The sequence below is a fragment of the Stegodyphus dumicola genome, chromosome X2 (genome assembly GCF_044657685.1).
Source record: "Stegodyphus dumicola isolate Sdum_Otavi_A_Nest chromosome X2, ASM4465768v1".
In the NCBI taxonomy this organism is placed as follows: domain Eukaryota; kingdom Metazoa; phylum Arthropoda; class Arachnida; order Araneae; family Eresidae; genus Stegodyphus; species Stegodyphus dumicola.
In genome coordinates this window covers 88634616-88706704 of record NC_140781.1, presented here as the reverse complement: position 1 = coordinate 88706704, position 72089 = coordinate 88634616, and positions in this window count along the sequence as shown.

Below are 72089 nucleotides of genomic sequence, written 5' to 3'. Positions count from 1 at the left end.
TGATGTTACTGTCAGACATGTAAGATACGTTACCACAAAAACAGCATTATACTGAAATTTGGTCTGAATATATTTTTATTTGGGATATCAGTGTACAGAATAACCAAGGTTCTAAAGCTTATTCTTGATATACGAAAGAGTCTTGTAACAGCATTTTAAATTAATTTGCGTGTATTTTCTCTCATTGAAATGATGTTACTTAAGTTAGTCAATGGTTACATAAGTAACTAATTACGTAAGACACGTATTAAACGATTTTACACAACCTCTAAGCAAAAAGATAGTTCCTTTTGATTCATTTTGACAGTAAACAAAAACTGCAGCAGTTTATTTATACGTAAAATATTCCGAAACAAGTACGTGACATAAAACAGAAAGTTTACCTTCCAATTTGTTTTCAAAACTGTTTTCATAAATGGTAACTGCAACTTCAAAAACCCTAATGGATTCTTTTTCTGATTTTGTTAAGTCGCAAAGCTTGTTAATACAAACAACTGGAATTTTGTCCTTACATAAAATAATAATAAAAAAACTAATATTCGATAAACCGATTTATGTCTTAAATTGAAAGCGTTTGCTGCCCTTTTTTATCGGAAATTTTGAGCATATATTGAACGCGCACTAAATTATTGATAGATAATGATAGGGCATACTTTAAATTACACAGATGGTCCTTTGGAAAATAGATTTAACATCTGAATTACACACACACAAAAACAAACAAACAAACAAAAAAAAAAAAAAAAAAAAAAAAACAGATAAATGTTTTGAATGATACAGTAATAGAGGTCTTTCTCCAAGCTTCCATTTTCTAGAGTAGTTAAGGTATTTGATTGAAGCTTTGCATGCAAAACAATCTATTTATTTGGCTATTAGTGAAATGTATTATAATATGTTTCCACAAACACCAAATTAAATACTTTGCATATGTTTAAAAATCTTGTTAATTGAGTTATGCAAACATCTCCTAACTCTTCTTTTTCCGTGTTGTTAATCATAAAATACAAAACCACATTACTTGTTTTCGGTGTTTTAATTTACTCGCAAATTTTTGTAAAAGTGCCTTAGAATTGCATCGATACATTTAAGCCTTTTTTAAATTCACATTCAGCATAACTGATAACGAATTCCTTTTTATTATTCAATAAATCCATGTATTTCAAATAAGGATTTGAAATATTTTCACGAAATGTTATGTGTTTCATTACTTTAATGAAATTAAGGGCTTATTTCAAGTAGTTTATTCATTTACGAGTTAAAAGGCAGAAATTTTAAGAATCGTTTCAGCAATTTTACTGTAAATTTACGTTAAGTTACGAACAGCGTGGAGAAATGCTGAAAATAATTCGATATTACTTTACGAGTGATAAATGATGTATTTTCTCTATGAAAGTAAAACTCATAAAAACAAAATAAGAAGACACTCTAAAATGGACACTGAAGGAAAAAATAAATAGTTTTCGCATTATCGTCAGTAGTATCTTTCAATATTGAAATCTTTTTAGTTTGTTGTTTGTAAATTTGATTTTGATCATAAATGCACATTGCTTTGGTGCGAAACATAATGAAATGTTACCATCTTTGTACAATTTTTTTGAAAATGAGCTATCTTTATTTTAAGCGCTACTAGGAATCAATAAAAGTAAATAAATAAAACTTTTCATTAAAAGGACAGGGAATTACTTAATCTGCCTTAACATTTCAAATATTTATGTTGTTTCTATGAAAATTTAATTTAGAATTCATTTCGCTTTTCGTTTTGTACTCGTAATTGTAAATATTAATTACAAGCAAATATATTACTATAGACCTATTCTTGGTTAGGTATTTATCTCGATATTGATTAATAAACGTAAATATAAAAAAATCTGTTTCTTTTTTTTTTTTTTTTTTTTTTTTTTGTTGTTGTTGTTGTTGATGTGGAAATTTCGATCGGTGGCGATTGCTTTAACAAGAAAGTTATTGTCCTATATAGCGATTTTGCAGGCAAAACATTGTCCTTGTGCAAAACTCGTAGATTAGCTTCTTTAATTGCGGACAAATCTCAGAAACATTTATTTGGAAACTGAGTTTATGACCAAAATATCACGATTTGTCTATAAAAATTTTGTGGCTTTGAATACATCAAATTGATTAAATACGAAAATCACGACATTGTTTGTTAAAATTAAAGAATTTTTATACGCGTGGTTGACAGATTTTGGCACAATCTGACATTATGGCTACTTTTATAAGGTATTTAAACTAATACAAAAGTACCGAAAACTGTGAATAATTGTATACAAATGCCATTAATTAATTATCGCAGTTTTTATCAATATTAGTTGCGCTATAAAACCAAATGTGCAAAGGAATTTCAATTAACGCAGAAATAGTACGTTTTAAAGTTGCCCATGCAGTAGATATGAATAGCAGAACGATTCCTCACATGCTGAAAACACAACGTTAATTTCAGAAAGCTGTGCGTACAGCTTGTCTGGGGATCGTCAGTTATCTAAAAACTGTAGTAATGGTGTAAATGATACTAGCTGAAGTCATGTCGTCTGTGTCACGCAGTATCGGAGAAGTCATTTTCTGAAATTTAGGTTGTTTTATTGTGAAAATATGTATTTGGGGATTTCATTTCGTTTAATTAGGCAGGCACTGACAGCAATAAAAACGCTTTACTTGATAAACACCCAAATTTTAAAGCCTTATGTTAGAGAATTAATCACGGTAGTTTTATTAAAATACATGGTCTTCACTCCAAGATAGAAGTTAATTTTTTTATCTAAAGAGTAGAGAAAATTATGTTTTAGTGCTCAGGTTTGCTTAAAACTATTAAAATCTAGAAATTTAGAATACATCAGTAAACACATTAAAATGGAAAAGAAAGGGAATGCCAACATCATAGAGCTTATGAAGGAATATAAATTACTTTGCATCAGTCGTACAAAATAAATGTTTATGAAGCAATTCTTTATAAAAACTAACTAAACGCATATACGGAATGATAACTATGAAACCCCTGGTAGTAAGACCCTCGGGGGTCCAATAGACCAAATATAACATCTATAAAAGCACTCACATTTAATCTTGTGTCGTGTGAGTTGAAATGTATCTCTTATCGTTTGAATATTTTTTTCCATTCCTTGCTTTAGAGGCGCAAAAGTACTGAACCTTTTCTATTTTTTCTCGAATGGTTTTAGTCGGTTTGCTGTAATGCATTTAAACTATTTAAAGATAGCAAAATCCATCCAAATTAGATCTGATTAATATTTGTACTAAATTCTTTAGTATGAAAAATATTCCAAAAAATACAATTATACCAACAAATGCGATTTTACGTTCCTTTTGGAAACACTGAAAGGAAGTGTTTTTTATTTTAAGAGAATTTACTTTAATCCATTCATTGGATTGCGTTTCAGTGCATGATTACGTTCGTTATTATTACTGTAACATACCAATTCTACATGTTATGAACGCCTACCAGCAGCCCAGCGGTACAGTCGCTGAACGCTGGTAGTTCGGCTCAATGGTCGAATCCCGGAACTGGCTGTGTGCATGGGTATTTTCGTGTATTTCCCCATGTTCAACGCGTAAACGAGCCAGTTTCCCTTAGAAAGTGCTCAACGAAGGCATCTCATGCTTTAGGCACAAAACCCTCGAGTACTTTGCTGTAATCAAATTAACCAATGTTACGCAGCTCATGTCCGTTAAATTAGAAATGTATATAGTATATTTTTTGAGATGCTGTATTTAAGTAACATTTTGTTAAATTATTTAAAATGTCAAAAGGTTATCGTCCTTAAAATGTTAAAGAGTTGAAAAAGAAGTACAAAAACACGTATTAATGTAAACAAACGTTTACTGGATAGTTTATAACTAAATATAAAAATATGAAATTTAGGTATGCATCTCGACTCTAACAATCAGTCGATTTGGTTTATATCAGATTTGTTCAGATTTTTTTCATTTATTACTTAAGATAACTTTCAATTTTCTTAGTTCCGGAGTATCATTTTACAACAATTTTTTATTCAACTTGAATTTCAGACTTAATATTTGAACATTCTTGTAATTCTCTGCATTTTATATCAACATCTTTTTTTGTCTTCCTGATACTCATTTATATTATTTTGTAATCTGGTTATTTTGACTGAGGTTTTACGTTCATTTAAAATTAATATTTTGGTTTGCTACATTGGCAAAGTGAGCGACACTGTTTTGCCTCAGTACTATTAAATAGCGGTCTATTGCTAATAAAATATAACTTTATTTCAAACTCTATATGAAATGTAACACCGGTGTAATCTAATATGTTGCTTTTAGAAAGGACAATAAGTAAGAGAAAGGTTTTCCAGTTTGACAATAGGCAGTTGCCGTAACATATTTCTTAATAGACTTATATCATTGCATATATGATTGCGTTTGCATAAATATGATATATATATATATATATATAATGTATACTAAATAATGAAATCGTATTAAAAATATGTAAAACATCTGGAAAGACAAGTAAGTAAATTCTGTTAGATTAAATTTACAGTCTTTCTGAAAAGGCAATAATTTTATACTTTAAAACTGCGTCTATAAGAGAAGAGTATACCAAAAAATTTCAAAAATAAAATCAGGAGTTACGTAATTCGCATCCTTTGTTCATGGGGTTGGTGCACTTATGTAAGACGACACATATGTTTCTGAAATACAGAATGAACAGCGTAATTCCTTTTTTCATAAAATGAGAAGTCTTTTTTCATATTATCAAAAATACGTCTTATCATTTAAATAATGAATGTAAGTAAACTGTTAATTAATATAGTAGAACTTCTACATCACTAAAAAGGAAAAGAACAATTTGATCCATACTGAATTCATTTTATATATACATATATATAATTCATTTACTAAAGTAATACTGATTATATTATCTCCTAATATAAAGTTCGTAGAATGTATCTAAATGAAGTAACCCCGTAGAGTTAAATTTAATCCAGAAAATAGTATTTTTAAAGGACATTGAATTTAAATCATGAAAAATAGAACTGGAAACTTTTGAAATTAATAAACTAAGTAATTATCGTCATTGTTCGGAAAGGAGTTGACTTTTCAAGGGGAACAAACCAATCCCCGTTCAATTAACAATAATTAATAAATGTGATGGTGTTTCTTTTTTTACTGAAGTAAGAAGTATGATGCCAAACTGGCAATTTGAATTAAAGCCAACCTTGTAAGTCGAGTTTTAATCCAATTAGTGAGATTAAAGTGAGATGAATTAAAGTGAAGTACTATAAAGAATTCATTTCGAATGTAGCAGTTCCGTTAAGTTAATGAATGTTTTAGAAATCTCGAGATATTATTGGAGTATTCTGTGCAAGATAAAGTAGTAATAATTTTTTTTTATCATTTACCTGCGTAAAGTGTCCCCTGACACCCTCGTTTTCATGCATGTTAATTCAAAGCTGTTTTTATAAACATAATAAACATAATTTAATCTTTGCTATATATATGAAATAAAATTCAAAGTAATCGTTAAAAACATAATAAGTAATGCAATCATTGCAAAATTAATGAAACAGAGATTACAAAATTGAAAGATATTTATAAAATAAGGTACAAGAAAATGTACAAATTTAAATGTATATAATATACACAAAAGGCCAGAATATGATTTAATTAACTTACGTTCTTTCTAGTGGGTAAACGAACTTGAATTTAAATCATGAAAAGTAGAAATGGAAACTTTTAAAATTAATGAACCAAGTAATTATCGTCATTGATCGGAAATTAGTTGACTTTTCAAGGATAAACTTTATAGTAGGAATCAATATTACTTACTTATAATCAATATTAGTTTAGTAAATAGATTATTATTATCTTACTTTGCAACTATTGCGCAAGTATTATGAAATTAATTTCGATTTCAATGAATTTCAATTAATTAATTCAATCTTTGATATATATATATATATATATATATATATATGGGAGGAGTTTGGGCTGTCACGTATGTAGATCTGCCTTTATCTAGAAATATACATTGTAATGTTGCGCGCTTCCAACCTGCACGCAACAATAGTGGTGACTGCTAAGAACTGGAAAGTAGACAAAGTCTTGAGAAGGGTTTAAATCCCTTTTTATTCAACTTTAGAAATTACAAATGCGTGCTCTTGACGCTCACAAACTACGCCGACCCGGCGGTAAAATAAAAATAAGAAACTAAAAAAAAGAATAGTAACAAGTGACTAACTACGAGGCTCTCTAAACGTAACTAACCTCACCGCGTTCTAAGATATCGCTGATAATTCAGCAAACTTCTGAATATTACTTTGAAATATTAACAATCTGTCGAGACATATAGGTATATATTAATATATATACATGGCACACAAGGTAAAAACTAAAGATTGAGATAAATTATTTTCCTAGAAGCTGTGACTCATAAATTATTAAAAAAGGAAGGTTTGAATTAAATTTCAAATATATTTATGTATAATATGTACATACATATTTAAGTGCATGGATATACTTTTAATAAACCGTAGATATAAAATATGAGATTAATAAGTACTTCTTTAGTAGTGTCATCTTTAGTGCAGAACTTTTAAAGAAGATAAAACTGTAAATGATAAGGAGGTAATCTTCTTTTTCATTTCATCCGCATCTCAAATATTCATCAACTTTGCATCTCTCGGCCAAGAAACACCAAATACTTTCAATGAGTAATTTTTCTCGATGCAAGGAAAATGCGTTACACAAACAAAAACCAAGAAAAAATTCAATTCTTGCTGTTTCTCTTTCTTAATACTCCTGGGAATGACTTCGTACATCAAAGTTTTCAAATAAGTTTAAAAAAAAGGACTTCCAAAATAAAAATATGCGGAAAAGTACTTGGACTTTTATCCTACGTGAGTATTTTTCTTACTTTATTTCTCAAATCTCCCGAGAATATAGATTTATTTGCATTTTTTTCTTTTCTTTTTAGTTCTGGCAAAGAGAGGATTTCCAAAGAGTGAAAAAAAACGCTTAAATTCTCATATTCCCTTATAAATGTTTCATCGATGTATACTTTAGACATGCATAAAAGGAAAAGTTCTTCATTTTTTACGGTAAGAATTTTTATCCAATATAGAATGTATATTTATATTACTTTCTTTATGTTTTGAAAAAGGTACTAAAGTTCAAAATTTGTTAAGTTTGCTTAAGAATGTACATCAATCTCAAAGAAAACTATACACTATCACCGTTTCCATTGTATATGCGAAGCGCGGAGATGTCCGAAAGAATCTTCGGTGGAAGTGCAATAGGGACCAAGCATCTCGACAAATTGCATCTTAACGCACTGTTGAAGCTTGAGTACATATTCCCGTTTCTGTCTCTTCAGGCATGTCTGCAATTAATATATTCTGTAATGCTCTCAACTTTGTGTCAACTCAGAAAGCTAAGCGCATATTTAAAACCCACTGCCCTGCAATGATTTAAAGCAGAGAGTGGAAAGGATTTCAATAATGTGCCCAAATAAGTAAGCTTTTAAGCCTCGCCCATTTAAATTACGGTCGCAAATAGTATATTCTGCGTTTTCCTGTCTCATTAAAAGAGCGTATAGCACTGGAACAAGTGTCAGGTTGCATTTAGCAATTTGCAAACTTTAAAAAATTTCTATTCTGTATTATTTTAGCATAGCTTGGTATTTTGTGAAACAGGTTTTCCTCGTTCCTGATGAAGCACGTTTGTGATACCCGATATGTTAATAATTTGAAGATAATAATAATTAAAGTAGAAATTAAGTTGAAACTGAAGAATATATTATATTTCGAGAATTTTTGTTGGTCGTATACATAATGAATTTCAAACTGATGTACGGCGATGACAGTTTTTATATTATTTACATCATTAAATGTTACAGTGATAAATTTTGAAAATAAATTTAAAAATATTTTTCACGTGATCCAGTGAACAGTTTTTCTGCCTATGACGGTAAGAAAGTATGCAATAATGAAATTTTGTATGTTTCAGAGTGGTGGCTCACAGTGTTACGAACAACGATAATATTGCTATACTGTAATTTCTGAAAATATAATTAATTTTCAAAATTCTCATTTAGTAGAAAGAACTATTGTTAACCTCATTTCATATCAACTTACTGCTCTTCAAGTGTGTTTCTTCAGTGTAAGGCAAATTGCAAATTTTTTGTTTGGAATTTGTGACTGAACGGCTGTACCTATTACGTAGTTTATGAAAGAACTGGATCAATGAAAGAACTGGAGTTAATCTTCATAATGGTTTAGGGATAGGATTAGAATATGAGAGAATTTAGGTGTTAAATAGGATTAGGCTAGGCTATTTGAATACCACAAATTGCGTGTGGGCTATCTCGCTAAGAGGATGGGTGATTTCGAAGTGCAGTTTTAAGATAAAATGGCTTGTATTTAAGTTGAACATGGGGAAAAGCAAGTATGCAGTAAGCCTGTTAGCCTTCATTGGAAACAAGGTCGAAATTATGAGGTTTCAGCCATGTCTCATCCTATCCTATCTGAAATTGTAGTCAAATTAAAGAATTAGGAAATCATTAGGATTGGAAAAGGAGTGAAATCTTTAGGTGATAGGCCAGGATTTATCAAGGATATGTAGACTAGAACATATAGGGTAAGTGTTGCATGATACCCTCACAACTGTTCTACCATATCCTTAAAATCTATCCTTGCCCAATTCCTTATGAATGTCTAATCGTATCCTATTCTGACGAAATTACCATTCTGCGCGTTTACCAAAACATTTCTAAACTAAGATTTTGTCACAATGTGCCCTAAGAGCTTATTAATCTCTTTACTGAACGCTTTTATCTTTTATGTTCTCTTTATGTTAAAAAAATTTGAAAATACTAAAAAAAAACTTATAAAAACCATAAGTATCTCTACTTTTTCTAGCTCAGTGGTTAGCGCCCTAGACCTCGTGATCGAAAGACCCACGATGGAATATCGCTGATCATTGTTAATTTCACCAAACTTTTAATATACTTGAAAATTCACTTTCTGCTCAAATTTCCTCAATCAAATTGACTTCCTGTCAAAAATGTTTCTTTAACATCTGTCAAATTACTCCTTAATTCTTCTGGCTAATTTTAGTTTTACGATGTGAAGGTAAAGGGTACTTAACCCTAGGACTCCGAATAATTTATCCTCGGTCCTACCAATCAGAAACAATAATTACATAAAAATTAGCACTTTCCTTTACAGGAACTTCTTGCATTAAATAATTTTCTCGTGTCTAGTTCACTCACGTATTTATCATAGTTAGTATTCTAATCAAGTCTAGCGCTTGTTCTAATCCTTAATCTTATTCTAAATTCTATCTTATCCTATCCATTTTGATTCGCCTATTTTGTAGAATTAGGATACGGTAAGGATAAGTCCTTATCCTATGCATATTTTATGCTAATGTTATTCCACACCGTTCTAAATTAAAATTAGATCGAAAATTATAATAATTCAGGATGGGCATAGGGAGAGATTCAATTTCATTAGGATAGAATTATGAAGTCAGTGAAAAGGTCAGCAATAGATTAGGATATGATTACAGACAGCTTGGCGTAGCATAGGATATGATAGAGATAAGATAAAATTAATATCAGAAAAACGCGAATTTTACGATTGGGCACAAAATTAGATACGGTTGGGCACTATCCTCTCCTATCATCTCCTCGATCCTCTAATCTTATTCTGATCTTAATACTATTCTCTCCGATTCTATTGCGATCTACCATATCCTTAATTCTGATCATATTATATCCATAATCCTCTTCTATTTCGAATCATATTCTAGCTTTGCCAATAAACCTATCCTAGCATATCATATCCTCTTCTATCCTCATTTAAGCTGAGTGAGCTAGAGTAACAAAACAGAGCCTCCCCAAAATGCAAAGAATTGTTATTTCGATGCATAACATTGTGCTACTAAAATAGAAAACCTAGAATACCTTTAATTTAAAATATTCAAATCAAATCATTGTATTCATTTAATTACGTTATTCCTTTTTAAAAACTTTCTGAAAAAATTTTGGACATTTTCTTTTCATACTTCTCGAGCGATTTCTCGGTGGCCATGCTGAGTAGAGTTGAAATATAAGTGGATTATTTTAATAGGTATTTTTTTCTTCTTGAAAATGAAGGGAAAAAATTTCATCGCTAGAGACAATAAAACATATGGCTCTTGCTGTCTGAAAATCCGCTGATAAAGTAACAGAGATTAATCCCTAATTTATTTCAAAACTTCACCTCCAAAACAAGAGTAAGAATATGTAGCATTAAAGATTAATCCTTTTTAATGTAATCAGCTTCATGTTAACGTTATAAATTTTATTTTAGAATGTCCGTGCATTCCTTCACAAAGTAGCAAAACAAAGTAAAGGCAAGCTGTCCCACAGATCCCCAAATTCGATTTAACTCTTTTCTGACATCATGTAATGCCATTATTTTTCATTTTGGTATTATAATGAGTTTATTATATAAACGTCTACATTTCTGTTGTTTCTATACATGTAGAAGAAATAATTGTATGCTTTAGTTTCTATGATTATACTTCTATAAGTTGCTTAAATTGCAGCTGAAAATTTTCAAGTTGTATTTCCATCCTCCGTGTGTTTCCTTGAGGATTCATATTTTATTAGGTATACATGGATTCCAAAGTAATCATTTCCTCCTCTTAATGACAAACAAACATGTTTGCGTAATTGGTTTGGAAGCAGAATTATGCGTAGTCTGTTCAACGTTCTACAATTCTGTAAAATTGAATTTTTACAGAATTTACACACTATTGTTTACATAACGTAATGGGAAGAAAGTTAGATACATTTTTGGGCATTCCATCTTACCATATCATGTGAGATATTCAAGAAAGGAACTATGGACACAATCGGAAATTCATACTAGCCGTATAGTAAAACAGAATTATCTCACATTTGACTGCATAGTATAGCCATTCAAGCAAACCATGAAACAGTTTCTAATACAGTGTAATACCGATAATACGGTCCATGCCATCACATCGGTTAATTGATCATCCGATGATCACTTATATACGAGCTTATATTCCAGTCGGCTACGAGTTATTCAGTGGAGTCCTATTCCTCATAGCCTCCTCCAGTTAATAGATTGCAGATGATTTAAGTTATATGCTTCATTATTTTTAAGCAAACTGATAGAGACAGCAAAGATGGAGTACAGTGTATGTTCATGATATAAATCCATATATGTAAGGTATAAAGCGTAAAGACACCTTTTTCATCTGTATTGGTATAATTATATATATACATCCAGACAGAAGATTAGGACATTAAACATGAGCAATTATAAAAATATAGAGTTTTAATGTAACATCCTAACTGTACTTAATTTCAACCTTCCTAGCCTACCACACAAATTATCGTCTTCTCTTTAATTAATAACACAAAATTTTTTTAACTCAATTCAAACATTTATTTTTGCTTGGACTTCAAGTTACCAAAACTAGAATGTTAACAGGAACTTAATATCCATTTCTTGCGACCGGGTAATGCAGCAGTACTTAAGTTTTACAAATCAAATATAACATTAGAGCCTTTTAACATAAAACTATAAGCAAATTCATAGCCAAAGCTCAACAATAATCTGCACAGCCCTGCAGCAGCTAGAATCTCAGAGTTACAAAGCTAGTACTTTAATTTTACTCTCTCATTTAACATAATTTCTCATTCGTTATTTAATCTTAATTTGCATTTATAGTTGAGATGATCGAATGTAAAACGACAGAAACGATTTAACATAAGAAACAATATGTTAATTAAAATAACCCTTGCAAAGTAATTAAACAAATATTGTGTGAGAAATAAAAGGAGTACCATGTATGTGAATCCAGAAAAAATACAAAAGTAAAAGAAAAATACAAAAAATACATAAATCTACCTGAGGACTTGTTGATTCGAAAAAAGATATTGAAATACTTTATATTAAAGAAATATTAACATGCAGCTAGATAGCATCAATCAATGTGTTACCAAGCGTGGAAAACTGAAACTCCGTTGTCATGGGGATACATACCCTCATATAGAGAAACAGACAAATAAGAGATAAATGAATTATGTTGATCTTTTTTCCATTATGATGCAAATTGTAAAGTTGCATCACAATTAATTGCATTAAACAATTCAGTTATGAAAAATAAGCCTTTGAAGGAAATTAGGTCACGAAATACGAAAAGAGAAATAAACCAACACATTTCACTATAATAAAAGATTCCTCCATCTAAAATTTAATTATAATGTGATGCTTTATAAACATCTTTTAAATTCTCGATATTAAGCTAATGCACTAAAACGCATGTATAAAGTAATTTATTAATCTAAGCTTTTAGAATCCAAATATGCAACTGATCCTTAAAATCTTAAAATTCTTTCAAGCGCTCCCGTGCTTAGATTTGAACTAAGCACGGGGAATTAATTCCCCACTTATCTAGAATTTAAAAAGTTCCACATCATATTGTAGAGACATTAGGTTATTCCGAAGCTGAAAACATGAAACATGAGCAAGGATCTAGCCGGGACTTGAACCTCGGAACTCTCGAATACGAGTGTGCTGACCATTGCACCACAAAGACATGCTAAGAAGGCGGGATAAATACCTTATATACTCCCCCTTTCAAAAGGGCGACTGGGGATTAGGGGACACATTGCCAAATTCTCTCGGTGAAGAATAGTCATCCACCAATATTTTGTTTTCAGTTCGGGCACCACTGTAGCGACATTAAGGTATTTGGAACTTAACATCAAAATTTGGGGGCGGAACTGTGTTTGCAGAGCATTAAGTTTTTTTTTTTTTTTTTTTTTTTTTTTTTTTTTTTTTTTTTAAGCAAGAGACATGAAAAATGAGCATTACCCTCGCCGGTACTCGAACTTCGGACCTCTCGAATACGCGCCGAGTGAGCTGACCGTTACACTACGAAAGCATGCTTATAATATAACAAATTAAAAATTTTAATAAAATTAAACCATTATTGCTAAAAGCAAGATTTCGCTGAGCTATTTTGGGTGTGGCGTGTATGTGATTGCGGTAAAGCACACCAGGGCTGTCTGCCTAAATTAAGGGATGCCTTCGTGGAGAACGTTTTAAAGACAATTACCTTGTTTCAGTTTATATTGTTTAAAATTGTCTTTGGCTAAAGTGTTATGTAGCTATCTGTGTAAATAGCCTTATATAAGGTTCATACGAGAGGAATCAACTTTGAAATGATGCCAATTAGAACTATTTATTGAAAGCAGTCGCTATTTTTGCATGGAAATCTGTAATAATGTAGGGGTTAAGGGGCTGTTGAGAATAAATTTTTCTGCTTCTTATCATACGTATATATACTAAAAAACGAAAAGTTCATAAAAAAATCTGGAACTAAATAACACGCAATTTACTAGTAATAGCAAAAAATATACGAATATTTTGTATATTTTTATTTTATTCAATTTTTTATTGATAGATTTCCTGGAAGAATAAGCCAATAATTATATTCCAGTGCCAAACTCAAAACGGAAATTAAATTCAGAAATAACAAAATCAAAATAATACTGCAGAGTATAAGGAGTAATTTGCATTCAGTACCAATTTTCATGAGCAACATAAATTCAACTATAGATCTACTAGCTAGAAAAATTTACGGTTTTCTAAAAATAAATCGAAAAGAGCCTGAATAGGTCCAGAAGCTACAGAAGAAGAGCCAAACACCACTTTCCAATAGTTTATGAAACTGTTCATTTAATTCAAAAACAACTTAGTAAGAAAAAGTTTTTTAAGAGATTAAATATTGATTAAATATGTTAAGAGATTTGTTCTTTTAAAAACAAAGAACTAAAAACATTACATATTTAATAAGCCTTTAATATATAATTATTCTTCAGAGTGCAAAATTTGCATTGACATTACAAAAGAATTAATGATTTAAAAATACCAGTAAAAGGAATTAAACCCCTTGCAAATAATTACAAAATTAGCTTCATATATCTGAATTTTGAATTTAGGGGATTCAACAAAATAATAAAACAAAGCAAAACTCGAATTTTAATATCATAATATCTTTCAAATATAACAATAAAAAAGTAATTTACTAGCCAGAGCTTAACCAGACTTACTATTGTCAAGAAAATACCGGACTTACTATTCTCTTTATTTGTGAAATTACTTATATAAAAAATATGTTGATAAATACTATGAGCATATTATAATACATAACTTTGATATAGTATAAATAAATAAGCAACTTAAGTAACTAAGAAAATGTAACACCAAAATCACAATTATAAAAAACTTGCAGACAAATATATAATTACAGCTAGTTAAAAATAGCATAGTCTTTAAATTCTTTTTGAAGAGTGCAAATATATTTTGAGGATTGGAAATACGATAAAAAACTTTTGAACAAACTTCATTTTAATACGTTTCACTTAATGTTTCATTGAATAGCTCAGAAACACGGGTATTATTGTATTTGTCGTGAGACCAAGCTTCTGAAGAAGACGTTCTAAGTTTAGCAGAGTTTTATTTGGTGTTCTGCAATATTTAGTTTGCTCAGCAGTGTTACTTTTTATCTTGATTTTAGTTTTAATTTTGAATTTATTCCTTCAATATTAAAATTTGTTGCGGTTTCGGAAATAAGAATATTTTATGGAATAAATTTTGCATTGTTTCTTCTATACACAGGTGAATATTTCTTGAAACTTATTTTGGGAAAGGAAAATTTTGAGAATGCGCCATACTAAAACTGAATTGTTTCAGTTTTCTTGTATAGTTTTGCGCCCTAACCATTTTTCATACAATTTTTATCTATCTTTTCACCTATTTGTCCAGGCATGTAGGGGCGAGATGTATAACTTCTGACTTTGTACTAGCATTCATAAACTAATTATTTTTTTATCTAATTTTACATAAGGTTCAATCTGTACACTTGGGAACATGAATGATAATGTTTGATTGTAATGTCAGTCTTTGCATCTTTCCCCGATGAGACGGCGCATGATTAACATTTTCTCTTGTCACTAAATTTTATCGTTTTGCTGAAATTTTCGCGCATACATTTTACTTGCATAGGATGCTTATTTTATTGCCTACTTACGTGTCAATATATCCAGCGACACAAAGATCTCAGGTAGAAGGAACGCATTTTTTTTTTACTTTATGTTCTGTGTTAATATTTATTTAGATTGCGGCTGCCTATCTTTTATCCAACGTCTTCTTTCTCTTCTTCTCTTAAACTTTCCATTTCTGTATAGGTACACGAAAAGCCATTACATTATGGCCACCCTTCTTCTGTTACAATGGGCTCACTTAAGAACAAAACCACTGCGCGTGCGCGGCTGATGTTGAAGTATGTAAAGCGGAAATCTACTGCTTTTCTTCACATAATATCCAGCAGCTCATGAAGCAGCGAAACCAGCACCTCAAACAATTTCATTTACATGGGATCCTGCACTTAAAAGAACTATAAATCCCTTCAATAAAGACATTACACGTCTTATGAAAGAGTTCAGTGGGGAATTGTGCCATCAGAAAATACTAAATTTGAACATTACTGATGGTTCATTTTGGAAACTCATAAAAAATTTGAAGTCCGATTTTGCAAGTAACTGCCCACTTCAGTACGGCAATCAAATCGCAGTAGCCAATAGCGACAAAGCTGATATGTTTGCTACCCACTTCTTCAAGTAATTGCAACCATACAATTGGCCAGCGGACCCTGAATTCGGAGTGACCACCTTATGGAAAGTAAGAGACTGGCTAAATCCTCCATCAGTTAGAAATCTCATTCCTTTGAATACTCCCACTGTAGTGATAAACACTATCAAGAGATTATATAAGAAAAAAGCACCAGGTATTGGCGGTATTTCAAACTCAGCCATTTGTGCATTACCAAAATGTCCTTTGTTAACTCTCTAGCATTATCAACGCCTGCTTATCTACTTCTTATTTCCCGACCAGTTGGAAAACGTTCAAGATCATCCTTATGCCTAAACCTGGAAAAGATCATACTCAACCTGATAGTTACAGAACCATCACTCTGCTACCTGGATTAGGAAAAGTGTATGAACGAGTTCCTACTCAATAGACTAAAACCCTATCTTAGCCTTCTCCCCTCTGAGCAGTTTGGTTTCTGTGCAAGTCTTTCCACCACGAAGCAATTATTAAGAATCACGGAATTTACTGGTGCTGCTCTCCACTCCAAGCTCGATATTGCTCTCCTCATGCTGGACGTCGCAAAAGCTTTCGACTGCGTCTGGCATTGAAGGCTCATAGCTGAACTGATTGATCTCCATCTGCCAAGGAACTCGTTTTAGTGATTTTCTCGTTTCTTACAAATCGAACCTTTCGTGTTGCTGTGGAAGATGCACTTTCTGCTACTAAATCATCGATGCTGGAGCCACGCAGGGCTCGGTCGTCGGACCCTTGCTCTATCTATTTTATGCTAAATTCACAATAATGCTTTACTGGCCTGCTACGCTGACGACACTGCTCTGACAGTGAAGTTTGCAAATGCTAACCATGTAAACAAGCAACTTCATAAAATCGCTTCCCTAATTGAGAACTGGTGCATGAAATGGAAAGTCTGTATAAACGCCCAAAAATCTCAACTACTCATCCGCCGCAGGGAAAGGAATGCTCTCAAAAGAAGTCAACTGACTCTATTCAATGAAGAAGTCCCCAGGGTACGAGAAGCCAAATACCTGGGTGTCATACTAAACCACACGTTTACATGAACTTCGCGCATAAATCATGTACGCAACAAAGCCCTAAACGTCAGCCATGTGCTTGTAGCCCATGATCGGAAAAATCTCCAAGTTGGATTTAGCAAAAAAAGAAACTTGTATGCACCTTCACTATACGCCCGATTATGACCTATGCATCACCCGCCTGGGCTGCAGCAACCGATAAAGACATTCAAAAACTCCAGATCGTGCAAAATAAATACCTACGGATAATAACAAACGCACATTATTTTGTTCGAAGTGATGATCTTCTTCACAGGGACCTGAAACTGGAATCTATTAAGGATTACCTGCATAATACTAACTTGAAATTCTTTTAAAGTGCAAGAGACTATTCTCATTTGCAAGCGCTTTATAATTTTTCCATTACGATATCCTCAATGAGGATAAGCATCTTCGACCTTTTGCTGCCTCAATGATCCCTGAGCATGGAAATTTAAATTTTCCAACTTAATCTTTACCATTTACTGAGGTTTTCCTGCAATTATGAATTTAGTGCTAATTCCTGTGCTTCCACTGACAGGACGATCAAGTCATATGATTGTGATTTACTAGTGACTTTTCTGTACTCTTGGCAGCTTATCATAATCATTACACGAGCAGTAACTTTTATGCTGCCTATGTACATATGTTTTATGTAAATATCACTGCAAATTTCATTTACTTTAATATTTTTTTTTCCATTCTGTTTTATTTACGCACCTATTGTATCTGGATTCCCTATTGCGGCGGAAAAGACTGTTACGTGACAAGGGATTTTTGATTACCTTTACGATACTTTCATATATTTTGAATAATACAATGTGATGAGACCAAGAGCTTTTCAATGCATTCCTCATTCTAGTACCTTATACAGATAGTTTTCATATTTCCTATTTTTTGCCATGAAATTTGATTTACTACTCTGGTGTATCTACTAATCCGATGCCGTTTGCTCTTACACGTGACTATTGGTCACGTCCCCTTTCACCAACTAACCTGTCCCCAGGACCTACATTCAACATTCGTCCACCTGATGCGCTCTTTGAAGCATAATTTTAAGACACCCGGAACAAAGCATGCAGAGTACATGCTATTCGCGGCACATTCAACGGAACATGGAACTTTTCTTCACATCTCCAGGACCACGTGACTGCGCGGACTAATGTGAAGATAGGATGCCTTCCTAGAACTGAACAACGACCAGATTGGTCATTTCCTTTTAACTGTGACACATATGGACTCAGTTTGGACTCCGTCGTATAGAGGATAGTGTTCTGAGAAAAATAAGTGGTCATACTTGTAAATATTATGCAGCTGCAGTTACACTTTTAATAATTGTATACTGTGACTCGGATGTCTGCAGCTGACTGGCTGAGCGGCACCGGCTCCAAATGGTCTGCAAGTATCTAACTGTGCAACTCTGTGCAACTTTCGATGTTGTAAATAATGTATATTTTTCCCTTTTACATATTATTTTGATTTTGCACCATGTATTTCTATTGTATCGTGTAGGCAAGCCTTTCCCCATCGTTTCCTGATCCGATGATCCTTTTCGTTTCGACTGTCGTCCTACAGGGCTCCTGTGAAGGTCCTATCCTCGATTTATTCTACGTTGCTGATTTCCCTAAAGTTGAATAACTTAATAATTCCATGGTGGCCTGCTATGCAGACGACAGAGCTCTGACAGTGAATTCTGCGAATGTAAACCACACTATAAAGAAACTTCAAGACATTGTACGGACGATTGTACAATGGTGCAAACAATGGAGAGTCTATGCAATCAGCTGGTTTGAAAACATTTATATGTTATTATATTTTGTCATTAAGGCTAAAATCAGGGAAGAAATATTAGAAGAAAGAAAATTAGCTATTAAGTTGCTGAAAGAAGGAAAACGTTGCAGTGAAACTAGAAAACCTTTATGTAAGAGCATTGCTATAATTCAAAGTATAATATAGCTAAAAACGTAATGAAGTATGTCAAACTCTTGAAAAAACTAACGCTGAGATGTAAAGGACTTATTTTGAAAAAATAAAGCAAAATCCCCATACTTCTGGGAGATAAATTAGAACAAAACTTGGGTATTTAAATGTACAGCTCAACAATCAGAAATGAATTAAATGAAGAAGATCTTCACGAGTGATCTGTTCGGAAAATGTTACTTTTCACGCTCAATGAAAAGAATAGTCTTTTATAAACAAGTATCTTCCAAAGTCTTAGCTCAATGCTCAGAAGATTAACAGCAGCTACGAAAGCGAAAGGCAATCTTCCCAATTAAAAGTTGAATCGAAATTCAAGAAATTGTGTAATTGTTTATGTTAAATTCTTTCAAACATGTATATGAATACTTTGATACATTTTTGTAGAACCAAGATACTTATTTTTCTATATTAAGTAGAAATAAAAGAACTTATTTTTTACATTTCCCATCATTGTGAAATAATCCCAGTATATAAAACATGAACATGTTACGTTATGTATATATATAAATATGTATATTAATATTAACATGAATATATATATATATATATATATATATGCATGAGAACATGAAAAAACGCGTGAAACCTATGTATATAATTGCATATCTTATATATATATATATCTTCATTCACTTCAAACTTCCTGTACTAGATAAATATAAAACTGTATATATTATGTGAAGCTCTTCTTTTACTCAAAACAATAAAATTTAAGTATATTTTCTGAATGCATACTGCGTAAATATATCATTCATAATTTTCAAAAAGCTTTGAACTATTACATTCAAAATCAGTGTATAAGTTTTCGTCTTCATATCTATTCACTCGCCTTCCTTTGTCGCAGACTTCTATGGAAGCAGAAACATAAATATGAAGTTCCCTACGGGAGCTAGTAACGGATTCTGAAACTTTTCTGCCTTTTCTCCCCCCCCCCCCCCGATGAAAAAAAATGTGGAGAGTAGCAGTAATTCTAAGGAGACGTTCAGAGAGAAAGAAGTGCTCAGTTAAGGCCCATCCGTCTTTCCACTAAAGCAACTAAAAGAGAGTAAAGGTGTAACGAATGAAAAAGCTGACGTCTTTCAATACTTTTTCCGGTGTTAGCTGCATTATTCGCGAATTGTTACAAAAATATATCTGTCTTTGCGTTTAACAAAGTATTTAGTTACATAAATGGAATAAATCCACTCTGAACACAGCTTTCATTTACACATGAAAGGAAGTAAATTAAAATAAATAAAACTGGAAGTTTCAGCTTATTCTAGCATACGTATTCTAGGTGATATTTTCCCAATTTATGTGGTACACTGTTTCGGAATTCCTTCATTCCCCTCCATTTTTTCCTTCATAAATAATTTATTTTCCCTTGCTTTTCTATTTTTGTTTTCGATCTGAAAGCAGATTTTCAAATAAACATCTATATTTTTAGGAAATGTTAATGATTTTTGTTACGCATTACTTGGAATTCTTCATTTTGTGTTCTTTGGTGACAAAGGAGTATAGGGTAAGTTAATTGTACTTGTTATAAAGAATGAAAATGTTATTCACAGCTCATTAGATAAGTTACGTGTAACATTAATTTCAATTAACTTAAGCAAAATGATGTATTATTTCAATGAGTATGTATCTAATGATGAAATAAAGTGTTGACCTACTTTATGTAGGTTTAATTGATAGTTACCAGTGTTAAATCAAAATTACATAAATCTGTATCGTATAAAATATATAGAATATGTAAAATGTACTTTCCTCCTCTTTACTGCATGCCTCCACTGTGTAATATGAAGTTCGTCTGGTTAGCAGTCCGAAATTTGAATCCCGCGAGGGCAGTGTAAAGATTTTGTTCAAATATTCTGTCTGCTCAGCTTTATGCCACTTTTCAAGATAGCTGACCAGTCACTGATATCTGGTCATCTATTTATGCTAACTCAGCTTCGCATTCATAAGTTTACTTTCTTTCACTGGCGATGGCCCAGAACATGTTTTATAGCTGTAATAACTTTACACCTTAAGAGAGTGGCCAATTTGACAACTATACAACCATATGGACGTTTCTTAGGGGCGCGTTCAGATAATGGTTTAGACCACACAATTGTTAAAAGATGTAAAAGTCACTAGCTTCATTCAAGCTGTAGAAAATCAGTGAACTTAAATGTGCATGCACGAGTGGATTTGATACACAGAAATACTCCACCGGATGCCAGTTCGTGTTTGCTTTGGGGTGCTAGATGAATACTCTTGCCATCTTGTGGAACTGAAAAATTATCAGTAAAAATTATCATCTAGAACATACATACAAAACTCTTATATGAGTTTCCGTGACACAACAAGATCTATTTGCCTAGAAACGAAGCTCAGCTTTTCAAAGTTGAGATAGATCCTTCTTTGAACGCTGAATAGGAGATCATTGACTCCTCAAAAGAATGCTAGAGTCTTAAACGAAATGTGCCAAAATTATTGCACAAGATTTACAGCAATATTTAGACTTAGGCTTCGAAAATGACTAGTTATGGGTTAACTGGATTCATTCAAGTAATTAGAGATTAATATTTAGATTTTCTCAGATAAATCGTGTGCCTATATAATACTGGCAGGCTATGCTATTGGTTAAATTTCTAACGAACAAAATATAATTCCTAACCTTCCACTTAGAACTCCCAAGAAAGGTCTGCCGAACTTGAACACTGGATTTAGCTTGAAACAAAAGTACAGTTGTTCCTGTATATTAGAAAAGAACGATATCAGTTGAAACTATAACTGCTAACTATTTACAGATGATCCAAAAATATTTAAATACGAAGTTTTTTGTCGTTTGGGTGCTTTTGCAAATTAAGCAGCATTTTTAAATTTCGGGTATTTTAGGAAACAGCGCGACATTATCAAATGTCATTTGTTTATAATCTTCACTTTATATTGATTTTAGAAATAATTTTTTTAACATTACTTATAAATGAGAAATTATAGACACACTCGTTGCTACACGTTAAAGTTAGCGTCCTCAACTAGGTTTTCCTAACAGCATTTTGGCAACCTAAGAAGCTATTTCGGATTTTAGAAAGCTAAATTTTTTCTTTTTCTCGTTTTCCTTCGTTATTTATTTTGGCTAAGGAACAATGTGGGTGACTTCATTTTTATTTCAACTTCAACGTGACCACCATTTAGAGCTAGCGCATATTAGCACTGTATCCTTTTTGGCAATCCTTTCCCTGGAATAGAGCTCAGGACAACGTCTGTTAATCTTGTGTGTATTTTTGATGCATTCTGCATCATGCATTTTCTAGATTTGCTGACAAATGAAGCCTTTCATAATTTTCGCGCATGTGTTAGCCCACCAGTGGCCGAGCGGTAAAGTCGCTGAATACTGGTAGTTCGTTCCAAGGTTCGAGTCCCGCGAAGGGGCTGGCATTATGGACGTTTTCGGTGTTTTTCCTCATGTATAACGTGTATAAGAGCCAGTTTCCCTTAAAAAGTCCTCCAGTTCCTCCCTTTGGGCAGATAGCATTCGAGTGTGTTTCCATAGTTGAATAAACCAGCCAACCAGCGTCCGAGCAGTAAAGTCGATTGGCACTGGTAATTCAGCCCAAATTCGTATCCAAGGCGAACGGGCCGGCTGCATGGATGTTTTTTGTGTTTTTTCTGTATGTGAAACGTGGATACTAGCCAGTTCCCTTAAAACGTCCTCCACGAAGGCATCCCTCCCTTTAGGCAGATAGCCCTCCTGTGCTTTGCCATAATTATATAATCCAATCCAGTTTCTCTTACAAGTTTCTCTGTGAAGGACTCTCTTCTCATAGCCAAGTAGCTCTATGTATATAGATATTGTAAGGAGTGCTGGACTCTAACGTCGAAAATATAAAAGCTGGAACGAATTATTGGTAATGTATCGTTCGATGCCGCTATTCTACCCAGCTGATGAGATTGCAGTTTGTTTTAGGATTGCTTATATATTTATCCAGTTTGTAATATTCTGATTGATATAAATAATTCAATGCTTTATTGAAATAATTTTCAGAATATTTGATCAGATTTCTCATTTACACAACACTCTTTTTTGCGTTTTTGTAGGTTAGTGATTGTTATAACAGCTTGCTTAAGTCTTTCATTTTAAACTTTTCTGAATAGCTCTGTAGAATTGCATTTCTCTCTTCCCACCTTAAATTGAGGATCCTCCCCATGCCTGTAAAAAAACAATGAAAATATATCTAGATATGATATCAAAATTCTATTTGATAAAAATGGAAGGAAATATATTCAAAGTCACTGTTTCGGTTCTATCTCCGTAGAACAACACAAATTTATATATGGGAAATCATTTCGGTACGGAAATGAGTACTTTATTTTTTTATTTTTGTTCCGAGGATTGATTATGTGGTAGCTGGAAAAATAGTATTTTGAGATTCTGGAACGTTCCTGAATAGAGCTGCATCTCCAAATATCGTTATACTTTACACTTTTATTCACTTAACTGGAACATTAAAGCAGCTAGTGCATTTTTAGTATGTACTTTTAGATGAACGGACATAGTTAAATATTGAGAGCTCAATGTTGACAGACCTTGAGTTTCAATTTTCAAGGTATATAAAATAGCCACGAGCGAGTTTCAGCGAATATAAAATAGAGATGTTCTTAAGAAAGCAGAACAAAGGCAAAACAGAGCGCAATAGTAGTGTCTCCTTAAACATGCCTACATTTTATTATGCATCCAGTTACAATATTTTGCTTGCATTTCAATTTTGCTCTAAAATGAATTTTAACTGATAACCCTACAGACTACAATATATTACCCGCTATATTTCTTTCAAATTTATTACAGTTGATTTATTTTAAAAGATGAAATGCTTTTAACATTTCCTGGTCACTTATTAGCTTATAGCACAATTTCTTAAACTTTTGATATTCAGGAAATAAGTTATGCTCAGAAGCGGCGTTTCCAATTTCTTTGCCTTACACTTTACCATCATGCAACAGCCAAATTTGGTATCCGTCTAAGTTATTTCCATCCTCAACTCAACCTTCTTTATAAGGAAATGCAATCTGTGAGTCTCAAAATCAATATCAACATCGTAAATAACCTTTCCCTGTAAAATGCTTCTTGTTGCTTTCCTCTGACGTTATTAGCATAACTAGTTCTGAGAACGACCACTATATATCACGAATTCCATCCACAGTTCTCAGTAAAATTTCTCCTTTAATTACTACTTTGTTTCAAAAACTTGAATTTCGTTCCGTTAAATAACCATCAGCAGAACCATCGATTGTGATGCATTGCGTTTAATAAGGATAAGGTTTCGTTTATGAATGGACCGTAATTTCATTTTCCTGTAATAGTTTCGAAGATTTCTTTCGATTCTTTTAAGGCGTACGTTCTTTCACAATAAACGTATAACATTTCTAAGTACTAACGGAAAGCTTACACAATCGTATATTGCTTAAATAATTAGGAAATAAAATGTACTTTAGGAGGGAACTGAACGATTTATATTTTTGTGTATTCCGGTAGAAAGAATTTAGTTTTAACTCGCCATTTCGATATGCTTTTAAAATAATGGTGCTGGTATGAATGGCACATAACGTGAGAAAATGTTATAATGCTCTAAAGGCATGGTATAGACGATCTGTTAAAATTGAGACCAATTTTTAAATGAAAAAAAAAAAAAAAAACATAAACAAAATTATTCTAATCGTAGATACTGAACGATACGCAAATAATAAAATATATATTTTGAACAAATTTTGAAAACAAAGTTAAATATGAATACATTAAAATATGTGGTAAATATTATATGTTAACTATATTAAAGCTATATTAAGTTAAAGAGCAAAAACCAGTGTCTTTCAGATATCAAAAGAGATTAAAACTGGTCTTTTCTTCATTTAAATAATCAAGAGCCACATGAGAATAATTTAAATACTTCAAACGAAGTTGGTCAAAAGAGGAGTGTTCAGTTAAAATCAGGCGTATTGAAAGGCTACCATTTCTGTTTCAGCACGGAGGCTCAATCTCGGCTTCCAGAAGGTCACTGTCATACAAATTGGCCAGTTTAAGACTGTTAGAAAGACATCATCGTTACGCTTCTCACGTGCTTCCCAGTATTCCACTATAGGTTTTATACTCTTAACTTAAAGTTGGAAGCTCCAGAGTCTTTGCCCTTTATTCAGGACTATGCGCTTCATGCCAGTGATGACATCTTCGAAAGAAATGAAGCGACTGGTCAGTTCATCAGCAGATTTGGCTGTGATATCTGCCAGCTCATTGTATTTTACTCCTATGTGTCCGGGAAAACAAGTGTAAATTGATATTTACAGCTCCTTAAGTTTGCAATTAACCAGGGGTTCTCAGCCATAGGTCTCAGCCTCCTGGGGAGGAATTTCATATGGTGATGCATTCTTCCTTTTCCTTCCTGTTAAGTATTTAGCTTTAGTTCATGAATATAGAAAATTTATTTTAAATCAAGTCTAGGCATTTATAAACTTTGCTCTTTTTAATTTATAAACACATTACAAATAATATAAATTTAAATAAATACATATGCATTTTCCGAGTTTTGGAAAGGAGCGAGGAATGATAATTTAGCAATGGCGAAAGAGGTGCATGGGGTAAATAATGTTGAAAATGACTGCATTTAACTTTAGGACTTCAACAAGTACCTGATTGTGGATATCGGAGAAAGTTTTTAAAGATTTTAGTGCACTAAACGAGTCAAAACAAATGACGAGCTTTCTTCGGCATTGGTTAAATATAAATGAAACAGCATAATACCAAAATGCGAAAATTGAATGCATTAACGTATTACTTATTGTATATCTATTTTGTCGTACTTTAAAAGCAATCCCTTGCAATTTTACAGTCTGATTTATAGAAAAGGACAAAAAGTAAATTTCCATTTTTAGTTCATTTTTTTAAAGATAAAATATTTATCTCTTCTGTTTTGCTACATTATTGTATCTGCCAGCTCATTGTATTTTACTGCTATGTGTCCGGGAAAACAAGTGTAAATTGATATTTACAGCTCCTTAAGTTTGCAATTAACCAGGGGTTCTCAGCCATAGGTCTCAGCCTCCTGGGGAGGAATTTCATATGGTGATTCATATGGTGAAGTAGAATATTTACTTTTATATAAAATTTGAGTTACTTGTTATAATTTCGTAACTGCTATAATTTCTTTTTCCAAATATTTTCAACATCAAAATCCTTGAATTAAACTAAACGCCAACCTCATGAAAACGTTATTACAGCTGGTTAGAAAATGCTCAGAGATATGAAAATCTGATCTCTTGACTCATTTGTTACAAAGAAAAAGACATTTTTCAAACAAAAGAAACAAAACCTCTAACTCCAAAAACGGTTTAATGTAATTACTATGACTCTTTAAATAACCTCACGAATATAAAAAGAAACAGCTCGGGTCTTAATGCAAGAGATAAATAATCTCTTCCATAAATTAAATAAATAAATAATAAATCCATCCGTTATTTTGAAAAGTCTCTGTAAAAATAGTTTATTTGGAGAAGTTGCTGTCAAGAAAAAATATTAAATAAATCAAATTTAATAAATCGAATAGATGTTCTGGAAAATTTGAAGTGGGCAGTCAAAACATTGATGAAAGTTTTGTCCGGATAGAAGCATTCAGTTTTCTCCGATGTTAGAAGAGCACACTCTCCAACAATGGGATTATGATTTAAATCACGCTGAACATATGTGAGATTACACATACTAACAATTTGAAAAATTCAAAACTTTGTGGCAAATAAAGCTGTTCAGGGATAAATTTCAGAGCACATAGCAACAAAATTGAGGAAAACTTGTAAGGATCTTAAGTTTTACTAACGTTTATTTTATTTTAAATCTTTACTATCACTTCTTATTTTCTACTTCCGGCCAGAATTAAAAGCGTTAACTTATTTATGCAAAATTTGTTTGGCGAACGCCAAGTACTTAAGTTGTGGCTTTTTGCCAAGCGAGAGAGAGGAAGGAGTTAGTCGAAGCAGGCCGCTTGCCTTAGAAGTTTTACTCGGTTGCTGTTTGCCTTCAAGGCCAGAGGTTTAATCCTAGTGATAATTTTAAACGTATTGTAGTGTTAACAGTTCTCTGTACTACATACGGCTTCCTGTTAATATACGGCCAATCTTCCACGTTTATTATTCCAAATTTAAGTTAGAGTTTAGTTATATTTTTATATTCTTACGTTCAGACCACAAGTAGTTGGTCTCTGTATTCCGAAGTACGGAAATTATTGTAAAGAGTGAAAAATAAAGGGTTTTGTATACCCTTCCTGTGTATCTTGTCTACTTCCCACAGTTATTGAACATAGCTTTAGTAAGCTCCCTGTTCCGAGTCAGGTCCGTGCATGTTCCCAAAGAAAGTAAGACGGAACATTGAACCTGATAAACTTTCTAAGAGATACTTTTGTCTATTCAAAGGCGAGAAGGCTTAATGTGATTAAATCGAAATTGATTTCATATAATACATTACTTTATGTACTATTTTGGGCTAACAATAAAAATTATTCTTTTTCCTGTTTAAACTAAATAAGTAAAAATATCTTTTATATGATGGTGCATGTTCCTAATTATTCTTTAAATAAGTAGAAAGAAAGAAATGGAAAAGTAATATATATATCTATATTATTCATATATTTAATACATACAGATGCATATGAATGCATTTATGAAAATATATAGGCAGAAGGAAAGAAAAGGAGAAAAAGAATAATACAGGTAATACTTCGTCATACGCGACAAATGATTTTTTTGCAGCACGGGAATTTATCAACGCCTTTTAGAAAAAAGGTGAAATGGTGCTTTTCTCACGAGGGAGCAACATTTCTTTGAGTAAGTTCCACAAATCATACAAAGCTCGCATTGTACGAATTTCACGAACATTTTTATCCGTTATTATTAAGGAAAACGCTTTTCGTCCTTGAGAAAATGCACCGTATCTTAATGCACGTGAAAACTCCATCAGGATACTGCTGCTACTAGACAACATAAGTTTGTTAAATGTATAGCAGGAGCATCTCGATAAGGCATCTTGACATGTGGAGAGAGGGAAGTATCAAGAGACACTACGAAAAGAAAGCATCGCACAAATTACCCGAGAATGATTTATCGAATCCACCAAAGCCACAAGTAACAAAACTTGGTGAATATTGCGTAGTTCTGTATAGTGTTGTCATTTATCAATGACAAATGGTATTGTTAGGGAAACAGGAAGAACCTAAATTCTATTGCGAGTTTCTACCCGCATGAGAACAGTATAATTTTGAAATTCGATGCATTGTTGAGAAAGTATGTTATTGGAATTACTGAAAGACTCTATTGATTTATCGAAAAGATGCATATTGTGGAAAACAGCCAAATGCAGCATGCCTAATGGAAAGACAAAAGCATACTAAAGCTATATGAATTTGCTTGTGTACTATAACTGTAGCATAGAGACCTATTTTTTTTTCATTTCACCGACTGGTATTGCAATTAAATTACATTGCATTCATATTAATGACAAAAAATGTTAATCTAATATTTTTTTTTTTTTATTTTGACAACATCATTGCTCTGACGTAACGAATAGTTTTATCCTTCGTAAATCTAAAAATGTATTTTTAATGTTAAATTACTTATTTACGATTGCTTAAGTAGATACTCTTTCATTTGCGATTTAATATATGCCAAAATATGTTCTTTATATTCCTTTAACAGTCTTGAAAGTATGCTTGATACAATTTAAGTGAGTAGCGTCCTTAAATAGTAGAGACGTGGGAATTACATTTTTACTTCAATTTTTGCTTGTGGCTGCGTCTTTAAATTAATTTTTAAAAAATTTAATAACTTAAATTCAAAAGTCAATCTATCAAAATCATTGGATCATCTATCAAAATGTGTTATATAAATCGGAAGGTGAAATATTGGTAAAATCTGGTTGCAACCAGAATTATCCTGTTTTGCTTACTTCTGAAAAGCATGAATTAAACTTCATAAATTAGCAGTCGACAAAATGGTTTTAAAACACAACGTACATACAACAGTCTGACAGAAAGACAGTGACTGATTTAGTTGACGCAGAGTAAAATTATAGTATGGCTTAGAATTTATTTTAATACGTTTTCGACCGCAATGTGCGAACATAATAATACGAAATGAGAATATAAAATCCTATTTTCCATAGCTGGAAATATTCATTTATTAGAAAAGCTGGTTTGGATATCTCAATATGAGAGGAAGCTTAGAACGCAAGTATGCTAATTAATTAGTATATCAACAATATTGAAAAGCGCTTTCTTTTATTTCTCTTACCCTTCACATTTAATAATGGAAATTTAATGAAAGTTTATGAAGCTTTTACTCAACTTTAGATTTAAAGACTGATCAAATTTGTTTACTTTTGTAATAGTGGTTAACAATCACATTTAATTAAATATTATCGATTGTAAAAGCAAACAAGTAGCTTCACCTAACGTTATTACTGCCATGAAAGTTTGACATTTCAATTCTCTTCCAAACTCCCACTTACATAACTTTTGTGTTAAAAGATAGAGGTCCTTTTCTGAAACTGTATATTTTATGCCGTAAATAACACCCTCAGATATATATGAGAAGGAAGATGAGACTTGCATTTGAATTCATTTTCTTCTGATATTCTCGACGCTGCATGCTTTTGGAGATAAATTTCCTTTTTTTGCTTCAATACGTATAGTTTTATGGATGTGAGAAATATAAAAACATAGATGTGAGAAAGACGCATTTTAGAAACAATTATTTCATTTTTAGAAATGAGCAGATCGAAGGGTTACATTACTTTAAAAAATTATAATTTATGTACATTTATGCTTGATTACCGTTTGTAATACATGATGCTAAATTGCGCGCATTATTTTATAATTATAACTAATAATTAAAGACCTTCTTCACTTATTGATGAGATCCTTCACATTCGCTCTTGTGTGCAAATGTCAGCATATTAAACTAGTAACTAGAAGAGTAGGATTGAGTTCCCGGGCAAAGGCACAACTGATTTTTAAAGACTTCCTGCATCACCACTCCTAACAGTTTTACATTAGTAATTGATTTTAATAAAAAATAATTCTAATTTTAATAGAAATAAATGGTTTTTCTTGATTCAGCAGTTTTGAGGAAATATATTTTCTGCAAAATATTACTCTACAAATATTCTCTTTTAAATTAAGTAGCAATTTTATGGGTTCTTTAGGTTTTTAGTAATATAAATAATTTCTTTCTAAATAAAACTTATCTTAATAAGAGGAAAATAATAATTTCATTTCAATAACATCTTCTAGCTCAACTATTTCTTAAACAATTTTAGATTGTTAAAATTTATAGACAGTATTCAGGAAATTCATTCAGTAAAATCTAAGTAGTTTTCTTCCACAAAGGCGTATATATATATATATATATATATATATAGGATAATATATATATATTTGATAATAGATATATATGATATATAATATATATATATTTGATAATAGATATATATGATATATAATATATATATCTATGATAATAGTATATATGATATATAATATATATATCTATGATAATAGATATATATGATATATAATATATATATATATATGATAGAAGTATGATAATGCATTTGCTTTTGCTGGTGAAAATTTCGTTTTATAACAGGCTGTCGTGGATATTCACAGATCCTTTTTATATTTTTTTTCATAATTCGTGGATTCGTGGAGAGTCAAGCAATACACAAGTGCAGGGAGGGTGACTCGCTGTTTCACATAATTATATATTTGGCTACATAAAAAGGACAGGCGATGGACGACATTAGAGAAAAGGAATTCGTAGATGATTAATTTGAAAATTTTAATTTAATTCAAATTTTGATATTATTATTTGTTGAAGAATTATGTAAGTTATGTAGTGTATTGTAAGAATCATGTGAGAAGGATTACTTTTTCAAATAACGCAGTTTAGAGCGATTTATTATAAGCAATTACTATTTCTAGAATAGAATGAGAAACTAACTTGATTAAAAAGGAGAATTAAAGGACTTCTTCAATTTAAAATTATTTTTTTATCTTAACTAAGATGCTTTTTAACGTTACATAGTTCCCCCTTCCTTTTCAAAGAGAGAAGGCTTAGCTACGGAAAAATCATTTTTAAGGAAAAAAGCTTTAAACGATTAGAAAATGAAGAGCAATGTAACTAAATGTAAATATTAATCATGAATGTTTGAGCGAAATACGAATTTCTAAAAAATATAAAATATTAATTGCAGGCATTATATGTATGAAATCAAATATATTTCTTAGAATCCTATTCAAATTTCAGTGCTCATGCCAATTTCAAAAAGCTAGTTTCTTGCAAAGTCTAAATGATTATTACTATTGATCACTGAAGACTTATTTTTGTGAATGAATACAAAAGTATTAAAGTTTGACATAACGTATTTCGTACGTTACAACAAATCACAAAAATATGTGACATTCTGAATTTCATATATATATGCTATCTTTTAACACCACATTTCTAAATTTTACTGAAATTATAGTTTCTTATACATTTCTCACTTTCAGTTCCCAATTTTATACAAATAAAGGCCCCACTATTCTGTAAAATATACAGTTCTATATAAAACTTCTAGATCCTCTTTTACTGACTGATGTTCTGTTTCACCAGTAATTAAGATATGTTCGAGCAATTAACGGAAAATGACTTCTGTTATTGTACAAAGTAACTGCCCCTTTCAGAACTGCATTAAATCATTCGGAAGTTAAAAAACAATTATGAAAAACATATCACATTTATTCTTAAAAATTGTAGCTTATGCCTTTTTACCATAACTTATGCATAGAAAAAGTATTTTTGGCTTCTGAACCAGTACCAAGTTCACCATATTCTGTTTTATACATACTGTAGAGTCATCAGATTATTTTAGAGCAGGAGAAATGAGAAAAAAGCAGTGTCATCCCCGGGATTCGAATCTGGACCTCTCGAATACACGCCGAGTGTGCTACCGTCCTCCTCCCTCCTTCCACAAGGCATGTTTCTCACAAGCATTCCTCATAATTTCAAATTAACTTTTTTATTTAAACTTTTTATATATTTTAAAATTACAATACCAATAATCAATTTTACTATAATTATTCAGTTCCGTAAATCATTAATATTTTTGCATTCATTATAACAATATTCAAAGTCCTAAACTTTATATAGTCTGTATTAATGCAAAATATTATTTCATTATTGTTTATGCTTCATATTTATCTCATTCTAAGATTAATTAAAACTTTTCAACAAGAATTCAAAACAACTATTATTACATTAAATTTTACTTCTCTTTCCTATATAAATGTTCGAAATTTTTTTAATTTATTGCTTCATTTCTTCCCCATAATTACTGAAAATTAAATATCTAATACCATAAAATTTTAGTTTGATATAATTGCCATTAAAAATAGCATTACAAAGTTCAAAACATTAATAATCATTATCAGTTTTCTGCTCGAAGGTTATATAAAATATATAGTTATTTTAATTAATGAATAAATTAATTAATTATTTCACTATTATGAAAAACGTTAAACACATTCTTCTAGAAAAAATATAAAGTAAAATGCACCAGGAAAATTAACAAAAGTGAAACCATTAAATGAAACTATGAAAATAATTACATTAATTTGTTTTTAGGCAATTTATATGAAACCGTTAAATAAAAAATGTACTGAAATGTTGTAATTCCATGTTCTTAAATTTGAAATACCAATACAGAAGAAACGCATGATGATGCTTATGTTTTACTGGTGTAAATTTCTTTTTATATTAGGCGTGTGGGATGTAACGTGTTTGGGAAGCAAGAAATGGTAACTAGATCTACTTAAAGTTTGTATCTGGCGACTTCCCGCACAGGCGTGAAGATGAACACTACAGAGAAAGAATGTAAAAGACCTTTTAATTTATCACAATTTGTATAACAGAAGGCACGTATTTACGTGCTCGTACAAAAACACCTTCCATTTGCGGTGCGAACTTAAAAGTAATTTAGCAATAAGGTTAAGGATGTAGTGCTTGACTACATGGTTCAATTTAATCTAACAGGCTAACTCATAAATCTACTCAGGCGATGTACTAATTATTCAGCCAGAAAGCGTATCTACTACTAAGATTAACAGTTCGAGGACAAAATAGCAAGCGTGCACTTCACTAGAGAAATCACACTCTGTCTAACCTTTTCGTTTCAACAGTTTAAGTACTCTGGTTCACCTACTTAATTTTCATCCTGGCGAGAAAATGCGAGGAGAAATAAGTGAACTCAGGAAAGGCTCAAAAATTAAAACAACTGTTAGTACAAATAAACAGGACCCTATAGGCAGGAGTCGATATTCACAGATTCTCTTTATTTTGTTTCTGCAAATTTGCCTCTTGTGTGTGGGCTCAAGGGAATATTGTTATTAGAATTATCCCTGAATGTTGTTATTGTGTAAATGAATATTATTTGAACAGTAATACTGGTTGAATGATGTTATTAGCTGCATTATTAATGTCATGTATGAATCATGTGAGGAGGATTATGTTAATATTAACTTTAGAGTGAAAAGGGGAAAGAACCGCATTGAAAAGGAGAGTTTAAGGGGCTATTGCAAATCGAAGTTAATATTTTATCTTGTCTATTTTCTACCTCATATATATGATATTATATATATATATATCACTTTTTATTAAATTATCATGGGACTCCCGACAAGAATCAAAGAGCAGAATACATATGATGATGACATGAAAACAATCATTTTAAGTGTTCGGCATTTTCAAACATTTTCAAACTCTTTTTATTTATTTTTACTTCTACATTAAAACAACCAAAGGAAGAGATATACAAGACAGACGTGGTTGATTTTCGGATTGTCGAGTTGTACGGTTCTGCGCTCCTCTTAATGCCAACTTCTAGAATCGTAAAGATATAGAGACTAATTATTGTCCTTTCTTACCTTATAAAGTACAGTAAACATAAACTCAAATGAAGGTTTAAAAGAAACCTGTTTATAACTCGTCAATATAAGGGTTATGCAAGTTATACAACAGTAAAAATATAATAGCCGCTGTTTGTGTAAAAGGCAGACAAAATACCGAAACTAATTAAGGATATTAAGTAGCATGCACCTAAATAAGCCTTGATTCCACCTTAAATACTCACTAATGAAATGCAGCTAACGAAGCTAAAGCCAATAAATCAGTTCACCAGTAGGGAGGTGGAACAGTGTTATCAGTCAGCAATAGATTCTCTTAGCTCTTCCCATACGTCAAGATCTCTACGCTTATATGCATAGACTAATTTGCATCCTGGTGGGAGTTGATGAAAGTAAAAGAGGCATTATAGAGAAAATAGTAAAGTGACTGGATTAATTTAAAAAAAATATAGGATTTTATCGAGCGCTTTTTTCCAAAGAAAATCGTATTTTCAATTTGTTAAATCTATATCCAAAATATTAAGTTTAAAATTACAGCCTTTTCTTCTTCTTATGTTCTCCTGGATTGCCTCTTCAATTGTTATTATCGCATGACCCGTTACAAATATTATTTCTGTTAAAATATTACTTCAGGTTTATAAATTATCTGCACTGAGAGTCCTTTATATCATGTTTATATATTTAAACTTATACTTTTGATACCGTCTGACTTCCAATTATTAATGGCCGATTCGTATAAAATAATTAAAACCTAAGTTTTAAATTACTATTAACTGTTTGGCCGTCCCCTGTCAGAACCATACTTGACGTGACCATAGAGTTGTGAAAAATGTCAATGACCTCGCCGGGACTCAAACATGGATCACTGGAATATGCACCGAGTGTGCAACCGTTACACTACGAAGGTATGCTGGAAGAAGGGAAAAACTGAATGCTTTTTAACTCACTCTTAAAAACACGTATAAGGTTTCAGCACACCAAAGTTCCACCACTAGCGAGGATGTGCGGAACGCCTTGGATGCAATACTTCCAAAATAATATATTGATCAGAATGATTTCATTACTTGCTCAGAAAGATAGTGGGACTTTTCATCCGATTGAACTTTCTCTCACTGAACCATTTGGAAAGATTTATTTGCAATAACCCCATCTGTCACTGTGAAAATTTAGTTTCTACGACATTGCACTGTACGACGAATTGTGCTATTTAGGTGTGTCATGTCGCCCAGAAAAATTCTGTCTAAGAGTTTTGAATCATCCTGTGTATCAAACTAAATGATATACACTAGTTTCCCTTATAAACTGATCGCGCTGTCTTCTACGTTGTAATAAATACTGGGATGATTTCATCTACAAGTAAAAAATAAAAAGATACAATTTCTCGAAACTGATCTCATCTAGATGTTTTCATGTAGTGTATAGTATTACAGGTACGTTCACATGTACGCGTAAGTTTCAAATTCTTATAATCTGTATGCCAAAATTACCTAATATATAAAGTGTTTCTTCCGCCTTCTTAGCTTGCCTTCGTGGTTTAGTGGTCTGCACGCTGGGCGCGTATTCTAGAAGTCCGTGGATCGATTCCCGGTTTTTCATTCGCCCTTCGATTTTTCATCTAGCTAGCTTCCTAATGTCTCTACAAATATACGGCAATATATTTTGCTCTGCATTTCCAAACCTTTGCAGGTGTATTTCATGTTGGTTTTAGCATTATAAATGTTTCAGACCCAGATTTTGAATGTTTGTTTTTCACTAACACAAAATTTTATATGTATAGACTCTTTTAAAAGGTATAGTATTTTGAGAATTGCCATGCATACAAGTTATATCTAACATTTTGATTTCTTTTTTGAAGACATTAAAGGATCATAGTTAACCGCGAGTGAAACTGACACATTTTATGTCCTAGTTTCCAAACCCTGAGACGATTACATAAGTAATACTTTTTACCAAATTTTATAAGCGATATGACTATTTAAATTAAGAATTAATTTCCCTTCAAGCTCTCCTTATTTCTCTCAATTGAGCTAACGCAATTTAAAGCAAAATGCGTGCAGTTCTAAAAGTATGGTAATCTGGACTTCGGCTGTGACTTAAAGCTAAAAACCTACCTTTTCGCGCACAGCTGTTTTTGCTAGGGAAACTGGTTGCACAAGCGGCTAATGGATAAAACCGGTAAACGCTGGAAGCTCATCTCGGGCTCTATTCAAGGTTGAATGCATAGCATTTTCGTGATTTTTCAATTTTAGTAATGTGAATATAAGTCATATTTATTGAAAATTGTTCCATGAAGATATTTCCATTTCCGTATTGATTGATTCCGTTGGATTGATTTACCTGAACTAAATCAACCAACAAAAACCCCACAATAGTATCGAATACTTTCGCTTAAGAATGAAACAATTAGCTGCGATTTTCAGAACCTGCTGAAGTACCTCAGTTCCATAATCCGGTATGTTTTGTTAATCTGCGAGTACATGCCAGTTAGTACTGTTAATCTGAGTTTTGACGATTAGAGAGATGTTTCCATTGAACATTCTAACAGACTTTGATGCTTATGAGTATAAGACAAAACTAGTTATCTATATACTAACATTCATTGTTACTTTATTATCATCTTAGAGATTCTGTTGCATTTTCAGAAGGAGATTTATGTCATTATATAACACTTAAAAGAGTGATTTAAAAAATTAGTTTTGTATTTTTTAAAAATTTTATTAGTTCCTTTAAATTTTGTTATTGATCGTAGATAATGCTATATTTTGTGATGACTAGAAGCTATAATTAGGAATTCTAAATTAATGTTTAATCTTGTACGTGGGGATTCAGAAGCAAACATTTTAATATCCTGGTCTGTTTATGAATTTTAATTACTTCTTTACTAATTTAATAGTAAGTGAATATCTTACATGAATTCGTAACGTATGAAATGAATTCAGAATATCCCTCATGAAATCGAATGTTACTGATCGGTCTCATATATCCATCATGTAAATAAATAAATATATAGATATACACATATCCGTACATTTAACAAAGAAAAGTTGTAATTTTTTCGCAAAGCCAAAATTTGATATTTCGAAATAAGAAGCAAATAAAAAAAAAATCAGTAAAATCTACTAAATCTACAGGAGCTTTTAGCGCATTGTTTAATTAAAGGTTTGGTTTGAACTTTTTTTCAATTCAACATTATTTTCAATTGTTCTAATACACAGTCACGGATGACGAAATTTAAATACGTATTTCTAAATAGCTACTTCTGGATCAAATGAGCACGAACGAAGAAAAGGTGAACAATTCAATTGATGCCATGCTATTCAAAAGAAACAAAAATATTTGCAGAGAAATGAGAACAGATAGGAAATTTCCCCGATAATTTTTAATTGGCCCATTCAAGTTAAAAAGCTTCATCAGAAATAGAAGTAACATTTTAAGGTAACTCGAACTCATTTTAATTAGCATGTTAAAGATAGATTTGCACTTCCGCTATTAAGTAAAATCTATTTCTCCAAATAGTCCTCCCCAACGTATTGATTTAATCATGAATTTTGACGAATGACATTTAAATAGGGCAATGACATTTAGGCCTGCAGTAGCTTTGAAACATGGAAATTCCTAAAACTTGCTGCCGAGCCGCATGTCCTCTCGAGAAAGCATTTGCATTGATTGTCACATTTCCATTTCCATCATTTATGTACTGACTGGCAGGTGTCCATTTCCTAGTTAAAGATATTAGCATTGACTGACAAACGTAACGGTATGTGTTAATCATATTGCTTTGCCTGACGTGTCAGTCTGAACATCGGTGGACTGGCTTATAATGGCTAAATGCTCGAACTACAGCTATGCTGTCTTACTAGTAGCGTTAACAGGAGGGCTTTGGGTCGAAAGAGAAATGGGCTTAGGCATATGGCTCTAGTGTGTTTTGCTTGCAATTTTGAAGAGCTAAACACTATCAACGCTTAATTCAAGCTAAACACTATCAACGCTTAATTCAAGCTAAACACTATCAACGAAACTCTTACAAAATAGGTTTAGTTTGGTTTGTTTGGTTTATTTGATTATGGCAAAGCATTTCGAATGTTATCTGTCTAAGGGAAGGGATGGCTTTGTTGAAGACTTTACAAAGGAGACTGGCTCGTATACATGTTACACGGAGAGAAAACCACGAAAGCACTCATGCAGCAGCCATTCACCCGGAATTCAAACCTCAGACCGAACTACCCGTGTTCAGCGAATTTACCGCTCGGTCGCTGGTGAGCCCCTTTTAAAATAGAGTCTGTAATAAGATTTTAGAAAGGCTCATGACAGAAACAAACAGAAAATTCTAGACTTTATTTTGAGGAGCAGATTTGGATTCCCTGCTCATTAAAACGTGTATAATTCATGCTTGTTCAGAGGCGTGAAACATTGCATGAAAAAATAAAAATCGGACAAGTAACGGAGATGAAACAACATTTATACATATAGAAGTTTTTCAAATCCACACATGTGAAAAAATATAAATCGTTAAAATAAACGGGAAGAAAAATAGAATCATAATACTTATGGTATTAAAATATACCTAACTCTTATAATATATATGTACTGGCGATGTTACTCGATAATGTAAAAGGTGTTGTTTTAAGACTGTAAAATAAATAGGCGAAAAACGTTATCAAATTATTTTACAGATTTTGTAAAGAATATCTGCATTAGTCTGTTATTTATTGCTGAACTTTTGTTAACCTGAAGGATAAAAGAAATCATCGGTAATGGAATTATTAAGGAGGAATGAAAAATTGCGATGAAGGATATTGTATATTAAGCAGAAAAATGAAAATAAAAGTTCTGTGAATATTAATCTATCTTATTAGAGAACGATAAATCCTTTTGTCTCCGTGAATGAACAGAGCAATTTTTTCCGTCGATGGATTAAGTAGTTGCTTTCTTAAATAAAAGGGGAATAAGGTTTATTAGAATTACTGTTTAATCAGAGTAAATGCCTTTTCTAGTATATTATTCTTGTTTAACCATCCTTTCTTACTTTAGGAGAACGATTTTATTCTTGCATAAAATATCCGCAAACTATATTATATTAGCGTAAGTTTTAAGAAGAAATACTGAATGCTAAAATAAATAAGATTACAAAATTAGATTAAGGGTTACGCAATTATAGCATTATTTAAACTATAAGATACACACACTATTATTATCAAACTTAAAATTTGATTTAAGGAAAAACTTACATTGTTTTAGATTTTGAATGAAACTCCAAACGTTTATTGAATATATCCGCCGATCTAAGGTTGAATTTCCGCTTAATTTTAAATACGGGATTATAATTAGAACAATTTTACATTTGATTACATTGTGTTAAAAATTACGTAAAATTACACCATGGTCAAAACTCGTGTAATATCTCATATAAAGATGTTTCGGGATTGTCTTCACATATATGAAAAATGAACTAAAGCCAGTTTCAAACATGATATAGCGATCATTATTTTGAACATAATTTCATTAAACAGTCAAACTTTTTAATAATTTAAAATATCAGGAACAGCTACATGTTGTGGATATGAACGAAACGAATTATAAAGCTAATATAAACACATTTTTATTTCTAATGAGCTACAATAATTAACTAGAATTACAGTTATTAACAATAACTAGAATGATTGCAAAACTGTGTAAAATATTTATATTTTAATGAATTTAAAATGCATGATGTCATGGAGTTTACACAAAAATGAGTAATAAAAGTCATTTTTTGTTGAATTACATTCATTTCTGCCTTTGAACTATTTCTATTATAAGTAAGTATTAATCCTTCTCTAAAATTCCTTTTTCTCTGCCTTGAAAGAAAACTATGCACTGGGTTTAGTAACACTCATTTTTCTATTGCTAACAGTTCAGTTTCAACCTTTGAAGAGAATCGAGTAACACTGGTCGTTTTCAGCCTGAAAGATCATATATATCTCTAGAATTGAAATCTCGTGATTTTTTGCCATGGACTCGTGATTTTTTGCCATGGACTCTGAGTAGCAGGTAAAAGCCGGCACCTGTGCATTTATGAACGTATGGTTAGATATTGCCAAACCTTGCTAATTGTTAAGGAAATATGCCCGTCTTCACCTATTTATTATAAATAAAGAAAAAGAAAATAAGGAAAAAAAGAAAGAGAAAAGGAAATATAAGAGTTTAAAGAAATCTTATTTAATAACTTAAGGGTAGATAAGAGCTTTAAAGGAAGATAGGATCCTGAAAAACAGATGCCAGATATCACTCAATGTGATTGGCAGTTTAAAAGAAATACCTGTTGGCATGTTATTAAATATCAAACTAATGATGGCTGCTATTTTCAATATTTATTATTATTAGGTAATTACAGATGATGTGCTGTCAGGCAGACATTTTGAAACTAACGTATTTGCATAATAAAATTTTCTTAAAACTGACCTGAAATTTTATGCATTTCTGCGCTAAACAGCACTGCAAATTCGTATGCACTTAAGTAAGAGGTTAAGGCATTACATGCAGTCTATAATTATTATACATATATATATATATATATATGTATAATAATTATCGATTATATATATTACGCAGGCTATACATATTATTGATGTGAATTTATAAACGCCTTTGTTTTCATTTAGTAACGCACATATGGATATATTTCTTATGAACTTTTGAAGTTCATTGTTGACCGGTTGTTGTTCAAAGGAAACAACATGAAATTATAATTTTAGGTACCTGTAAATTTTTTTTAATTGATTGTATTCGATAGCATGTTGTTTGACTGAGGCTGACTACCAGTCCAAAACTAAGGACACCTTTTGGATTCCCACGCAAATAGTTGACAGTTTGCGTGTCAACTTTCCCGTTCTTGCTTAAATAATAACCCTTGCCTCATCTAGTACACCTGGGCAATACTTGAGGTGATAAGATAGTTATATGTCCATTAATTTTGACAAAAGTTCAAGACAAGTACTGAAGAGAAAAAAAAAAAAAAAAAAAAACATGCATTATTTTACTCACTTAATTTTTGTAGTTTCATCCAAACATTTACATTTCGATTAAGGTTTGGTAAGTGCGATGGATGCTACCCTTTCAAGACAAACTTAAAAAATAAACCATCTGGTAATTTCTAGTACTTAATCACAGGAGTTATGCTGTTCTGAAAGATGAAATCCTATTTTGAAACTAGTTAAAACCTGAAGGGAGTATTTTCTCCACAGAACGTGAATATAAAAAGCAGCATTAAATTTAACAATAAACGGTACTTAAATCAAAGACGGCAGTACCATTATGTAACATTAAATACAGTATAGCAAAGTTTGAATTCTCTTACTTTTGCCCCAACACTTATCGAGTGCTTAAGATCGTTGAATACTAGTACTTCGATCCGGGTTTGAACCCAGGCATGAAGCCTGACTACGAAAACGTTAATCGTTTTCCCAGTTCCCCCTAGAAAGATCTTCACTTCCTTTCCTTCACCCCTCGCATGCCCTATTCGAATAATATTTACCTCTCACATTGTTGGCAAATGTGTAATATGTATGTGAGCCAGTTTCCCCTAGAAAGTCCTTCAATGATTGGCATGGCCACCCTTAGGCAGATAGCCTTAGTGTTTTTTCCCATAATAAACTCAACCAAACCAAAAACACTTTCTTCGCAGAGGTACAAATATCGCTTACATGTTAGCTTCTTAGGTAACTGTAGTTTCTTTATTGCAGATAACTAAAAACTGATTTTTTTGTCTATATTCTTTATTAGATGGCTATCGTGGAAGTTTGAATTTCTGTATATTTATTATGAATGAATTAGCATATGTGTTCCTGAGCCAATTTTTCTTTCGACATGCGCTCTCTGAGATAAGAATTTCTACAAAATATGAATTAAAATTTTTTGGCACATGACATCTTTTTTGGTGAGAGCTATTTTTTCATAACACCTAAAAATAAAATTCCAGTATGAATTCATCTCGAACAGTAGTTCAAGGATAGTAAAGTTTATATTACCCTTATACTGTATTAGTTATTACTCTCTCTTCTGAAATCCTTTAAAATATTTCTCTCTACTTACTTCTAGAGAGGTACATGGAAATAAGCAAACGGCTTACAGAGAAGCAAACTGGAAAGGTTAACTGGTTAGCAAAACTACAAATATGCAAACTGCAATGCAATTGGAAAGACAACTTATTTAACGATTGCAAAGACGTTCTTTACAAATCTGTTTCAAAGAAAACTCAAAATGAACGTTTTAGAACATGTATTTAGTCGGACTTAGATTTCTGCTGATAGATCAATTACTTCTAAATCTGTTTTGCAATGTTTGAATTGGTTTTAGTTCCCGCTTTCAAACGAGTGTTTTGTTTCATTACTACTTCCGTGCTTATAAAAGTTTACACCGTTTCCCTTCTGATTCCATCGTTACTTCTATTTTTAATATTTATATTAATAATTTTCAGTTTTAAGACCTAAAAGTTCAGTGTGATTTTTATGGATGGAGTGGACTGGAAGCGCACAAGGGCTCTTTCTCCCTAATAATAAGTTTGGCTTTGTGGAGTACCTATAGAGGAAACCTGGTTATCATTCATGCTATACATAAAGAAAATCACGAGATCTTCTATGAAGCCAACCCGGTTTGCCAAAATTTCAACCCATGTCGAATTATCAGAGTTTAGTGGTCTTTCCGCTTGGGTGTTGGTGGGTCTACGATTTTTTACGCAATATTGTATCCCACATAATTAAATGTCATAACTAAAATATCAGGAAATCGATGAGTATTAGAACGGACATTTGGTCTTATGCAAAATAATATTAGAAGCATACAACATTAAAATAGATAGATATGTTTCAAATCATAGTTGGAGATTTATTTTAAAGTTTTTGTCGTAAATAACTAGAAAGACGAAAATACAAGAAAAAGATTGCTATTTTATCGGTGCTTTTAATTCTTAGTAAGGTTTTTTCTGCTTTAAAAATCATGTCTCTTCAGGCACACATGAAAAACCTTAATAGACATACAAATAAACCAGTTGACTAGAAAACCATAGGATATTGTTTTAGGACAAACACAGCTTCTGCTTTGGGGCTTGAAGGAAGAACGAATCACATACCTTTTTATACAAAATATCAATTACTAAATTTGCTTTCACTCAATATTTGAAATAATAATAATAATAATAATAGTAATAATCTGAAAACTTTCAGATTTTACATTACGCCCAAAGAGGCGTTTTTAAACGTTTTATGTGTTACCTTTATTTATTGAATATCATGTTCTTCGCACTTAAACCATAAAATTCAATTCAACAGCAATATCGCAAAATAATTTTAAAATGAGCATATCTTTAGAATTTCCGATACACAGTCTCGCGAGCTGGAGATAAAAAGGTTTTTTTTTTCGTACAGTGTTGCCATTGCTTGCTTTGAAATCGTTGAGTTTGTTAATCAAAAATTCGTTAAAGTGTTACAAAATATGAAATTTCTAATAAAATAAATTCCAAGCTTGGGTATCCAGATGCCCATAATCGGTGGTGGATTACGTTATTCAAAATTGATGGATCTAGGTACCGTTATTTTATCACAGTGCGAGAAATATACATGCATTTATGCAGATTCTTCATTATTTAATTTCTTTAAACGTAATACAGAGCTCTAATATTTGGTGGCAACAACTTGAAAAGTGAAACGGACATTTAAATTTTCGACGCAAAATGCCAAAACGAAATTAATAGCCCTTTTGGGCCAACGCCCTTTGGGGTCCAATTATTATTGACTAGGTAAAAGACCTCAAGCAATTAAATACTTCTCCTTTAAAATTTTAATTACTTTTTTAGCAGTTTAATATTATCTAAAATTTAGTAATTACAGATAAAGCAATTTCAGCAATTTTTTTCAAAGCATAAAATTGCGAAAACTCTTCGCAGCTGTCGTTTCGAACCACTTCATAAGAAATATAAATATTTAACCGAATATGATTTTTGAAATTTGAAAGGTCTATAATAATAATTGAAGGTTGTATCATATAGCATCACATTTACATCAAACAAGCTTCTACAAACTGAATTTATTGAACAAATATTTTATCACAAATTATACGTTAATTCCAAACTTTTACAATGTTCATGAAAGTTGTCACTGTTCGTTTATTTGATACACTGTATCTGAAATGCAAAGGGAAGCTTTATTTATTATGATTATATTTAATATTTTAAAGGAATAAGGGAAAGGATCTTATTGCCTAAAATATACGGTAATAGCACAGAGAATCAAGGCGCTTATAGTCATCAGATTATTTATTAATATTTTAACTAGAAGATTTATTTACAATGTAAGCACTGTAATTCATATTTTAACATAATTCGAGGAAGGGAAGTGTAAACGAACATAATTTTAAGTCTCACACACAGAAAATTTCAGCATCTGATAGATATTTCAACCAAAGCTGATTAATTTCTAGTTGTATAATCAGTATCAGATGGATGTATTGCTATATAAACTATATTACCTTATGATAGTTTTATAATGTATATCGATAAAGGTATTTTTAAATTAAATGCACTTGTGTGTTTTCTTTATATTTTTTTGGGGGGCGGGTATTTCTCAAACTCCGAACACTGGAATATTTCAGCAGAACATAATGCTTGGCTCGATAGTTTACATGATACTAACGAAACGCTTTAGTCAACGTTATTTGAATACGGCACAGCGACTAAGGGCATCTGCTTATGAGGATGGATGCTTTCGTGGAGGACTTTCTGATAGAAATTGGCTCGTATTGACGTTACACATGGGGAAACCACGAAACCTAGCCACGCAACCAGACTATTTGCTTGGGCTCGAACCCAAACCTGGTCGAAGTACCAGTATTCAGCTGTGTTAACCACTTGTGTGACAAAGAAAAGTTCTGAGATATTGGACAACGTATACAATTTATACTTATCCCAGTATATTTCCACGACTGATGTTCTAAGTTCAAATTTCGCATAGTGCCTGTTTGGTTCCAAAAGCATGGTTCCATGAAACAGAGATGTGTGCATGCTTGCAAAGTAACGGACGTAATGCATGTTTGCTGCATATAATGGGCGTATTGCATGTCTGCATGTAATGCACGTAATGTATGTTTGCATATAATAGATGTAATCCATATTTGCTCTCGCGGCTAATCACGTGAATTTCAACTTCGTGTAATGCATAGTTGCGGTTTGTAATCTCTTAGAATCTGTCGGTCAGACAGATGCTGGTGGAAGGGCAAGGAAATAGAGATGTGTGCATGCTTGCAAAGTAACGGACGTAATGCATGTTTGCTGCATATAATGGGCGTATTGCATGTCTGCATGTAATGCACGTAATGTATGTTTGCATATAATAGATGTAATCCATATTTGCTCTCGCGGCTAATCACGTGAATTTCAACTTCGTGTAATGCATAGTTGCGGTTTGTAATCTCTTAGAATCTGTCGGTCAGACAGATGCTGGTGGAAGGGCAAGATGGATACGAATTTCACATCGAACCTATTCTGGGTTAAACATCAGCATCTCTCGCCAACCCCAAATTATGCAAGTGCGTGACTAGACTCCAGTTGGCAACAGGAGAAAAGAGAAGCAATACTATAAAATGTCCTTTCTTTAAAACTAATTATATACTAATAAGGTTAAAAAAACCGTGAAATAGTTTTAGAGAGGGAAAATTTACGAAGATTTAGCTCTTCATCCGAAAAATAAACAGATTTGAAACGAAAATGTGTAAAGTTTGGTTTTCTGTTCAGCAGAAAACAGTTTTATAACAATCTAATAACAGATATAACAAATACTTTTAATGTGCTTTTATTGTGCGAGCTAAATTTAAGGGCCCTGGTTACTGTGCAGAAATGCGAAAGGTTATTTATTAATCTGAGTTAGTAAAACTGACCTTATTCTTAAAGTAAAATTGAATGTAATAAGAACTTTCATTAACGAGGTGGCACTCAGTTTCAGGAAATAATCATGCAAATGGGTGCGACATCCTGGATTGTGACATAAGATGGAGTGATGGTTCAATTAGGATGTGCAGTTAATTGCAAATGACGATCGGGGCTCTTTAGCTCAGAGCTCGGAGAACACCTAATTCCTGCCTGGTGGTAATTTTGGAGTTAATTTTGAGTAAGTTACGCTTCTTGGATGACAGCAGAGTTTATTCTGATATTTTTCCCAGGAACGTTCACATTAAATACAGTTATGCAGTTACAAAATTTAAATTATCTGTGACCATTTTAGGTCAGATTAGCATTTACCTCAGTACACGACTGCCAAACAATATAATATAGTGCAGCAAATAACCGAACAAGTAATATATATGGAGTTAAGTTATTTATTGTTTTAAATTTTTCACTATATAAAACAATTGCAGAGTGGTTAAATTTGAAAAATAAAATAAAGATCTTGTGCCCTATGATATGGCAGCACTTTGAATACTGATTATTTTCGTGCCCGCGCGAAAGATGAATTAAAGATCTTATGTTTCATGAATGAAAACACTTGACAAATTTCATTGATGATAATGCATGGTTACGTAGTGTAACGTAAGGGTAAAATAATATAACCATCCAATAAGTGTTGTAAAATCTTCCCTAAAGATGTTTCTAAAGTCCGTATGAAGTAAAAGAACACTAGTTACAGTCAACGCTGTTGTTCGTTATCGGGGTCTGGGTCATAATCCCGACAGCCGAAATCCCGACAAGCCAGAATCCCGACTGTCCAAAACCCCGACAGGGCCGAAATCCCGACAGGGTCAAAATCCCGACAAGCCAGAATCCCTACAGGGTCAGAATCCCGAGTGTCCAGAATCCCGACAGGGTCGAAATCCCGACTGTCCAAAATCCCGACAAGTTAATATCTAAATACAAACACTCAATTTAGCTTAATAAAATACAATTTTTAACTAACTATTACATATTACTAATTAAAAGTTTAAATCAAAAAATCATAAAAATTATGTCATTACTTAAAATAATTTTTAACAAATTGAAATGACCGTTAAAATTTGAAATGAAGATTTATAAAATTCTTTTTATTAAGAAAAAGGAAACATCACTTACACATGCAAACGATATATTTACAGTGACACATTGCGAGCGATAGCACGAAGATATTCCATCACAGGTCGATTATCACGATCGTCCACAACAGTCATAATTCTCCTTTCTCTGTCATCATCTACCTTCCTACGTTTTGGTTGCTGTTTGTTCTCCGCGAAGAATGCATTCAACTTGGTATTCCACATGCTCCTGTTCTTTTTGAAATCCTTCTATGATGTTATAAACGCCAACATGGCACGTCCAATTAAGGTCTCCCATCTTCTGTGCCAATCCTCGACAGCATTTTGAGTGCGCGGAGCATTTATAGCTGCCTTTTCTAGATCACTAATGATTCTAGATGGCCTCAGTTCAATATTATTTTCTTCAGCGAAATCAATTAAATCTTGGAATAATCTTTTGTAATTTTCTTCAGATTTGCTAGTCATCAAAGCATATACTAGTTGCAGCTGTGTAAGTATGTTAAGGGGTCATTAGGCCTTATTGGGATTTCGCCCGTGTCGGTATTTTGACCCTGTCGGGATATTGGACAATCGGGATTTCGACCCTGTCGGGATTTTGGCTTGTCGGGATTTCGACCCTGTCGGGATTTTGGCTTGTCGGGATTTCGACCCTGTCGGGATTTTGGTTTGTCGGGATTTCGACCCTGTCGGGATTTTGGCTTGTCGGGATTCCGTCTGTCGGGATTTCGGCTGTAGGGATTATGTCCGGATACCTTGTTATCGGTATCGTATGAAATGAATTTTGTAACTGCTTAATACAAAGGTCACCGACGTTGGGGTGGGAAATAAATTTAGACAGACTCGTAGATTAAAATTAAACCACAGAACTCCAGTGACTGTCAAAGCTATTTGTCACCGCTGACTTTCAATGTGACAAATGGTAGCTAATTTGGGACAAGATAATTCTTCGCACCTGGCAAGGTTAAGCGTTAACAAATAAACAGTAGCGTATCGTAATGTAACTTTCAAAAATTTTGGAGAGGCTCCACTAAAGATGTTTCTAAGGACTAATGTTTGAAAGATGCACGTTTTAGAACTACGCATTTTTTGCTTTCATCAGCAGTCCAAAACTGTGATTCTGTGTGCAAGTATGCATAGCAATAAAAAATGCTTATATCTGATTGCTCTTTATGTAATATGGAAAAAGGTAAAGTGGAAAAAGTAAAAAGCAAGACAAAAATAGGTGGTACGCAGAGAAACAAAGTATTTTTAACAATTAAATTCAAAAATCAAATACTCCACCATCGTGTTTAAGTTTTTTTTCTTCTAACACTCGTAAATTTATGCGATCTGAACTTTTTTCAAGGTGACTAGCCGCTCATAGACTTTAGCAAAATAACCCGTTTTTATTTTTACAAATATTCGTTTAGCCACAGACATAAAAAAATTTCTCATAAATGATGTCTTTAAAAGAAGTAATAGAAATGGATATTTTACTTAATAGAAATAAAAATAAATTTCTATAAAACGGTGAAAGTATCATATTGATTCTTTTAGAGTTGATCAATTTATTAGCATGTCTACACTTTATGTCGCCATCATTCTCGGGCTCATATTTATTTTCAATTAGGAAATCATTTTGTTTAGGTTGATTTACTGTCTTCTAACAGTAGGTATTCTGCCTTTTTGTTGTTTGTATTCCTTACCTTTATATGCGATTTGAGCATACCGTCGTTTGTTTTTGAAGAACTCGTAATATATTGTGCATTTAAATATTTGTGAAAAAATAATAAAGCAAACATAGATTTTCAAAATGGAAAAATGGCTAAGATTGGCTAAGCGGAAAAGTGATGATTCACAGGTGATGGACCCAGGACAATTTACTAGCACTAAGAAAGTTGAAAAGAAAAGAAAAATTGTTTACAGAAAATATAATGAAATTTATTTGGGTTTACTTGGCATGAAGATGAAACGGACACTTAACCTCAGTATGTTATTTGCGGTGAACTATTATTCAATCAATGTGTGAAACCATCATTTTTTAAAAGGCATTTAAATCTAAGCCTGCCAGTTTAAAGGGTAAATCTGAAGAATATTTTAAGAGGAAATTATCGGAGTTCAAATATAGTAAACAAATAATGAAATGTTTTGTTACTTCAAGTGAAAAAGCTTTGGAAGCTAGTTACCTGTAAGCCTAAGATTTGCCAAGACTGAACGGGCTCACACTATTGGAGAAAACGTTATATTTCCGGAAGCTAAAGCAATATTTTTAACATTATTGAAAGAAAAAGCGATTAATGAACTTACGCTATCAAATGATACATTAAGTCGACGAATTCATGGAATGGAAAATTCCATAAAAGGTACAGTTATTTAAAACATAAAACACAATGAGTGTTTTCTATAGCAATTGAATGAAAGTACCTATGTAATGAACTTTGTTCAGTTATTAGTTTACATACGTTTCGAAGAAGATAAACGCATTGCCAAAGAGTATTTATTTTGTAAATCTCCATCATAGAGTAACTGCTAATGAAATTTTCAAAGTAATTGACAATTGTTTGTCTGAAAACGATATTCCTTGGAATACTTGCATTGCCGTTATGACAGAGCTCGGGCTTTAACAGGAAAATATTCCAGTGTTATTTCTTAAATAAAGAAAATTCCACCTGAAAGTAAATTTACTCACTTTTCCATTCATCGTGAAGCATTAGTATCCAAAACACTCCCAGAAAACCTGAAAATCGTTTTCAATCAAGCTGTGGAAATTGTTAATTTTATTAAAAGCTGAGATATAAATTCACGAATATTTAGAATTTTTGCCAAGAGATGCGCAGTGAACATGAAAGGCTTTGGTACATTCCGAAGTAAGGTGGTTATTCAGAAACAAAGTTTTAAAATTTTTGAGCTTCGATCAAAAATTCAAATTTTCTTCTGTGATTCAAAATTTGAATTGCAAAAATATTTATTCAGTGAATTATGTTTGGCACGTTTAGCATATTTAGATGATGTTTTTGGAAATTAAAATGAATTAAATTTAGTATTACCAGAACAAAGTGTTAATTTGTTTACAGTTAGAAATAAAATAAATGCAATGATAAAAAATACTCGAGCTAATAACCAAAGATTGGATAACACTATTTTAAGCTTTTTGCCACTTTTTGAAAGTTTTCTAACCGAAACTAATTTGAAAATAAAAGAAGAATTAGCATCCGACATTACGAATCATTGTTTTCCATTCATAAATAATTTCAACAAGTATTTTCCGGAGGAGGAAAAGAAAATTGGATTAGAAATCAATTATTCTTTCAAATGTAACTGAAATTTTAACTCGTGACGAAAAGAAAACAATTGATAGAAATTTCCTGTGATCGAACTCTAGCTGAAAATTTCAAGAATAACACTCTTGTTAAATTTTGGCTCAATAGAAAAAAAAATAATTTAAAGGCATTTAAAATAAAGCTATTAAATTTTATTGCATTTTTGCACAACTGTTTGTGTGAACAAGGATTTTCTTCCATGTTAGATTTTGAAAAATAAATACAGGACAAAATTAAAAGTGTATCCTAATTTACGGTTAAAACTAAGAGAAATAAGACCAGACATAAAGAAATTTATCTGAAACAGGCCCGAATTTCGTACTAAATCTTAGAATTTAAATATTGTAGCTTAAAGTTTGATAATTAAAATGGTAACCCATTTTCAATCTAACAATTTTTATGTGTGCATATTTAATATAAATAGTTAATAGTTTGAGCAAATGGCAAAATATAATTTTTTTAATATTTCTATTTAGAAAGTGAAAAAAATCATTATAAAATGTAGTGGTGGTACTAAAGATTTTCAATTATTTTCAGATGATACGCGTTAGTCAAAAGTTTGAGAACCGCTCGTACAAACCAATGGTTTAAGTAAAATAGCACTGGTAAAATGGAAAGAAACATTTTTAGATGGTTCGTTAACCTCTACTTAAAAATAAGAGTAAACTGGATGAAAAAAAGGAAAACGTATGTCACATTTCGTTTTACTGTTAGTATATTTGATTGTCTTGTAAAATTTATTCTATATACCAAAATCTTATTGCTTAGTGTCTAAGAAATCTATTTGCATTTCCCCTACTCAATGATTTGCCGAAGTTTCTTCATCCTATTTCTTCTAACAATTTTTGGAACGGTTACGCCAGAACATGAGCGAAGAAATAAGCAGTAATCTGTCAGTATTAATATACCATAAAATATCAAAGAAAACTTACATAAATTTCCCCTTCCCAAAGGAAGTGAGGGGGTTTTGAAAAGAACATTTTAAACATAACTACACCCACGTGAAGATGTAAAAGATGCAGTGTTAAACGCGAAACTGAAACGCAATTAAAAATGACTTTCGCTGAAAGTCGGAATTTTGGAGCATTTGTTAAAAGGATCAGCATAAACGAAACGTCCTCAAGAGTGCCAGGTACTGTTCACGTATTTAACATTTACTACTGATACGAACTCAGAGATCTTTTGGTGCGAAGAACGGTGCTTATGGAATAGAAGACTTGGAACAGTACATAGGAAAAAAAAGCTTCTTAATTACGTATTCTGAAAGAATAATTAGTCGTGAAATATACGAAGGAGTAGCGAAAGAGGAAAAGATTTAAAATTTTAGATAATTCTGCTAAGGCAGAACTGTCTGTGTTTGTGGGCAGAGAAAGAGATCGATGGAGCTTTAATTGTAAAATTAGTGGCTGGAAATTAACCAAGCTGAAGTATTTAATAAGAAATTAATAGAAATTTGGCTTAGCATACTTCTGATTTTTAAATGCTCTGCTTGAACGAAATCCAATAAATATGCATTACATAACATTCGTTTGCAAAAAATAGTTAAAAGGAAAACATACACCGTTTTTTTTTAATTTTTCACTACTTGAGTGAATAACTGATAATAAAATCATTAGTATTAGGGATTAATATTTGTATATACTGCAGTTCAATTACATACAATGCTTAAAATTTGAAACTATTCCTGTAATAAGTATAAATATTTATTTTCAATAATATTCCAATAACTATTTTTGATTTTAGAGCGGAAATGTCAAACTTGCGGCCCTCGACGCATTTTCTGTGGCACCTCAATTAGTTCCGAAAAAATATAAAGACCTGCGATTATAAAAATAGCAAAAAGCTTGTTTTATACAAAAAGAGTAACAAGAAACTTTAGCGTTTGAAACCTGAAATCAAAGACCTATCGAAAGATGAGCTCTCCTCTTTTTTTGCCTGCTTTTTATCCGACGTTGAAGAAATGCCAGCCCATTTGCAGATGGAATTAACAGAAATTCAGTGCGACTCAACAAAATTTCAGCAAGGTGATTATCCTCGAAATTCAAGAATACGTGCTTTTCGTGATTCCCTGAAAGCAGCAAATTTGCATCGTATAATGACTTTTATGTTATGTTTGGTAGTACATATCAGTGAACTTGTAGAAAAGAACTTGAATCTGACTTGTAGAAAGGAATAGGCCCAGGTTAATAGACACTCATGTTACTTTTTTTCTGAAAATCGCTAATGTAAGTTACATTTCTGCAAATATCCGAAAATTGGCTACATGTAAAATATACCAGATATTGGGAAAGAAGCAACAGATATCCATATACTGCAAGTAATTCATATATTCCTATCAGGAGTTTTAAAATCTACAGTATTTGTTAATATTTTACTTATTTACTCATTTTTTAAATGCACAAATTTAAAGTAGTGTAGGGTGGGGCAAATAAAAGTGGTCCAGAACAAAGTAACTTTGTTATCTGGGCCACTTTTATTTGCCCCATCCTGTATAAAAACGACCTTTTGTTTTCTTGCAGTCAGCAGTGCTGTGCATGATGACTTTTTGGCCCACTTCAGATGCAGAGTTTGACATGCCTATCTTAGAGTACGCAGAAGGTCACCCAAAAACATTGTAACATATTTATGCTAAAAAAAGCAGCTATATTATGTTACGAATTTTCACTGTCACTTCTCTCTATTTTCATTTTCCTCTCAGAATGTAAATTTTAGCTCACGTATATTTAAGCGAGAATTTGAGAGTGTTTTAGTCACAGAGTGTTGCGCCTGCTGAAGGCCACTTGACTAACTAACATTCTACGACACCATTCTTGTCTACGCGTTGCTTTATTTTTGCATTAGTGCTGTAACACCGGTGTATGTTGAAGCCACCTTGTGCATTTAACTATATCTTCGTAGTCTTCGGCTAACTAAGACTTAGATTTGGCTTAATTTAAAATATTTCACTCTTGATTTCACTCCAAAAGTGCTGGCTGGTTTGTCAGCACAATGAGTGCCTTCTGTTCAACTATTTGAGTTCTTAAAAGGTCTTTTACACCCTTAGTTTATGTTTGGATAGCGTTTGTTAAACATAGCGATAAGTCGCTTAGTTCTTGACAGAGTCTTGAGTTAATGTATATTTCCAAAACAAGTGAGACTCTACAGTGTGATATAATATAAAATATTGCAGCTTAAAACCTGCGAAATATGATTGAATTAAATAAATTTTAATTTCTTAGAAAGTACATCAATTTTGATGTATCCTTTCAAAATTTATTCTTTTCTAACTGAAAATTTGTGGAAACTGAGAGTTCAGAACTCAGTAACCGCATTTGTTTAGTATATCAGAATTTAAAGCTTACTTTAACTGCTGCGTTATTCTATCGCGTGAAATTAACTTATAGTAACCACGTAATCAAACGCTATAACACAAAGCTGCACAGAATATCTGCTGGCGAGTAATCGTCCTTAACAACTGTTTAAAAAAAAAAAAAAAAACTATTTAGTGTCAAATACGTAAGCGTGTACGTGTGTGTGGGTAGAATAATGAGGCATGTGCCCTTTCTTGCACTTATTTCGCTCGCACTCCTTAGTCTTTTCTGTTCCATCATTTGGTGAAATTCAAAATCAGACAGTTAAAGTGAGTAAATACCAGCTTAGTAAATAATACTAAAGTTTGGATGACGGAATGAGGTGGGGAATCGTCAGAAAATATGAGAAAGAGCAGTCTCAAATTCAGATTGCTACAGAATTGAATATATAAAGCCTAGATTAGTGTGTGAATTAAGGAAACAGTTTAAGAATACCGACTCCATAAATAAAAAGCATGGACAAGGTCATGAAAAGCTCCGATGATTTTAAACGAAGTGTAACAAGAATGCAAACGCCTTTCAACAATATCGTGACTTCCGTGTTACCACATAAAGTCAAGATTCAAGAGTTTCTGCTCCCAGAAAGCTACATGAAAGAGGTAAGCTTGCAACAAGACCTGCTGTTTGCGACCCGCTGCGCGTCGACCCGAGCGCAGAATAGCAAACAACAAGACTTGCTGTTTGCTATTCTGCGCTCAAGAAAGCCCATTTAGCACGCCGTAGACAACATCGACTTCATCATTAAACATCAGTGAAAATCCGTTCTCTTCACAGATGGGTCGAGGCTCAGCCTAACCACTGATTTTTGATGTACATGCGAAAAAAATATCTGAAGGTTTTCAGACTTTACATTCCGCCTAAAGGAGCGTTTTTTAAACGTTTTGTGTATTACCTTTATTTATTAAATATCCTGTTCTTCGCACTTAAATTATAAAATTCAGTTCAACAGCAATATCACAAAGTAATTCTAAACTGAGCATAACTTTAACGCGCTGGAGATAAAAATGTTGTTTCCCCCCCGTATAGTTTTTTGAAATCGTTGAGTTTGTTAATAAAAAATTCTTTAGTGTCTGACAAAATATGAAATAGGTAATAAAACAAATTCCAAATTCCGGCTTCCAGATGCCCATATTCGGTGGAGGATAACGTTGTTCAAAACTGGATGAATCTAGGTTCTGTTGTTTTATCACAATGTGAGAAACATTATGCAGATTATTAGGAATTTATGCAGATTCTCCATTATTTAATTTGTTTAAATGCTATACAGGGCTCTAGTATTTGGTGGCAAAAAATTTGAAAAGTAAACCGACATTTAAAACACAAAATGCCAAAACGAAATTAATAATCCTTTTGGACAAATTGCCCCTTTTGGACTAAAAATGGGACATTTCTATATCTCCCGTTCCACTGGACCGATTGACGAAATTCAACTTGCGTTTTTCATGTCTAGAAAGTGCGACTTAGGAGTTGTATTAGATTTATATATAGCATTGTTCTAAAATAGGTATTTTGACACAAAATTGGACTTTATCTGAAATGACATGCCAATGTTTTTTCATATTTTGATTCTGGTAGACATCATGTTGGAAAGGGAGAACAGACCTTCACATCTTTTACAGAAGCTTTGTGACTGCTGTAATGTATAAAGAAGGGTCTTACAGCCATATATTCGACTTTCAGGTGCGCAGTTGGGTCGTGGTTGGCAATTGTTTCATTTGTATAGACGAAAACGCAAGCCCCTTTAGGGCTTATCTGGCAAGGAAATAGCTGGATGGATCGGCTAGCCAGATCTCCAGATCTAAATGCTTCAGATCATGCTCAGATGTCCTTGGAAAGGCAACTCGTCTTTCGCGTCTCAGACACCTCCAGGACATGAAATCAGCGTTGCTACAGGATTGCAACTGATTACCACAGGGAAGTTCTCATTTTCAGCATGAAATCGTATTGTGAGAGTTGTGTGACTGCTGGAACTCATACCGCTTGAAAGCCAACTTTTTTTATACGGTCTTGCAAACTCTATTTTAAATCTTCCTGCGAACCGAAAATCTTAGGACTTTAGATACTTATGATACGCAATTATTTAGAATGTTTATATTCATTTACGAGATTGTTTTGCCAATATTAGACTTTCTACCATCATTAAGGATTTCATATTAAATATATTCAAACTGAGAAAAGGATTCTACCTTTAAATTGAAATACATTAATTTTGCTATTGTACCTATCATATAAAATAAGTCAGCAGGTACACATACATGAAAAACTGCATGTTATAATGTTGCTTTGAGCAGCATGCAGTTCCTTACCTCAATTACATATTCATAACTGTAAGTTAGAAACAAGAATTCAGTTCAGTCACACTTGCATTTGGATAAAATACTTTCAATAAAATGTGATATTTTTAGAGTTGATTTCCTATTAAAAGCCATAGAATTATTTGAAGCCAAAGCCAAGAGGCGATATTTTCTCAGTTATTAATGTTTACACCAACAAGGAAATCTCTACGAATTATTAATTCTCAATCTAGAGAGGAATGTAATCTAGTTTCTAATCAAAATAGAAATACTATATTTCACGAAAAAAGTGGTTAAAACAAAGAATGTGTTGAAAATGTATAAAAGAGGGCTTCAGAGCACAGAATTGCATGCTTCAGTGCTTCACGATAACCGAAGTAAATATACGTATTTGGGAGTCCAAGTAGTTATAACTGATTTATACGGAAGTGTCAGGATGTCTGAATTAATAAATGTTTTAATATTTTGAGATGTTTTTGCCTAAAATTCTTTACAAAGAAACAATCAATCAGGTTATTATCAGTGACTCATTATACGGATAATATTTTATCTGGACTAAGATAAATAGCGAGTAGCTTGAACTCAGTTAAAATAAGATGTCGCTTTCATTCCGAATGGTATAATATCTTTAAATAATGGTGTAATATCCTTACATAAAACTAGTAAAGACCTGGCAAAGTCAAGGTCAAAGTATGTGACAAAGTAAAAGTAAAATATGATCATGCGATTTTTATCATTAAATTCAACTCTCATTTCAAACTTTCAGGTAAAGATATGTATACGTTTGCGATGGATTGTAGCTGTAGATTGAAGAAGAAAATTTCTGCCTGAGAGAGGAGAAATCAGAAACAGAAATAAAACAATAAAATTCTTGCAAAGATAAAAGAAACAACAGGATTAAGAACTTTAAATTTACTCATGTTTTCAGTCACTGGTAATGGAAAAATTGCGAATTAAAATCAGCGTACCTTACCAGAATTTTGCCCATGTTTGTTACGCTTAAATAAAATTCCTGGGTGTTTCTTCATTACATTAGTGTACTACGGTAAAGCATACTGCATAATTAAGGAGGCAGATTTAACGACTGGCATCCCATCGAACTGAGAATTGCACATATTATACAATTTCTCTTCAGCAAGGCATTAGTTTTAAAATAGTAAATAAAATTTATATAATAGTTTTTAGCTGTACGGATATCTATTATAATTCTATTATTCTTAAAATTCACAATTTTAAACATTTCGTATTTTGCATATGAAATTGTCTGTCAATGAAAATCAACTGCACAAAAAGGAAATTCACTTACATAAATGAAAATAGCAAACAGGATATGAATGGTTGAGAATTTAATTTATTTTCCTTAATTAGATAATTTTCAGTGGATCGACATTAAAACCTGAAGAGAGCTCCTCTAAGACTGGTAAAGATCTCTAAAATCGTAATATGCCGTATCTGTGTACTTGTTTTGAACAATATTGAAATACAAATCATGAAAACGTAGTTTTTAAAGTAATCAGTAAAATGTGCAAGGTTGTTTGCGCAATTTGTTACTGTATATCATTCAAACGTTACTAAAATGATATAAATACAAATTTACATTAGTAGAAACCAACATACGCATTGTTTAAAATACTAGAATTCTCATAAAAATTAATTTTCATAAACACAGACCCATATACGTAAAACAGAACACTTCTTTCAGAATTACAGAGGAAACAAAAGCTAAAAATGTAATAAAATTTACAAAATACGCAGCTAAATGCGAAACTAATTTATCCAGGAAAAGATGAGCCCAAATATCAATTATTCTTTGCAAAATTTATACCAGTGTTGCAGTAAAATTACTGCTCCTGTTAAATACATAAGAAAGAAAAAATTATTATGAAAATGTTCACTGCTCTTAGGTACCATAAATGCCTCAATGCATAAAATAATGTTCAAAAGCAGCTCCTTTCACAAAGCAGAGATGTGTAAAATATTATGTTTGCTAAGCTCAGTTTCTTCCATTATGTTCATCTTAGTCAAATATTTTGAGCTTACACTCTATGAAAACCTAAGCTTCTACAAATCTTGCAATTTCAGCCACTTGTTCAGAGCTGGGCTCCTTCAAGTAAAGAAAAAAGAAGAAAGAGAAAGGAAAGAAAAGCAATTTCGTAAAAGATAGGAGATTTTCTTTTCTTTAGAACTAAACTTAGTAAGCAATAATGTCAGAAATCCTCTATGTAAATCCTACACGATAAAACAGACTTGTTTGCAAATACAAAAACATGTTTTTTTTCTTTCTTTCTTTTTATTCTCTTTTCAGAAGGCTGAGAACAAACATACACTAAGTCTATTAAACTGAATAAAAACTCAAGAAATGTTATTTCCTTTCCACCCCAATACAAAAACCCCCACCCTCTAACTCTTGATTTCTTTTGCTTATGTAATAACATACCTGCTTTATTTATAAGGAAATAAATAATATGTTCATTCGCGCGTAAGCAGATTCACATTTTGTGACGTATAAAAATAATACGTATTTGAAGAGTATGTTATTTTCGTTCACATAAAACAAAATGGATAATTCATTTCTTTTCAATTAAGAATGGACCAAGACATCATCATTCTACTGTTTTAAAATAGTAACATTAACAATATAACATATGCAATTGAATTTAAAGAAAATTATTGAATTAAAATCATAAATAAAATAATAAAAAGATTGGTTTTATAAAGCGTAGTTAAAAAACGGATTTGAATAACTACAGTTCCGAACACCCAGAGACCGGATAATTTGAGGGCTTTTAGACTATACTGTGAAATACAGAAACTGTAGTAGCGTTTTTCCGTTAGTAATTCAGCTAGTTTGTGTCAGAACAACAGTGCTCTTCTGGAAATCAAATCGTGTTTTATAAAACCAATGCATTTCACATTTCCTGTATGATAAATTGATTTAGAAGTTATACCTCAACTCCTAGTTATACTATTTTATGTAAGTACTAGGGAATATTGCAAAATAAAGGAAATTCAGATAATACACTTATGAATCTACCTACAGAAATGCTGTACTACGTGTTACTGAAATGATCTCCCTTCCATACCTTTGTGTATTTCAATATAAAATAAGCAAGAATATAAATAATTGTCTTGTTAGAAAATAACAACCTAAATCGTGTTTAACTTGGCAAATGCAATATTTTATAACAGAGGAAAATCCTAGTATCGTATCTGAAGATATTTTTGTATATGCAGGTGACACAGCAGTGATTGGTTGTTAACATATTCCTGATTGCTAGATTATCTAATGTACTCACTCCGTTCAGGAACGTAGATCCGTTGCATAAAGCCATTGAAAAGGCTGAATAATGAAACCAGTGGAAATCCAAATGTCTGTGCAGGATGCAGGAAAATCAGATGTGAATGTTAATTTGCCAAAAGGTACTTTAATTATCCTTTCTGTTTTGAGCATTCTGCTTGCTTAAACTGTCATAAAGTTCGAAGAGTAAGTAAAAAAACACAATAAATAAATAATTTATTATTTTTAATTGTGTAGTTTAATTTAAATACTAAAAAGTGTTACTATAGCATTCTCTAAAATCTTTAAAGCAAGCACTCATAGTAGTTCAAGTAGGCATTCATGAAGTTAAAATACTATTGGTAGAATAAACGTAAAATCCAATAGTGGGATGAGATTTTTTTTTCGGAAAGAGAGAATAAACTAAAATTATACTTTACAACTCTAAAAATGCTACTTTTTAGACTTTTTTTGATTTATGAGGAACACCGATTTTAATTTTATGTGAGATACAATAAAATTTACCCTCCATTAGAAATGTCATCGGATATTCGCTTGAAATAACATAAGATAATTAACAGAAGATTCCTTATAAAATTGAACATAATTTAATGAGAATTTTTTTGTTATTCAATAATTCGCTAGATGGTTATATCATAATTACATGTACATATTTAAACTTTTAAAAATGTATAGCAAATTAATTAGAAGTTTGATTTTGACCATTTATTTATTTAATTTCTGTTACAACATTATGCAGGGCATATCATTCCTGACCTCACGTATAAAAACGACTTCCCAAATTGAGTATTGTAAAAAATTAGAAGCTCATTTTAATCGGTTAATTAATCTAGATTATGTAAGAATAGAGAATTTAATACTTATTTAAATGATTCGAAGTATTTTTCATCGCAGTACGACATTTATTCTTTTCAAGTGGGATTAAATTTGAAACTATTAAAGCACTTAATATCTAATTTCTCTAAGTAATTTTAATAACTTAAAAGGTTTGAATATTTAGTGTATCGTTAAAATATAGCGCTTGTTCTAATGCATTTCTTAAAAATAGTGGAAAAATGAGTTTTGAAGTAACATTTAAATGTTGTTATGATATAAGAAATGAGTAAATAACAGGGTAAAGGAGAGAAAAAGTTTATGCAATTTAAAATATTTAAAAGTACATCAATCTTATATAGGCTTCAATTACGGAGTATCTTTTAAACAGAAACACGTAAAAACTCATAAATCTGATATTAATCACAATTTTCTGAAATCTGGTCAGTTATTCTTTCAGAACGAAATAAAATTATTCAGATGAACTTGTTTTATACACGATTTGGTAAAATAAATAACTAATAATTGAGTTTATTGAAGTATGCTTTTGTTGTTTAAAGAACACGTGCACTTGAAAAATGCAATTTGCAACTAAATTATGTAGTAACTTCCATTACTTTTCATTTTTTAAATTTTTGTTTCATTAATTGATGTTGAAATATCCTTGAGGTAAAGGCGACGAAAAAATACGCATCTTATGCATTTCGTATGCAGATAAAATAAAATAATTGAATTGTGTTCCATCTGAAAACCATAAGCGCATACCGTAATCGCGCAAAAAGAATAAGGTAAAGGTACGAATTTTCATAAACTTCAAAAAACACAGACTTGTCTTTCCAATATTATTTCTTCCAAATCAGTAAAAAATAAATATTTAAAATGTATTTTCTTTATCCTAAACGTAATCAAAGACAATGCATAATTTTTTTAATAAGAAGGAAAGTCACCTGATTTTAATTTATCTTGTTAGAGCAATTTGGCAAACACATGGGTTATATCCGTTATTTTAGGAGAACATTTCCTCAGCAATTTGCAGTGTGTTTACACTACACATGGGAAAAACCATGAAATTCGCATGCAGCCAGGATTATTAAAGGTAGGTATTATGTACAGTAATAGGTCACAATTAACTCGAGCCTTTTTGGCCCTCTGCCCGAAGAGCTTAAGATATCCATTTTAGGAATGTCAGGTAGGAAAGCGCAAATTTGAAAAGTAAGATTTTATTTTCTGTGTTAAAGTAGTAATTGGTTGCATTGTTACTGCAATATTTTATTTAATTACCATCGAAATTTCTATTTTTATTAAGTGTTAATAACCCATAATGAACTTTAAAGAAAAATACCATCCTAAGAAGGATCATCACAGAAACCAAACCCATTTGCTATAATATGTAAGTAATAAAACACATGGTCGGGATATCCTATGCATGTTTGCTCTAATGGTTGCGAATGCTATCGCAAAACAGTACTCATGTTATTATTATTCGCTCACGCATTATGAATAGAAGGCTACCTACAATACACAAGACTGCGGAGCTCTATTACTTTGTATTTCCTTCTCTGCTACTTTATATTGACACTATCATAGCAGACCTACCAATGTATAATATGTATTGCATATTTTATATACTATCATAGTTTATATACCTCGAAAGAAAATCACCGAATACTGTTATTTGATACTGCATTCGATATCGATCATTGAAGCTAATTGCCTGATTAATAGTTTCTAATTTCTCCTTTGCTAAATTTAAGATCGAAACAGACACAATTAAGACCTTCAAGAAGGTATGCTTCTCAAGGAAAGTGGTCCTCATGACACCGTTCTATAATTAATCTCATAAAGATGGAAACAGGAAATCTGGCTGTTTTCTTCCTTTTAAAGAATCTAAATTTATAATTAATTAGAAAATATTTTATAAGAACAAGTATGAAATATAGTTTAACCAGCTCTGCAGTTCGACCTTAATCACATTTCCATGGTGATGCGCTCTGGTGAGATATGTTAATAGATATTTAGCTTTTTACGTATTTTAATGCATATTTAACTGATTAGCATATAAAAGTGTTGACGACGTCTGCTATATAATTAACATAAATCTATGGTTTCAACTTAAAAGTCTATTTAAAAATTTGACACAAGAACTTACCAATTAATCACTGGGAAGGAGAGCGTGATTAATCACACCCTTGCATATATGAAAGTCCTTGCATTTCCTTCTAAACGTTGTAGGATCCTACAGTTTCTAAAATTATTCCATCCATATTTTAAGCTGTTTATTCATCCTACGAGAAGATTGTCATTTCAGTTTATCTAGAAACTTGGAGAGTTTCCCTCTTCATACACGTACTGATCCTTTCCTAAGTTAAGAGCTCTCCTAATCTGTTTCAAAGCACGAAAGATAACTCATTTCCGTAGCTCCAGACCTTCTTCGAGGCATGACATGGAAAGTTTCAATGACACCTTTAACGATCTGCATCAAGTATACAGTTTACTGCCTAGTAGAATTAAAGCTTAGTTCCTAAGATCTAAGTTCATGTTTACAGTAAAATGATGGAATTGCTATAATTAAAATGATAAATATGCCATTTGTTAAATTCTTCAAAAAGTTGAAAGTGTTTAAGGAAAGAATTAAAAAACTGAATTAGTCATTGAATAATAAAGTAATTTAAGCTCTCAAAGCATACTAAATTAAACAAACTGCCTATCCCTGATTTTTATTTCCCTTAAATTAATTAACTACATTTTTTCACGTAGAAAATAGTTTAGTATGTATTGATGATCCTACATATAACATCACATGCACTTGTAAGGTCATGCGGTTACTTTTTAATTTGTTATTAGATACATTTTGGGGTTTAAATGTTTCTTAAACTGCTGTTTCTAAGTTCCCTCATTTTCTTGGGAAAAAAAAATTCAACGGATTTCGCTTATCGTGAAATAATGAAGTCAAACAGCACCGTCTTTTAAAAGATAGGAAGATGTTCTTATTTTTTCTAACCTAATTTAGAAAAGTGTTTTAATCCTTAAAACGTTAGAAAGCAACTACTATTACACGTTTTAAATTAAAGCTGCAGTTATTTTTTTAGATATTTAAAATGTTTCTAACCAGTTAATATATTTTAGTTTTACATTTGTTTTTCGGGCATTAGTCTTGGTCACATCTATGCGCTTACAATAAAATAGTATTGGCAGAAAACGAAACGAGTAAGGCTTACAATGACTGGTGTAGCAACATAACATTCAGTACCTACTTTCTTTAGAACTCAGTGTGATTTAATTAAGCTGCTGTGAATAACTAAATTTAAGAGACACAAATATTAACCCAAAATAAGCAAATTCAAGTTGAGATTATTTTACTCACAGCATAAGTATATGGATGTTAGTTAGACACTATTCTTGTATTTACACTTTTACTCATCTTACTGTACGTAGCATTTGTAGGTTTTTTCCGCTTAGACAAAATCCGTGTGACAAGCAGTTCCACTTCTGGAGCAATGTATTTTGCAGGTTCTGGAGAATGCTAGGAGAGAAACGCGAGATACATTTGCCCTCGCCACAATTCATCAAAACATATTCTATAGGATTTAGATCTTGAGATCAGGCTAGCTAATCCATTCAGTTTATATCTTCAGTTTCCGGAAAAATCATCAATCAGATTAGCCCTATGTTTACGCGCGTTATCGTCCATAAAAATGATTTGAGGGCCAATTACACCCTTAAAAAGGAGATCATAGAGGTTTCTAAGATTCCTTCCCCCCACCTACCAGTAATCAGAGAGCTTCTATTATAAACGTGCGCCGGTCCAACATGGTGACTTCTCAAAATATCCGACTGGTCACTTTCTTGCATGTTGGAAGACAGTTAACGGGTCACTTCTTTTCAACGGATGAAGGTATGTTGATAATCAGTGGTTAGGCTGAATCTGGGGAAATGAAATCAATAGCATTTCACTGTTCGGATAAAAATCATCTTGGTTTTAGGAGGTTAAAAGTATTGTTTTCATTAATTCACTTTCAAGTAATTTTTATAATTAGGTTCCTTATAAAGCTTCCAAACTTTTATGCCTCGAAATCTCGTTAATGACTTAGTTCCCATAGCACTGCTGCCAAAGACATGTAAAAACATATTCTGAGCCCATCTCTTCATTCGGCCAACACTGCAATTTTAAGTAAAGCACTACGACTTCTATTGCGTTCACCGTAAAAGCAGCGCTTTCATAAATTTTATTGAGCTCCAATGAAATTGGAGTCACATTTTATTATTTCATGTGTTGAACTTCTTTATTTGTTTCACATTCATAGTTATTCGTTTAAGCTGATAAATATATTTCTATATCTTTTTAAAAAAATGGGGGATAGAAAGAAAGAAACTGCAAGTGTACTGTAGGAATATGTAGGAAAGGGTAGTGTTTGGGTCTCGTCCCAAATAACACACACTAAATAAATTCGCTGGTTCGATTCTTTATTAATTCTCATAATTAATTACAATTAACTCATAGCTGTGACCAGCCCTCTTACAGCGTCGATGGCGATTCTCAAACTCGTTAGATCATCACATTACAGATGCGCATGCGTGGATTACATTACAGATGCGCAGGCGCGAACATGCCGCCCCGCGTTGCAATGCTTAGCATTCAACTATTGTAATTAAGATATAGCATAAAAATTACACAAGTATATCATAAACAATTTTGAATAAGTACTATTACATAAAAATCATTATTATAATCATACATTTACCAAATACATTAGCGTACAACTCAAAGCAATACAATATAACATTTCAGTTACATAATGACATTTTATGTGAAACACATTCAATACTGTACAATAACTATAAAGACAATACTCATGTTTGTATTGGTAAGACACATAATTTGGTAATTGGTCGTTTGAAAGTTCCAGTTTGAGTTTTTACATTACACACGCGAACCTTTCCATCTTTACCATAAAATACTTCTATTATACGACCAACTGCCCAATTACAACAATGCAAATTATCTTTAATTAAGACCATGTCTCCAACTTTTATATTGTTTTTAGAACTTTGCCATTTAGATCGATTTTGTAAATGACTTAAATAATTGGAGTTCCATTTTTTCCAGATAATTTGTACTAGTTTTGTGATCTGTTGCCACAATTTTAACCTGTTAATGTTAACTTCCGTGATATCTGGCTCAGGGATCGAATTAATTGCTCTACCAATTAAAAAATGCCCAGGTGTTAGAACCTCTAAATCATCAATGTCCGAAGACAAGGGTGTCAATGGTCGGGAATTTAAAATTCCTTCAATCTGAATCATAATTGTTAAAAATTGTTCAAATGTCAATTTTGCATTACCTACGACACGTTTGAAGTGGTACTTAAAGGATTTAACTCCAGCCTCCCAAAGGCCTCCAAAATTAGGTGCTCTGGGAAGGAGAAATTTCCATTCGATATTCTCAGAACTCAAATAACCAGCTAAAAGCTCATCTTGTTCGTTCATTAGTTTGTTTTAACCTTTTTAATTCTGCATTTGCACCTACAAAATTCGTAGCGTTATCACTAAATAGTGTTAAACTTTTACCTCTTCGTGCAAAGAAACGTTTCAAGGTAGCTATTAATGCTTCAGATGTTAGGTCTGTTATAAGCTCTAAATGAATGGCCTTAGTAACCATACAAATGAATATACACACATAAACTTTTTGATATGTACCTTTTCTCTGGTTTTTGTACTTAATTAAGAATGGGCCACAGAGGTCAACTCCAGTACAATTGAATGTAAGATTAGCTGTGATTCTTTCCTTGGGTAAATCACCCATGATTTGCTGAGCTACAATGGGATTAGCTTTAAAACATATTATACAATTTTTTACAATTTTTCTACAAACATTTCTACCACTTACAATCCAAAATTTTTGTCTTATATGATATAACAAAGATTGAGGACCCACATGCAAATATTTTAAATGATAGTAATTAACTATTAACTCTGTTAATTTATGTTTAGAAGGCAGAATAATAGGAAATTTTTTCTCATAAGTTAAATTGCTATTTTTTAATCTACCTTTTCTGGAACATTAAATCCTTCATCTGCTAATTTTACATTAGGAAGATCTTGCACTGAAATTTTAATTTTGCGCGAAGGTGTTAAATCAGCAGTTATTTTTGGAATTACTAAAAAGTCCAAATTCTTTATAAAAGTTCCTTCTTTATTACATATCGAAGCATTAATTTTATGCTTTATTGTTAAAGTAGCATCATTTATTCCCGAAACGGAAATGTTTGTTTTTTCTTTCTCTAACTGCAAATGCTCAATAAAATTCCGTGTCAAAAAGTTCGACATACTGCCCCCGTCCAGCAGACACTTCACTCTGTGTTTTTTTCCCTCGTTATCAATTAGAAAACATACGACTGTTGAAAGCAGAACTGTACTCTGTTTATTCGAATAATTGCTAATAAATGCCTTTTGAACGAACTCCTGCATATTAACATTCAAGGTCGATGAGTCATCTCGTTTGGGAACGTTGCAGTCAGATACATTTGTTTTGTTTTTATTCTGTTCCGATGAACATTCTTTCACCTTTACGATATTATTTGCTTTCGGAAAGTGAATAGTTTTGTGGTGCCGTTTTTGACAAAAACAAGAATATTTCGATGGGCAATTTGATACTGAATGCATATGTAGACAGTTAAAACATAATTTATTAGATTTTACAACCTGTACTCTTTCTTGTACCGGTAATTTTAAATACGATGGGCATTTTGCCAATCCGTGATTCTCGTGGCATAAAATACAGTTCTCTGTTTTAACATCTGATAAAAACACTTTAGCTACACTTTTTGAACTATTATACTTAAGATTAACATGAGAATTCTCAGTAAGAGGTTTTCCTCGTGACGTGAAATATAAATCTATTTCTTTACCTAACTCACTAGGTGAAAACCATGAATCACCTTGCCTCACAGCAATGTGAGAAGCTGTTCCCGCATCTAAAGATTGGTATAACCTATCTGAAACTATTAGTTGTTTGAGGGTCTCGAAGTCAGCTACCTTCCTTAATTTTAAATAATAATCCCAAGCAGTTATTAAGCGTGAAGCAAACTGCACATGAGTTTCATGTGGTTGTTTAACAGTTTTTCTAAAGTTTTCTAAACACGAATATGGTGTAGGCTGAAACTCCTTCAGAACTACTTCTTTTACTTTTTCATAATTCGCGATATCCTTATCATGTAAATAGGTTATTATATTCGAAGCTTTGTCTCCTAACAGATTTAACAGAATTTCTGCTTTATAGTCCTCCGAAACATTTTTTGTAATAAACGCTCGTTCTAATGACGAAAAGAAAAATCCCCAACTCTCAGGTCGTATAGGAATTTTTACAGTTAAGGTTCTGATACTTTTTATTAATTGATCTAGTGACTCTGATTTTGTTTCGGTTTCGCTTACACCATCAAGTTTAGTTTCTGCTTTAAGCTTAGCCAACTCTAACTCATTCTTTGATCTCTCAAGTTTTATTTTTTCTAACTCGACAAGTTTTTGCTCTTCCTGTTTTCTATTTTCGATAATAGAGTTTGCTATCTCTTTTACTAAATCTTGTTTAGTTTTGAAAATTTCACTATTCTCAATAATATCAGTCAAATCTGCTATAGTCATTTTTTCGTCAACATTTAGATTTATTTCTAAGGCAATAAGCCTTAAATCTTCTTTTTTAGCACCCTTAAATAACATTGTTATTTATAACAGAACAAGCACAGAAAGTACAGAATTAACAAGAGAGGAATCACTTACCTCTGCAGTGATTCACGTTTGATGAATATCCGTATCCAAAATCAGCGATATTCGTTGAAAAGAACAAGCTGCGAATATTGACAAACACAAACACTCCTGTGTTCTCAAAAACGAAACACTATTTACTCACGCTCCGGTCGACTACGACCAGATATGTTTGGGTCTCGTCCCAAATAACACACACTAAATAAATTCGCTGGTTCGATTCTTTATTAATTCTCATAATTAATTACAATTAACTCATAGCTGTGACCAGCCCTCTTACAGCGTCGATGGCGATTCTCAAACTCGTTAGATCATCACATTACAGATGCGCATGCGTGGATTACATTACAGATGCGCAGGCGCGAACAGGTAGTGTAAGAATGTTTCATTCGTAATTACTTAAATAGCATTGTTACTATTAACGCTTTTTCCGCACAGAGAGTAAATTCTAGTAATATAATAGGTTTATTTTATCACTTGAATCAGAAAAATCAAGCTTATTTTTAAGTAATATTATTAGGACTGTACTTGTTACATCACATATGAATGAAAAACTTTGAAAAGTTAAAACTTGGAATTTTAGTTTTCGTTGTAACACAAAACAGCGAAACGAAACAGTACATATTTATTACATAAAGACTGTCGGAGCACTCAAATGTTTTGATCTCAAGAGACTGACGGTACATTCATTAATATCTAGGAAAATTTGTGCGACAATGTCAAAATGACATATTGCGTTTTGGTCCTTGCTTTGTTATTACTCTGCGGTGCGCAGTTGTGTGTCGTTACAGCCAATAGCTTAAGTTTTACTCCAGGCAATAGTTCTATTTGTTTTGAAATATATTTTTAAATAATTAAACAAAGCTTTGTGTTGAAGTAAAAATTAGAATAAAGTCAGTAAATTTGCACATAACTAATACACAAAAAATAGAGACAAGTATGCTAAAGAAAACTAGATTCAAAAACTAAATTTGACGTATCATCTCATAACATACAATTTAGCATTCAATTTTGTAATGTTAATTTAATAGCTAATCACAGTAGGATTTACATTTTACTTCCTTGTAAGAAGTAAAAAAGAAGTATTGTAATCGCGAAAAATTTCGGGTACCATATTTCAACGAAAATATCCATTTTGACCGCTATCGAATGCAACTTAACGATGTTTCTGCGTGCATCTGTACGTAAGGACAGAACAAAGGACTCTTTTTCCCCAAAAAAATTATGAAACTGATTTAAAATGAATTCTGAAGAGATTTTTTTCCGTGGCGTCTGTACGTACCTACATACGTATCTCGCATAACCCAAAAACGAGTACCCTCAGAACGTTGAAATTTTGTATATAGGACTGCTATAACATGTAGGTGTGCACCTCCCATTTTGGTTGCAATCCGCCGCACCAATATATAGTATATATATTATATGCACTCTGTTACTTGGCCCAATGAGCTCAGTTTCTTTATTCTTATATGTTTGTAAATTGTGCATTTTTTGCTTTAAAAATGATTGAATTATATTCTTCTGGTTAAGATTTTTATGACTTTAGTTAACCGGCATGCAATAATTGTGGAATTATCAACAATAGAAAAGTTTTTTAAGTGCGGCTAAGCTTAATTTTTGATTACAATGGCAGCCATGTTTGTTTACATTTGAAACTTAGCAGAATAGTAGATTTGTTGCCAATCTAGAGAAACTAAGCTTCGCAGTTATTATTGCGAATTAAATTATGCTTAATACATTCAGGAATTATCATTTAAATTATTAGCTTGTTTTGGGGTAGAAACTGTAATTTTAATTGTAAAATTTTTTTAATTGTTTTAACTGTATTTGGTGTTTTATGTTTTTCTATATTTTTTCAAATTTTAATGAAAATATTTTGAATTTTTATGTATTTTCCCCTTGTCACGAAGTGAGAACTGAATTAATTAGTAGCGCATGCGCATTAGGTAAGCGGCGCTGAATCGTCTGCGAAAAACTGTCTTTTTTATTTGTTTAATTTATTTCGTACATCGTTTAGATTTATTATAATATTTGATTATAATTTGTGGTAATTTTTCAGATGATATAATTTTTGTGCACTCTGAGTTATAAAATGATGGAGATATAATAATGTTAAGTGAACCTAGCTCCGAAGTGGCGCAATGGTAAATAAATATAGTGAACTTTAAAGAGTGCTTTTATTCTACTGTGATTTATGCGCTATCGACGAAGTAGATTTAATTAAAAATTCGTTAACTGTTAATTCAATATGTTTAAATGAAATGCAGGAAAATTGCGTATAATTTAATATTCCGTACAAGGAAGTCATGTGGCGTACACATCAAACGTTTGGTTGAAAACTTCCTTGCTGTCTTAAGATTATTTTATATGAGAATTTAAAACAAATTTAATACTATTTCACAATATTCACTGATTAGGGAAGTTTTTAAAAGCAAGTCACGGTGTTTGCATAACAAAAAATTCGACAGATGATCTTATCCCTCATAATTCAGTTTCTTCTTTTAAGTGACCTTGCATAGAAATTTATAAAATACTAAGATTTAATATTTTGTTACCACAATTTACGTGAATGATCATCTCTTTAATCTCTCTGTTGACATACTAATTTATTTCAAACTTACACTTTCTAAATAATAAAATTCATTTAATCAACGGATTTCACTCCTGTTATGTTTCACGTTCTTAAAATCTTTTCTACACTAGTCAACAAAATTAGAGAAGCATCTTTATTAAATGTTTCTTTTTTTACAAGACAAATGGGTAGAATGTTAATGAAATGTCATAAGGTGCCTGCAAATGATGAATACATAGCTATAAAAAGTAATTTGTAATGCAAATCACCAACATTGACGCCAAATCGGATGTTCACAGGAAAATTATAAAAAGCGGATGGTTTTTTCGGATTCTTGTACATATCTGGCAAAAGATGCACGTTTTTGCGCTTTACATGTTGGTACGCAGACAACATAGTTTGCCAACAAATGCTATCGGGCTGTAGGAAGGTTGGAAGTCAGCTGAAGATCGTTTCATCCACCATTAACTTGAGCCAAGCGTAAGTAACCGCTTTTTCGTGGATCTGGTTTCTAGACACAGGAAGTTTTCGAAGTTATCAGTTCGAGAATCAGCGACAAGCTACCGCTTCAGATGATGACGATATGTTGATGATATTATGATGACCAGTAACAGACCTCTCAAAATGCATCCTAGCTGAAAATGAAAAGTTTTATTTGGCACCAAAAGAATAACTTGGATATTAACAAATCGCAGTTACGACTCATAATGAATGTATACGTTACTATAGCCTCCCAACATTATACGTTGAAAAGAATCTGATTTGGAATGGAGAACACTATGATTCAGGGAATGTGACAAGTAGAAACAGGTGATAGTGTTTATGACAAATCCAGATTCAGCTTATATGCAGGGGTAAACTTGTAAAGGAGCATTTAGTTTTAAAATAACCAGTTTTTGTTTATTTTCTTATCTTCTCCACCTTCCCTCATTTACGTTTACTGACAGAATCATATTTCAGTTTCCCCTCTTATGCAAAGTAGAGTAGAAAGATAATATTTAAGTTGGTTTCTGAGTTATTTCAGATAGAGCGTATTCTGCCGTTCGGCAGCATTGTTTCGCTGATTTAAGCTATTTTGCGGCAGTGCATATTAATTGTCGGCTTGTGTACGTCGGTGGTAGGGCTAAGAGCGAACTCGCGTTAACTTATTTCTGTACAGCTTCGGCTGATTATTTAACTTAGCTTTAATTTTTATTTCTATTTTGAGTTGCAGCTATTGGGTAAGTTTGGAAGCACCAGGAGCGCCGTCTGTAAATTTAGTCTTGAGTTCAATAAAAGTGTCTTTCCACCCTTCTATCTTGACATTGATATAGTTTGAACTTTGCGAATAGTCGCTTTAAATAAGGATCTAGCCAAGAAAATAAAGATAATTTAGCTAGAACCTTAAAACAAGCTTAGTGTGCACCTTGCGGTATGGGGGCCTTGAATCCTGACTTATCAAAACACGGGAACGCAATTCTTAGACTCTTGGCCATCCTTATATTGACTCGATTGTCAATTCAGCTCTATTCATGCAGGACAATATTCGACCTCATTCAGCGTGTCTTGTGAGCCAATGCTTGACAGAGAAACAAGAGAATGTGTAGATGTAACCGTTGCTCCTAGTATTTAAATCAGATAGAGCATTCTTTGGACATATTACGCACACATGTTACTGCTAGACCATCTCCGTTGATGCACTTGAGATGTCCTTCTTGAAGACTCGGCAGGAGTTCTCCAAATCTCATCAGGCATCTCATTATTTCAATGCGTCACAAGTGTAAAACCGTTTTGTACGTTCGAAATAGTCATGCGCTTTATTAGACAGCTCTCAAGGTTCATCAGTGCTATTTTCCTTCTCGAAATGTATGGACAGTAATGATATTTTTACAGCTTTGACTTCTTAAATATGGTCTTTGTTTAATTTTAAGCATGAATTTTCTGACTGATAACAATCACATCTCTTGCTTTTATTTTATTTATTTATTACGCGCTCTGCCGTTAGGTACTACACGGAAAGGGTGGGATGCCGCG